General features: G+C 43.3%; 1 protein-coding gene across 2 annotated transcripts; it reads right to left on the bottom strand.

The window, feature by feature from the left end:
- Positions 1–11,986: 11,986 nt before the first annotated feature.
- On the bottom strand, positions 11,987–61,954 carry ATOSA (atos homolog A). 2 transcript variants are annotated; one of them, XM_073653020.1, is made up of 12 exons: positions 60,854–61,954; positions 36,082–36,266; positions 33,279–33,481; positions 32,224–32,349; positions 29,690–31,154; positions 27,658–27,771; positions 26,727–26,806; positions 25,376–25,481; positions 24,061–24,219; positions 21,826–21,894; positions 16,829–17,025; positions 11,987–12,538 (listed from the first exon to the last, which is right to left on the bottom strand). In XM_073653020.1, the coding sequence occupies exons 1-12, from the start codon at positions 60,897–60,899 to the stop codon at positions 12,385–12,387; spliced, it is 2,904 nt and encodes a 967-aa protein (XP_073509121.1). In that variant the 5' UTR covers positions 60,900–61,954; the 3' UTR covers positions 11,987–12,384. The 2 variants fall into 2 exon arrangements, with proteins under 2 accessions (XP_073509121.1, XP_073509120.1); XM_073653019.1 differs by having other exon boundaries at positions 27,658–27,774; positions 60,854–61,941.
- Between the last annotated feature and the right edge of the window lie 10,135 nt (positions 61,955–72,089).

Genomic DNA, 72,089 nt, shown 5'->3' with positions numbered 1-72,089 from the left:
GTAAGCCTGTATGGACAATATGTCTCTGTTTGGGCTTTAAACCTACAATGTATGGGCTGGTAGAGCTAGTTAAAACCACCTGTGAATGAATAGAAGTAATTAGTGGGAGGGAAGCATGGTCAGAAAAAAGGCTGTCAAACTTCTAATAGTGTGAACACGTACCTGCTGCAATGTCCCAGGAGCGGGATCCCAAAAATGATTAATAGAAAAAAGAGGGGTCGCTCACTGGTCTATTCGGGTGCTCTGAAGAAAAAAGTAATCTAAATTGCAAAGAGAACTTCGGCACTCCAGGTTTAAAGCCCAAGCAGAGACATATTGTCCATACAGGCTTACAGCCCAAGAGTGGCATATCCAGTGGTAGCGTAGCGTAGTTACCCATCATACGAAGGTGACCTTGTCATGGTTAATGGGCACACATAAATTGGCCAAATTATGCGCAAAAAAACTTCATTTTGTAAAGTGACATCAGTCTAGATATAATATTTCTTATAGATTCATGTATGGAGTGCCGAAGTTCTCTTTGCAATTTAGATTACTTTTTTCTTCAGAGCACCCGAATAGACCAGTGAGCGACCCCTGTTTTTTCTATTCTATTGTTCAATAGGTAGAAGCTTGGATTTATTTTTGTAGTTATAAGAGAAAAACATTGATTATAAAAACAGGCATGTGGATCAAAAATGGTTGAAAATCAGATCCAACACATGAAAAAAAAAAAGTGTCCAGTTTTTTTTTATCCCTCAAATGTAAGACCCTCTGCACTAAAAAACAGAGGTGTGACTGGGGCCTTACAGGTACACAGATTTTGCTTTAACTTTACCATATTGAGCACAAAATTTGTCGAGATTTTTTTCAGGACACTAACCTAGTTGAGCCTTGTGCTCAGAGCAGGCAAGATTTGACCTGTTTTGCTGACTCGCTAGTCCATAGAATATACTGGAAGAACCAATTGACCTATTTTTCTCATAACTTCACCAAAACTAAAAAAAAATCAGCGATACTCAAATATTTACCTCACTTTGAACTAGGAACATAAAACTTTACTTCAAAATGAAGGTTATTAATTTGCCATGTAATAAGATGTCCCTGTGTATAATGCAGCCCACATAGAAGAGGAAGATACAGTCGCTTCTAAAGGGTTAATGTGCAAGAGGAGTAATCAGCTGAGTGTAATGGGTTAATCTGAACCTCACTAAATATTGTGCTGTGGCCTCTGCTTATGTACACAAAGAAGAAGCTGTGATGAATTGCGAATGGGGATTCTACAGTTTCCCTCCTGCTGCTCTAGAACACACTGGAATACATCTTACATCACTTCTTACTAAGAGGGGCTATCCAGGATGATATAAATATACACTGCTCAAAAAAATAAAGGGAACACTTAAACAACAGAATATAACTCCAAGTAAATCAAACTTCTGTGAAATCAAACTGTCCACTTAGGAAGCAACACTGATTGACAATCAATTTCACATGCTGTTGTGCAAATGAAATAGACAATAGATGGAAATTATTGGCAATTATCAAGACACACTCAATAAAGGAGTGGTTCTGCAGGTGGGGACCACAGACCACATCTCATTACCAATGCTTTCTGGCTGATGTTTTGGTTACTTTTGAATGTTGGTTATGCTTTCACACTCGTGGTAGCATGAGACGGACTCTACAACCCACAGAAGTTGCTCAGGTAGAGCAGCTCATCCAGGATGGCACATCAATGCGAGCTGTGGCAAGAAGGTTTGCTTTGTCTGCCAGCGTAGTGTCCAGAGGCTGGAGGCACTACCAGGAGACAGGCCAGTACACTAGGAGACATGGAGGGAGCTGTAGGAGGGCAACAACCCAGCAGCAGGACCGCTACCTCCGCCTTTGTGCAAGGAGGAACAGGAGGAACACTGCCAGAGACCTGCAAAATGACCTCCAGCAGGCCACAAATGTGCATGTGTCTGCACAAATGGTTAGAAACCGACTCCATGAGGGTGGTATGAGGGCCCGACGTCCACAGATGAGAGTTGTGCTCACAGCCCAACACCATGCAGGATGATTGGCATTTGGCACAGAACACCAGGATTGGCAAAGTCACCACTGGCGCCCTGGGCTCTTCACAGATGAAAGCAGGTTCACCCTGAGCACGTGTGACAGATGTGACAGAGTCTGGAGACACCGTGGAGAGTGATCTGCTGCCTGCAACATCCTTCAGCATGACCGGTTTTGCAGTGGGTCAGTAATGGTGTGGGGTGGCATTTCTTTGGAGGCCCGCACAGCCCTCCATGTGCTCGCCAGAGGTAGCCTGACTACCATTAGGTACAGAGATGAGATCCTCAGACCCCTTGTGAGACCATATGCTGGGGTGGTTGGCCCTGGGTTCCTCCTAATGCAGGACAATGCCAGACCTCATGTGACTGGAGTGTGTCAGCAGTTCCTGCAAGATGAAGGCATTGAAGCTATGGACTGGCACGCCCGTTCCCCAGACCTGAATCCGATTGAGCACATCTGGAACATCATGTCTCGCTCCATCCACCAACACCGACTGTCCAGGAGTTGGCGGATGCTTTAGTCCAGGTCTGGGAGGAAATCTCACAGGAGACCATCCGCAACCTCATCAGGAGCATGCCCAGGCGTTGTAGGGAGGTCATACAGGCACGTGGAGGCCACACACAATACTGAGCCTCATTTTTACTTGTTTTAAGGACATTACATCAAAGTTGGATCAGCTTGTAGTGTGTTTTTCCACTTTAATTTTGGGGGTGACTCCAAATCCAGGCCTCCATTGGTTAATAAATTTCATTTCCATTGATGATTTTTGTGTGATTTTGTTGTCAGCACATTCAACTTTGTACAGAACAAAGTATTCAATGAGAATATTTCATTCATTCAGATCTAGGATGTGTTATTTGAGTGTTCCCTTTATTTTTTTGAGCAGTGTATATTTTTCTTTACTATGCACGTAAGAACTAATAGGCGGGTAGTTGCTAACTACCTGTTCCTTCTGCCCGCTGCCAATCTCTGCCGGCTCAGAGCGGTCACTTACCGCTCCTACGGTGGATTCTGCAGCTTCCGTTGACATCACGTCAACAAGACTAGCTGCTTCTCTTGCGCTCTGCTGATGGGATGTGACTGACTATGGCATACTGATTGACAGCCGGCTCCCCGCTGCCTAACTGGTTTTTACATGGTATTTATTCATTGCTCCTGTTTTTTTTTTTTCTTCTGTTTTCAAAGCTATCTCCTTCACTGTTTTATGGCCTCTCTGTTCAACATTGGTTTGTTTATCCTGCATAGAGTAATGCTTGCTCTGGCCTTGTGCTAATTGGTTAATTACTCAATGTGGCCAGTTGGTGCTGGAGTCTAGCAGATATTTCATATCTCTTCAGTTCTGGCTAGGGATAGCACAAGTTCAATAGTTAAAGTGCTTTTAGCAGTTATACATGGCAGTTGGACAGGGCTGGAGACAGGTAAGGTGCATAAGATATTCATACAAACATGCTTCTTGGTCAGTTGTACTGCATTATGCATTGGTCATATCACTCTGCTTCTTATATGTTTTACCTTCTGCTTTCTCACAACTTGCCCACCCTTTAACACATTCTGTGCATTCTCTCCATATCAACCCCTCCCTTCTCCCATGTATAAGTCTGAGGCTCTACTGACATTTCTCACCCATTCCAAACCATCCACTACCTCCATACTGCACTCAAAATGTTCATACAAATCATTGCACCACCTGCGCTTTATCTTTTTTCTCCTTTTACTAGTTGCTGGCGACATCTCCCCCAACCCTGGGCCTCCCTCCACTAGTATATATTACTCTCCTCCAGCTGCATATAGAAACCCTGCTAATCTTATCAACATTCAGTGCATGCCTTCTCCTATCGCTTTCCTTTGTGCTCTCTGGAACGCACGGTCTGTGTGTAACAAACTAACTTACATTCATGATTTTTTCCTCTCTAATTCCCTTAACCTTCTGGCTGTTACAGAAACCTGGATCCAGCAGTCAGACACCACCGCCGCTGCTGCTCTCTCGTTCAGTGGGCTGAAATTTTCACATACTGTCAGACCTGAGAACAGACAGGGTGGAGGTATTGGTTTGCTCCTTTCCTCACAATGTGCTTTCCAGGTCATCCCCCGGCTCCCCCACTTATGTTTCCTTCCTTTCAAGACCACACTGTCAGACTCTTCAAACCCTTCTCCCTGCGAGTGGCGGTCGTGTATCGCCCTCCAGGCTCCTCCTGCCAGTTCCTGGATCACTTTACCACCTGACTTCATTTTCTATCCTGTGACATCCCCACCCTCATCATGGGAGACTTTAACATCCCCATCGATGATCCCCTCTCCCAATCTGCCTCTCATCTACTTTCTCTAACCCCCTCATTCGGCCTCTCACACTTTACTAATTCTCCTACACATGAAGACGGGAATACTCTGGACCTGGTCTTCTCCCATCTTTGCTCACTGCATGATTTTACTAACTCCCCTCTCCTGCTGTCGGACCACAGCCTTCTTTCCTTCTCTGTCAAGAACTGTCTCCTCACGCGGGACACCCCCACTTACCACACTTATAGGAATACATGTACCATTAATACCCAGCAGTTTATGGACAATCTACACACATCTTTAGCCCCCATCTCCTCCCTCTCCTGTCCAGACTCAGCATTGTCACACTACAATAATACACTGAAGAGTGCCCTAGATGAAGCAGCTCCTTCTACACGCAGAAAGACCCGACACAGACAACGGCAGCCCTGGCACACGATGCAAACACGTTTTCTTCAGCGTAGCTCAAGGTGTGCTGAGCGTCAATGGAGAAAATCACTTTTAGCAGAAGACTTCATCCACTATAAATTCATGCTCAAAACCTATTACTCTGCCCTTCATCTGGCCAAACAATCCTACTTCACCACCCTCATCACTTCACTATCCATCAATCCAAAACAGCCTTTTGAAACCTTAAACTCCCTCCTGAATCCTAAAGCACAGACCCCCATCACCAACCTCAGCACTGAGGATCTGGCCACTTATTTCCTAGAAAAAAAATCAACCACATCCATCAGGACATCTCAGCCCAATCTCCTCAGTGCCTGGATCCCCTTCCCTGCCACACTTCAAGCTCACTTATCTTCGAGCTTGTCACAGAATAAAAAGTTACCCAACTCCTTGCTTCTTCTCGGCCTATAACCTGCAACAGTGACCCCATTCCCTCACTTCTCTTGCAGTCTCTCTCACCGGTGGTCACCACTCGCCTGACTAAAATATTTAACCTCTCTTTCTTCAGGTATCTTTCCCTCCTCATATAAACATGCCGTCATAACCCCTTTACTTAAAAAGCCATCCCTGGACCAGAACTACACTAACTGCGCTAACTACAGACCGGTCTCTAATCTTCCATTAATCTCTAAACTCCTGGAACGCTTGGTCCACTCCCGTCTAATCCGCTATCTCTCAGATAACTCTCTCCTCGACCCTCTACAATGTGGTTTCCACACTTTACACCCCACTGAAACTGCCCTCACTAAAGTCTCTAATGATCTACTAACAGCTAAATCCAAAGGTTACTGCTCCCTGCTGATTCTCCTGGATCTCTCCGCCGCATTTGACACTGTGGTTCACCAGTTCCTCCTCACTATACTCCGCTCTATAGGCCTCGAGGAAACCGTTCTCACCTGGATCTCCTCCTATCTCTCTGACCGCTCCTTCACTGTATCTTTTGCCGGCTCCTCTTCCTCTCCTTGTCCCCTTACTATCGGGGTTCCGCAGGGCTCAGTCCTAGGCCCCCTCCTCTTCTCTCTATACACTACCCCTATTGGACAAACAATCAGCAGATTTGGGTTCCAGTATCATCTCTATGCTGACGACACCCAATTATACACTTCTCCTGACATCACCCCTACCCTAATACAAAATACCAAGGATTGTCTATCTGCTGTCTCTAACATCATGTTGTCCCTCTATCTTAAACTGAATCTCTCCAAAACTGAACTTCTTGTGTTTCTCCCCTCTACTAACCTAACTGTAACTAACATCGAAATTACCTTGGAGGGTTCAACCATAATTCCCAAGCAGCACACTCGCTGCCTTGGGGTCATATTAGACACTAAACTTTCCTTTACTCCCTATATCCGATCACTCACCCGCATCTTAAAAACATCTTTAGAATACGACCTTTTCTCACCTTTGAAACTGCTAAAACTCTTACTGTTGCTCTTATTCACTCTTGTCTGGACTACTGAAACTCTCTTCTGATCGGTCTCCCTCTTACCAAACTTTCTCCTCTCCAATCCGTCCTGAATGTGGCAGCCAGGGTCGTATTTCTGTCCAGCCGCTTCATTGAGGCCTTCATCTTGAGCCAGTCATTACACTGGTTACCCATTCGCTATAGGGACCAATATAAACTCACCACACTCACCCAGAAAGCTCTCCACAGTTCTGCACCGCCTTATATCTCCTCTCTCATCTCTGTCTACCGCCCTACATGTGCCCTCCGTTCTACATCTACAAACGGACCTAAGACTAACATCCCCCATAAACCAAACCTCGCACCTACGTCTCCAAGACTTCTCTCATGCTGCGCTAGTTGTCTGGAATGAACTACCCCAGATGATCCAACTGATGCCTAGCCCCCACATCTTCAAGCGCACTTTAAAAACCTCTCTTTAAACAAGCCTACCACCGCAACTCAATAAACTAACTTTCCCCTGTTCCCTCCTTCTAAATATTATTCAGAATCTGCACCCTACTATTCATTTGTCTCCACACCCTCCATGCAAACGATAACTGCACTCCATACTTGATTATTGCACTTAAACATACAGGCTGATGACCAGATCATGCAGCTTTATATGAAAATCCCTATTATAATTGCTAGACCTGAAATAACAAGCACCTTTCACCTATTGTATCCCCCTATTTCCTTTTTGATTGTAAGCTTGCCAGCAGGGACCTCACTCCTAATGTAACTGGTTAAACTGTCTTACCTTGTATTGAATTTGTCTGTATATGTCACTGCTTACTTGTAAAGTGCTGCGGAATATGTTGGCGCTGTATAAATAAAACTTATTATGACCGCGAGAAGCTTGCTGTGCTGTCAATTAGCATGACGTCGGAGGTTACGCGCCGTTGACAAAGCAGCCAGAAAGGAAGAGCTGTCTGTTGACGCTAAGCAGCAGAATTGCCGGCAGGAGCGGTCTGTAATCGCTCTGAGCCAGCGCCAGTTAAGACAGGCAGGTAGTTAGCAATTACTACCTTATAGTAACATAGTTTTTAAGGTTGAAGGAAGACTAATTCCATCTAGTTCAACCCATAGCCTAACATGTTAATCCAGAGGAAGGCAAAAAAAAAAAACCCATGTGGCAAACACTAAGCTCCACATTGGGGAAAAAAATTCCTTCCCGACTCAATACGACAATCAGACTAGTTCCCTGGACCAACGCCCTATCAAGGAATCTAGTATATATAACCTGTAATATTATACTTTTCAAGAAAGGCATCCAGGCCCTTCTTAAATTTTAGTAGTGAATCACTCATTCCAACATCATGCGGCAGAGAGTTCCATAGTCTCACTGCTCTTACAGTAAAGAATCCGCGTCTGTGATTATGATTAAACCTTCTTTCCTCCAGACGTAGAAGATGCCCCCTTGTCCCCGTCTCAGGCCTCAGAGTAAAAAGATCAGTAGAAAGGTCTTTGTACTGTCCCCTCATATACTTGTACATAGTAATAAGATCACCCATAAGCCTTCGTTTTTCCAAAGTAAATAACCCCAAGTGTAATAACCTGTCTTGGTATTGCAGACCCCCCAGTCCTCTAATAACCTTGGTCGCTCTTCTCTGCACCCTCTCTAGTTCAGCTATGTCTTTCTTATACACCGGAGACCAGAACTGTACACAGTATTCTAAGTGTGGTCGCACTAATGACTTGTATAGAGGTAAAATTATGTTCTCCTCATGAGCATCTATGCCTCTTTTAATGCATCCCATTATTTTATTTGCCTTTGCAGCAGCTGCCTGACACTGGCCACTAAACGTGAGCTTGTCGTCCACCAATACACCCAGGTCTTTTTCAATTACAGTTTTGCCCAGTGTTTTACAATTAAGCATATAATTATACATTTTATTTCCTCTGCCCAAGTGCATTACCTTACATTTATCCCCATTAAAGCTCATTTGCCATTTATCAGCCCAAGCTTCTAGTTTACATAGATCCTCCTGCAATATAAAATTGTCCTCCTCTGTATTGATTACCCTGCAGAGTTTAGGGTCATCTGCAAATATTAAAATACTACTCTGTATGCCCCCCTACAAGGTCATTAATAAATATGTTAAAAAGAAGCGGGCCCAATACTGACCCTTGTGGTACCCCACTGTTAACTGAGACCCAGTCTGAGTGTTTTCCATTAATAACCACCCTTGGTTTCCTATCACTGAGCCAATTCTTAACCCACACACATAGTTTCCCCTATCCCCATTGTTCTCATATTATGTATCAACCTTTTGTGTGGAACCGTATCAAAAGCTTTTGAAAAGTCCATATACACAACATCCACTGCATTTCCTTGGTCCAGTCTGGAAGTTGCCTCCTCATAAAAGCTAATCAGATTAGTTTGACAGGAACGGTCCCTCGTAAACCCATGTTGTTATTGGGTCATGAGGTTATCCTTCTTCAGATACTCTAGTATAGCATCTCTTAGGAAACCCTCCAGGATTTTACCTACAGTAGAGGTTAAGCTTACTGGCCTATAATTTCCAAGTTCAGTTTTTGTCCCTTTTTTGAATATTGGCACCACATTTGCTATACACCAGTCGTGTGGTACAGACCCTGTTATTATGGAATCTTTAAAGATTAAAAATAATGGTCTATCTATGACGTTACTTAATTCCAGCAGTACTCGCGGGTGTATCCCACCCGGGCCCGGGGATTTGTCAACTTTAGTGATTTTTAGACGCCGCCGTCCTTCCTGCTGGGTTAAGTGACATTTAATGGAGAATTTTTGTTATCACTAATCAGGTTTTCTGTCATGCAATTTTCTTGTCTAAATACTGTTGAAAAAAAATCATTTGGCATACTGGCTTCTTCCTCATCCACCATTTCACCCAGACTATTATTAAGGGGGCCAACACTATCATTTTTTATTTTTTTACTATTTATGTAGTTAAAGAATATTTTGGGGTTATTTTTACTTTCTCTGGCAATGATTCTCTCTGTCTCAATCTTTGCTGCCTTGATTTGGTTTTTACAGAATTTATTTAATTTTCTGTATTTATTTAATGCCTCATCACTACCTACTTGCTTTAATTCTCTAACTGCTTTCTTTTTGTCACTTATTGCGCCCCTTACAGCTCTATTTAGCCATAGTGGTTTCCTCCTATTTCTAGCATGTTTATGCCCATAGGGTATATATTGTGCACAGGTCCTATTCAGGATGCTAATAAAATGTCTCCCATTTGCTTTGTGTAGCTTTATGTCTCAGGATATCGTCCCATTTTATTGCACTAAGAACATCTCTCAACCGTTGGAAATTTGCCTTCCTGAAGTTTAGTGTCCTTTTAACCCCTCTACTACACATCTTATTAAAGGTTACATGAAAACGCATTATTTTGTGATCACTATTACCCAAGTGACCCCCAACTCGTATATTTGATCTGCAGTCTGGCCTGCTGGTTAATATTAGGTCTAGCAGTGCTCCCCTTCTTGTTGGGTCTTGAACCAGTTGTGAAAGGTAATTGTCTCTCATAGTTGTCAAAAACCTATTACCTTTGCTTGAACTACAGGTTTCTGGTCCCCAATGTATTTCAGGGTAGTTTAAGCCCCCCCCCCCCATAATAATTACTTCTCCTCGAGTCGCTGCTTCAGTTATTTGCTTTATGAGGATATTCTCCGCTGCTTCCATTATTTTTGTTGACTTCTACCAAACCCCTATCAGTAATTTATTATTTTTCCCCCCTTCCCTTATCTCCAGCCACAGGGACTCTACATTTTCATTAGATTCACATATATTCTCATGCAAGATGGGTTTTAAGGATGATTTTACATATAAACACCCACCACACCACACCACACCACACCACACCACCTCGCTTGTTTGTACGGTCATTTCTGAACAGACTATGGCCCTGTAAGTCATGGCTCTCGTCCAGCCATGTGTCAGATCTCCTCACCATGTCAGAATTAATTTTGTTGGAAAATAATTATATTTCCTCCATTTTGTTGGTGAGGCTTCCGGCATTAGTGTACATGCATTTATGTAACTCTCCGTACCTCTATTCCTTCTTACTATATTGACTGTTCTAACCCCACCACCAATTTCTTTATTTGTGCCCAGGTCACTATCTTCCCTACCTATACAATGAATACCCTCCCCCCCCAATCACTAGTTTAAACACTCCTCAAACCTTGTAGCCATTTTCTCCCCCACCAGCACAGCTGCACCCTCCTCATTGAGGTGCAGCCCGTCCCTAGCGTAGAACCTGTAGCCAACTGAGAAGTCGGCCCAGTTCTCCAGGAACCCAAACCCCTCCTTTCTACACCAATTCCTGAGCCACTTATTTATCTCCCTAATCTCCCGTTGCCTCTCTGGCATGGCACAGGCAGTATTTCAGAGAATACCACCTTGGAGGTCCTTGCTTTAAGCTTGCAGCCTAATTCCCTGAAATCATCTTTAAGGACCTTCCACCTACCTCTAACTTTGTCATTTGTGTCAATGTGCACCATGACCGCTGGGTCCTCACCAGCCCCTCCCAGTAATCTGTCAACCCGATCAGCCAGGTAGGCAGCACATTGTTCGACGATCCCTATCTTTGTGACAGATTGCCCTATCTGTTCCCCTAATAATTGAGTCCCCCACTACCAGCACCTGCCTGGCCTGCTCTCCTATTTCCCCCCTTAGCCGGAGGAGTGTCAGCTCCAGTTTCAGAGGAAATGCCTTGCTGCAGCAGTGCTACCCCTGTACCGACACCCCCCTCATCTGCCAACTTTGCAAACTTATTGGGGTGTACCAGATCAGGACTAGCCTCCCTAGCACTCTTCCCTCTCTTCTAACTGTCACCCAGCTAGCTGCCTCACTGTGGTGCAGCTCCCTCCCCCACATCTACCCCAGTGAGCAGCAGACTCCTTTCCATATTCGTCCTTAATAATAAGATAACCCCTTTAACTATAGCCAGGGTCGAGATGAAACACAGGGGAGGTGCTGTTCATTGTTGCTCACTTCCAGTCTCCCCCCTACACCGTGGTATCTACCAGCTGACAAGCAGATGGTCTCACACAGCTGACAAACAGTGAGACAGCAGAGAGCCCTCTTAAACCACCTGCACTATCAATGAAGGCGACGGTTTATTTATTTTTTTCATTTTCCCATCTACATCATGATATATGGGAAAATGAAGAAAAAACAAAAACTGGCAAACTTATTATATATAGAATAGATTAATTATTTTGGTCTCCTTTTATATCAAAGTTTTCTAGGAGGTGATGAATCTTTAAAATCTCATGCAAGATGTTGGCACTACTCAGCGGATTTTCTGCATTCACTTCTATGGCTGCAAGTCAGGTTTGTATCAGTCCCATGCGGACATGGCCCGTAGAAAAAAACTTTGTAAATATTACTTTTTTGGGGGAGGAGGGCGACTCCAGAAGTCACATTTTTAGACAGCACTGAATAGGAAAGTAGTTATTTGAGCCCAGCATCATCCCAGTCCTAATCGGCTTGGATTTAGGGTATAAAAAAAAATGAAGTGGTGTTAGCAATTGAAATTGGCAAAGAATTTCCTGCTATTCTAATAGCACAGCTTATACTTTTTTAGCGGCATTACAGTCAGTAGGAGCCTACCTGATTATATACAAGAAATAGAAAAATGTCCAGATGTTAATCTGTAAAACATACAGCCAAAGGACAGAGAGCTAGGTCACGCGATACATGTTCTTTCAGCTAAGTGTATCTTCACATTGCTCATAAATCAGATGTGAAAGGGAAACTGTAATGTATAATAAATTCACACCAAACTATAGATTTATATATATTTTAGAATTCAATATTACTGTCAAAAATACATTGTATGATTTACATAGGCTTTGTGCTACATTAGAACACAGACAAAACAGATCACTGTAGGTAAGGAAACATTAAATATTAAATAAAGAAAATAAAATAAAGTGTAAACACTAAACTAACAGGGAGAATGGCTAATGCAGCACACACCTAATCAAGTGGTATTACAGAGTAGAAAAAAAATGGATTAGAACTAATTTTTTTTTCCCAGTCTACAGAAAATACATAGAACGCACTGAAGAAAATCTCTGGAGCTGGTCTACTCTTGGGTCACATCTATGAAGACCAGAGTCACTGATGTCAAGCTAATATATATATTTTTATTTTGCCAAAGGCTTTCTCTGCTGTGGCTAGCTCAGCATCTGGGTGAAAACTGAGGGTTTGTTGGAGTATCAATGTAAGATTTCAGTTCATATGCTGCCCCACTGTCAACTTCCATGGACTTCCGAGAGAAAAGAAGCCTGACATCTTTGTGGAGGTAGACCTTCCCAGACTTAGAACTTTGGAACCTGTAAAGAAAATGAAAAGTTTGATTCTTCCAACCACCCAAAAGTATCACACTATGTACAGAATGGATACCATTTAGTGGTAGCAACATGCTCAAAGAAGGGAGTAATCCTAAGTAAAAAAGTAATACTAGACCAATGTGACTTGAGTAAAACCATTACTGCATTTATGGAAGGTGGTGTTCTCCAGCTGTTGTGGACAGCTAACTCGTGTCATGCTGTAACAGCGGGATATGATGGGAGCTTTGGTTTAGCCACAGGTTACAAAACATCTACAGAATAAAAAAGTATTCAACAATCACATCTATGTAGTGACGTGAGAAATAAAAACTCAATTTACAGATCCATCTATTCAAATTGTCCATATATAAGGGCCAGGGACTACTTGCATGTCTGGTCGCTGAAATTGAACGGCTTAGTCATGGTGCATTTTTCTCACTTTCTGAATGAGTTGGGACTGCGCCTCTGAGTAATTTGGGTAGGCCAGTCAGTCAGTCTTGAGGAGCTTCATTTGCTTCTCCATGTGGAGATAATGACTTTCTGGCCTAATAAATTGCCAGAACCTTAGTGAAAGCTGTTTAACCCTTTACAGACATAATTTTCAGAAACTTTTAACTTCATCTTTTATCATATTGCATGAACTACAGTATGTGGCTTTTACTCCATTCCCCAGTAATGAATGTTCCCATGAGTGAACAAGGGTGGGTAAGACCATGTCAAATTATAGCAGGTGTTTAGGTGCAATATACATATTAGTAATTCACATTAATAAAAAAAAAAAAAAGGAGCACTTTGTTCCATGGTATTGGGATAGCAGCAGGGTTAAGATCTAGAAGGACCAACTAAAAGAAGAATGATCAAGTACATTCTTCTCCCAGTGAATAAGTTGTTACATATTATGGATTGTAAGTGCTGCTTAGACACAGATATGATGCAATGAGCTCTAGATGTTCTACCACTTAAGTTACATCTGTTATGATATCAAGGGTTTCTACCATGTTAAAGCAAGTGCTTTTTTTGCTTAAACTGTTCATTTCCTCACTTTTTACCTTATCCCCTTACTTCAGCTTTTACCCCCCATTTTTTTCTACCCACTGTCCAGCTAGATTTTGTGGGCTGCAATGTAAAAAAGTAGGTTTAAAAAGACCTCCTATTACACAGGACTTCTACCAGTGCGGCTGCAACCTGTTTAGCAGAATTTTAAAAAGTGGTTTTCTTCAGAAAACTTCCTGTAATAGGCTGCGGTAGTCAAACACCACACAAACACCAAACCGAGTATTACTTACCCTCCCCAGGTCCAGATTTAACTGTTTTTGCCGCTGCACCGATCTCGGTTTGGTTGCAGTTCTGCCAGTGTGGCATGCAGTCAGTTACATGGTCCTGTCTACCCGGGCAGAGCCACTGACCTCAATGATTTGCTGTGGCGCTGAAGTCATGTTGACAGTGCTGCAGCCAAATAACAGAAACCAGTGCAGTGGTGGAGCGTTGTCTACAGTTTCTATGAAAAAGGGAGTTTTCTGACATGCGACAACCCCCTTTAAATACATGTATATTAGAAAGTTGTATGACTTCTATAATTAAAAATAAAATCAGACAGCCACTTCATGTAAAGTCTGAGTTCACACTGCATATGTAATGTACAATTGGAATATGTACCAGGAAAGATCCAAGTATATTAGATGAACGAATCTACATGTATTCATGTACATGTAAACAGTAGCATACATTGGAGGTATACATTGAAAGTGCATTGCACATACTAAGTGAACAGAGTCTTAGAAATCCAATCAAATGGGTACTATGGAGCATGACAAAACTTAAAAACCACAGTTACATTTTAAGGCTGTATAACACTATTATTTTTTTTTTAACCCCCTTCGATGTATGACGTTAATGGGCTTTGGAATTTATCAGTGTACAAGGCTGATTTAATTCTCATTTAAAGATTCTTTGGGTAGGTTTCATGTGGTTACTTTTTGTTAAAGGGAATCTAACAGCAGGTTTTGTGCCACAAACTGATAAAACAAGAAGGTATGGATTTATTCTGAATTACAGTAGCCCAGCATGGATTATAATCAATTCTTTATTCCATTGCAGAGAAATCCCTATTCCAATTTTTTTTGCTAACAAGTCGCAAGCGAGATCTTACGCACGCGGCCCTTCCCGAGGGCGGTGCATGCGCAGCAAGTTCCTGATGACGCTGCGAGAACCATCGATCTGCACATGCACCGCCTTCGGGAAGGACTGCACATGTGCAAGATCTCAGGCGGGGAGCAGGTCACAGAAGAGTGTCCTTTCATTTAGTGACAGGAGGACGGTGGGAAAAAGAGCGAGAAAGGCTACGTTCACACACTGCGTATTTTTGCGCGAGCTTTTTCAAAATACGCAATGTGCCTTGTGTCTGCCGGCAAAGTGAATGGGAAATTCACTTTGCCGTTCAGACACTGTTTAATTTTACGCAGCGCAAAAGTGTAGCTGCGTAAAGAATTGACATGTCAATTCTTTACGCACCGCGGCCTGCGCTTTCTCCGATATTGTGCCCATTATAAGCGATAGAATTACGCAGCGGTGTTCACACACTGCGTAATTCCAGCGCTTTTTTACGGAGGTGCAGGAGAAATGAAGGATGTGACGTCACACAGGGGCAGCCCTAGGGAAAATAGGAACAGGAAATCCCACCATTTTGGGATTCTTTGTTCCTGGTTCCCAGCCGCTGCTCACGTGTGACGTCCATCAATGTCGGTGTCCTCATCGAGGCGGTAAGTATATGTATGTGTAATGTATGTGTCTGTCTATGTGTCGTGTGTGAGTGTCCCCCTAGCAGTGTATGTACAGACAGCTTCTGGCTGCAGTACATAAGTACACTGCTTAACTTAAAAGAAAAAAAAACTATGGATACTCACCTATCCAATGGATGGGAGAGGCGTCCGGTCCGGTTGAAGGATGAAAAGCTGGATGGCAGAGCTCAGCTGCGATCCATCCTGTCATCTCAATGCCATCCCAGCGTGGGAGAATTCTCCTGCTCAAGTGCTGAGCGCAGGAGAATTTTCCCACGCTGTTAGTGACGTGCATGAGGTGAGCAGAGTTCATTGGACATGATCTCGGCTCATCTGGATGCCGTCACAGCCAGACATTGAGGAGCGCAAGCATGCCTGTGCTTCTCCGTGTCTGCGGCATGACAAGCTGGATGGCATCTTTCTGCTGCGATCCAGCCTGTCATGTGAATGTAGCAGAGCTGAAGCTGTCCTGGGAACCATGGAAAGGCAAGGATGAGGTTGGTTTATTATTTTTCTTTTATTGCAGGAGATCGTTGGCTTCAGCTGGAATGGGCGTGACGGTAAGTATGGTTTAATTTAGAACATTAAAAAATTGTGTGTTTATTTCAATTAAAGGACTTTTTTCTGGGTGTTGTGTTTTTTTTAATTACTTTACTAGAAATTCATGGCGGTCATGTCTAATATTGGCGTGACCCCATGAATTTCGGGCTTAAGGACAGCTGATAATACCAAGCTGGCCCTAACCCCTTTATTACCCAGTGAGCCACCGCACCAGGGCCCTGGATGAGTTGGGTACAGTGCCAGAAGATGGCGCTTCTATGAACGCGCCATTTTCTGGGGTGACTGCGGACTGCAATTTGCAGCGGGGGGGCCCAGAGAGCTTGGGCCTCCCTGCGCTGCGGATTACAGCCCCCAGCTGCCTAGTTGTACCTGGCTGGACACAAAAATAGGGCAAAGCCCTACGTCAATTTTTTTTTAAATTATTTCATGAAATAGTAAAAAAAAAGGGAAGGAAAGACAGGAAATTACATCAATGACACTTTTTTTTCTCTTTTTTTTTTAACTCTCTTCAACAAACTTGGTCTTTGTAGTGTACATTGCAGAAAAAAAACGCATGCGTAAAAAAACGCAGCAAAAAACGCAGTGTGTGAATGGAGGTGTTTTTTTTCACCTGCGAAAAAAAACGCAGGTAAAAACTGCAGGAAAATACACGCGCAGCAAATGCGCAGTGTGTGAACGTAGCCAAAGGCCGGATAAACGCAAGTTCACAGCCAAGCCTCCTGCACTTGCGACTTGTTGGATCGAATAGGGATTTCTCTGCAGTGGAATCAAGGATTGATCAGTCAGAGGTATGGATTTATCCTGCCTTACCACAACAGATTATATCAGTTTGGGATACAAAAAACTGCTGTCAGATTCAATTTAATTAAACCTAATAAGCAGGTATAAAAATTAAAAATACATTTGTATGAGATATACTGGTGCTAAATAGCTTTGCGAAGGAAGTTCACGTTACCTCAGGTGGATGAGGTAGCGCAGTGTCCGCTCTTCTGTCCTCATGATGTTCTCCTGGACTGTCACTTTCTTATCTCGTTTACCAGGAACAGAAAACGTTCTCTGCCGCAGGAATGTCTGGTGATTGGGTGGCATTTCTTGCAAGTCATATTTCACCACAAACATCTTCACCACAGTCTTGTTTGGATTAAATAAGGTCTAAAATACAAAGAATGAGGTTACATATATGGCCTTACTACAAAAAAAAACAAAAAAAAAAAAAACACACACACCGAACAATCAACAAGAATTGTGTACTTCAGAGTCAATCTCCCTGAAACGAGTCGCGTCATTATAATCTATGCCTACACATTAGACTGAAGTCACCTTAACCTGCAGTTATCGGCTTGACAGTCTAAATTGTGTGGGGGCCGCCAACTAACCTCAACAGAGGATGTCGGGAGAGAGAAGGATCCAGATTGTAATTTCAATGGTCGATCCTTTTGTTCTCCCTGGAGATGAGCCACCTCTAGAGTAGTCCAGCAGCGACTCTCAGGAGGTCATGTGAAGTGATCGCAGTGAACCTATAGGTTACCATTGCACTGGTGCTTGCTGAAAGAGCCCCGTCACTGCTAGCTTACTCCTATGAAGCTCAGCCACACGCTGAGCTTCAATAGCAGACTGAGACTTTCACTATATACTAATATACTGTGGTGCTGCTGTACATAGTATAAGTGATCAGATAATCTTCAGGTCCCCTGAGGGAACTAAACAACTACATTATATAGTGTTGTGGATATACAGTACAGACCAAAAGTTTGGACACACCTTCTCATTTAAAGATTTTTCTGTATTTTCATGACTATGAAAATTGTACATTCACACTGAAGGCATCAAAACTATGAATTAACACATGTGGAATTATATACTTAACAAAAAAGTGTGAAACAACTGAAAATATGTCTTATATTCTAATAATTAAAAATCACCACCCACTCGCGCTATACAATTGCTAGAAGAAATGCAGCTGCTGGTAGTAGAGCAGGTTTCGTGTGATCACCTGCCTGTAGGAATAAATGTAGTGAATGGAGTATATACTACCACGCTCGCAGACGTCAAAAATAAGTGTCTGAAAGAATCTAGAACACCAGGGTGGCCGCTCTGAGGCTCTCTGAGCAGTGATGTTACCCTAACTACTAACCCCCCCCCCCCCCCCCCCACCGTGTGCGGCATCAGCTAGCGGAGTAGCTTCCGGCCGGGGCACGCCGCAGGTCGAACGCCAGTTGAAGATTCACGGCAAGGGGCATCTCTGGGAGGACGCTCCCATTACAGACTTTTTCACCACCAGGCATTATGCGGGGATTCCAGGACCCAGCACAATATAGGAGGACAAAGCAAACTACACAGGTACCTTAACCATTGTGCTATCCTCTGCATTGGTCCATATGTAGTGTCTGATTGGATGATTTTATCAGTTGTCTCTGTGATCCCTATAGCAGCACAATAGGGGATTGCAGGTGCAGGGATTTTATTATTGACACTACTGGAGGTAGGTCTATTACAGCATTATCTGCATTACTCCTGACATAGGTTTACCCTGGTGTTCTAGATTTTTTCAGACACTTATTTTTTACGTCTGCGAACAAGGTAGTATATACTCCATTCACTACATGTCTTATATTCTAGGTTCTTCAAAGTAGCCACCTTTTGCTTTGATGACTGCTTTGCACACTCTTGGCATTCTCTTGATGAGCTTCAAGAGGTAGTCACCGGAAATGGTCTTCACTTCACAGGTGTGCCCTGTCAGGTTTAAGAAGTGGGATTTCTTGCCTTATATATGGGGTTGGGACCATCAGTTGTGTTGTGCAGAAGTCAGATGGATACACAGCTGTTAGTCCTACTGAATAGACTGTTAGAATTTGTATTATGGCAAGAAAAAAGCAGCTAAGTAAAGAAAAACGAGTGGCCATCATTACTTTAAGAAGTGAAGGTCAGTCAGTCTGAAAAATTGGGCAAACTTTGAAAGTGTCCCCAAGTGCAGTTGCAAAAACCATCAAGCGCTACAAAGAAACTGGCTCACATGAGGACCGCCCCAGGAAAGAAAGACCAAGAGTCACCTCTGCTTCTGAGGATAAGTTTATCCGAGTCACCAGCCTCAGAAATCGCAGGTTAACAGCAGCTCAAATTAGAGACCAGGTCAATGCCACACAGAGTTCTAGCAGCAGACACATCTCTTCAACAACTGTTAAGAGGAGACTTTGTGCAGCAGGCCTTCATGGTAAAATAGCTGCTAGGAAACCACTGCTAAGGACAGGCAACAAGCAGAAGAGACTTGTTTGGGCTAAAGAACACAAGGAATGGACATTAGACCAGTGGAAATCTGTGCTTTGGTCTGATGAGTCCAAATTTGAGATCTTTGGTTCCAACCACCGTGTCTTTGTGCGACGCAGAAAAGGTGAACGGATGGACTCTACATGCCTGGTTCCTACCGTGAAGCATGGAGGAGGAGGTGTGATGGTGTGGGGGTGCTTTGCTGGTGACACTGTTGGGGATTTATTCAAAATTGAAGGCATACTGAACCAGCATGGCTACCACAGCATCTTGCAGCGGCATGCTATTCCATCCGGTTTGCGTTTAGTTGGACCATCATTTATTTTTCAACAGGACAATGACCCCAAACACACCTTCAGGCTGTGTAATGACTATTTGACCAAGACGGAGAGTGATGGGGTGCTACGCCAGATGACCTGGCCTCCACAGTCACCAGACCTGAACCCAATCGAGATGGTTTGGGGTGAGCTGGACCGCAGAGTGAAGGCAAAAGGGCCAACAAGTGCTAAGCATCTCTGGGAACTCCTTCAAGATTGTTGGAAGACCATTTCCGGTGACTACCTCTTGAAGCTCAAGAGAATGCCAAGAGTGTGCAAAGCAGTAATCAAAGCAAAAGGTGGCTACTTTGAAGAACCTAGAATATAAGACATATTTTCAGTAGTTTCACACTTTTTTGTTAAGTATATAATTTCACATGTGTTAATTCGTAGTTTTGATGCCTTCAGTGTGAATGTACAATTTTCAGTTATGAAAATACAGAAAAATCTTTAAATGAGAAGGTGTGTCCAAACTTTTGGTCTGTACTGTATAGCACTTCTACATAAAAAGCTAGTGCTCAAGAAGGGTTCCACTATGTTTGCCAAATATTTTACATTTTTCTCTCTATAAGAAAGTTAAAAAAAAGCCTTTTTTATTATTGTTGGCAGTCCACAAAAATTATAGCGTTTTGGTCCCAAGAAATAGATGGTCAGATTGCTATATTTGCGTTGATGGCACATGAAGGCATTTTCTAGGTAATTTATACCATGTAATGAACATTGTTTTTTGGTCTTTGTTTTTCACACAGTTTTTTCCCTTTTTTTTTTAGTACATTATATAGTGAAATTTGTGAAGACAATGAAAAGTACAACTCGTCTTACAAAAAAAAATAAATAAATAATAATATCATATGGCCATGTCGATAAAAAAAAATTTGGCTCTTGGAAAAAAGGGAGGAAAAATTGTAAGGACAAAAATGAAAAATTGGGCGTGCATGATGGGGTTCAAGTTTATTGATCATGAGCCATATACAAAATGCTTGAATGCCTCCTGGCCAAACTCCATGGTGCTACCCAGGCTTATTTGTGGGGGCTGTTTATGCCTCCATTTCAGTTTGGGGCTCATACAGGATATTGCCCAGGTGAGCAAACATTGCAGATTACATGGTTTAAAGTCTGTCTCATTACAGGCGAGCTATAGGATTAAGAATTAGGCTGTATTCCCACTATGCGTTTAAGCGTTTCCTCAGCGGCAATTCAGTCGCAGAAACGCTTAAAAAACACTTGGTAGAAGGCCTGCCATGTTCCCCAATGATAATCCGCATGTGCTGTGCACATGCTGCAGCAATTTCCGGTACGGATTATCATTGCGGAAAAATACGCAGCACTACCAAATATTTTGCGGAATCGCGGCGTTTTTTGCCGCCATTGACTTGCATTGAATTGCTTAATATCCGCATGACTACATGTGCACATGCAGATATTAGGCGATTCAATGTGTGGATGGTACCCGGGTCTGGTGAAGAGGAGACTCCATAGCGATGCATCCTGGCTCCCCGGCAGCTTGCGATGGTCTAAAAGGACCTGCCATGACATCATTTAGTCATGTGACAGGTCACGCGACCACCGACATGACTAAATGACGTCATGGAAGGTCCTCTTACACAACCGCGAGACTCCGGGAAGACCGGACGCATCGAATAAGGAGACCGGGGGCCATCGGAAGGTTAGTATATGTTGTTTTTTTTACCATCTTTATTTTTTTTTTTTAAACTAACTTGGTCACACTATATAAATCCATGCCGTTTGCATGGATTTATATAGTGTGACCAAGTTGTCAAGCACTTTCCAAGTGATGCTAAAATCGCTTGGAAAGCACTTGACAATCCGCATGCAAAAATCACATGATCAAAACGCTTCACTTACGCTTTGTCCCTGGCAGGAAAAACACATGTAAAATCTGTATACGTTTTTTCCTGCCAGGGAGATGCAGGAACACTCAGGAAAAATCCGGAGCATTTCTGCATCGTGGGCACTTAGCCTTATGATCAGTTTTCTTGGCGGTATCCATTATTGAATAGTTTCTATACACTTTCATAAACAGTTAAGGTGGTCACAAATTTAACTTATTGGCTGAAACTTGTCCGGATAACCGCTATTCACCCTGAACTCTCCCATACAAACGCATGTTCTTCTTGGATGAGTGTGCATCTATGCCCAAGGGAAGAGGAAAAATAATCAGCTGCAGAAATCCAACATGTCCATTCCCCTCCAACACCCCGACATCAGCCATATACATAAGATGGTCAGCCAAACCTAAAGAAAACAGCAGGTCCACCTTACAAGTATGGCCACCTTTAACCCTCATTTTTGATCTCTGCAGTACCCTCGCTTGTTTTGCAGTTTAGATAATGCATACAACTGTACATACCACTTGAATTGTTCCAGAAGGAGGTATGCGATATCCCCTTTTGCCAAGAGATTCCAGTGTGATGTTACCCTAAGAAAAAAAAAAAAATTCTAATGAACATATAGAGACATCCCATCATAAGGACATTCCACACAGCAGATAAAATGGCGATAAATTGGCCTTTGATCGTACAATGCGACAGAAAAAAATCCACACGATTGTTGAGAAGTCCCAATGTTTTCCAACGGGTGAAAAAAATGTAAGCAATTCCTGCTAATTGTCCATGTTAGAAGTCCTTGGGACTGTGCTAGGACTTCCCTCCTCAATGGAGGTTGTGGAGTCCTAGCCAAAAAGTTACACGATCTCATGTGTGGTGCTGATAGAGTTACCGTTCTAGGTTGTCCTCTTGTGTTATAGGCAGGGCTGTGGAGTTGGAGTCATGGCCCATTTTGGTGGATTCGGTATAAAATGGACCAACTCAGACTCCTAAAATATATAATAAATTGGGTACAGTAGTTCAAATGCAGTTTATGGGGATTATTTTTTCATAAGAATTTGGGAAAGTTATGAAATGTCCTATAAATGTCTGTCCTATTCCTGATCTAAGGGTCTAGACTTTTAGCCGAGATGAATCTGTGCTACAGTAAATTTATCAGTTAAACATGAGCCATGTATGAGGGAGTCGGAGTCGTGGAGTCGGTGTCATAGAAATTGAGGAGTCAGAGGTTTGGCTTACCGACTCCACAGCCCTGGTTATAGGTTTATTATCCTAAGTTGTCTGTTTATACAAACAACCCATAGGCAAAGAAGCATGAACGACCAGAATCGGATTAAGTATGATATATATATATAAAAAAAAAAAGTTTTAGTTTTATTGTCCATACAAAAATAATAATTCCAAGAGCATTATAGTAACATGCTAAAAAATGAATCCACACAGGTGGAACATCATAGATGTCTCAAGGTATAACATTTAAAACTGAATACTATATATAATACAAAGTGTGAAAAGATGGATGTAAACACAGAATTGTACAATTGGGTGTAAGTTGGTATTTGTATCCATGTTTTGCTCATTCTACGAGTATTATTTGCTTTGAGAGTAGGTTATAGACCAGAGCTGGGCAAACTGCAGCCCAGGGGCCCCATCCAGCCCTCTAACTGTTCCAGTCTGGCCCTTGGACCGAGACAGCTGAAGGGCTGAAGCAGTGGCCCACAAGCCGCACCATGCCCTCGCCAGCCGCAGTCTCATCATCCTCAGGATGCAGACAGCGGTGAATACATTGGTGGAGGAAGGAGCCATGCTGGCTTCTTCTTTCATCGATCAGCGTGTGCAACTGAGCTAGCTGACATAATGCCGTCACTTCATCGCGTCAGCTGTGCGGAGTGTCAGCGCACCGGAGACCAGAGCAGACAGCAGTGGAAGCGGGAGAGGACAGTATGTTTTTTCTTTATATATGTGTATGGGATGTTTGCATGTCTACAGGAGGCGATGCGGGGGCCCACACTGTATACAGGAGGCTATGAAAGGGGGTTCATACTGTATATATGAAGCTATGTGGGGGCTCGCTGTATGAAGGGGGCTGTGTGCGGGTTCATACAGTATATAGGGGGATGCAGCATACTTAATTCTGCTCAATATTAAGTGATTTTATATTAATTTTATTATAATATGTTAATATTGAGCAGAATTAATTTCACCCTATTGATTCGGCCTCCACAACAGTCAAGATCTCATGTGGCCCCTCGGGAAAATTGACCACCCCTTTTATAGACGCTTATGGATCCATGATGTGTTATCATGCCATCTGTGTGGATTCATTTTTAGCATGTTTTTTAATCACCATCTTGTATTTTATTTATTGGCATTATCTAATTAACTTCTATATATTTTTGTTTGTTTATAATACAAATCATTTTTTTGCCATATTAATGCCAGGTTTGCTTGCTTGTATTGATTGCATGAGACCATTACTTTATAAAAGGACTTTATTTAGTAGTTAAATACTTTTCCCCTTATCCTTTATTACTGACTTTACACAAGAGAATATCTGTATGAATTTTGCAAAAAAATTCATTTTAATGTATCAAACAATTCTAATAAACAGCAAAAAGTCAATAATTCTCTATAGCCACGTACTCATTGTTTCCATGACGTTTCTATGTATCATACCAAAAAAAATCAACTGTTTAGGGTGAAAATAGATGTAGTTTTTAGACAAAGCATGCTACACATGAGGAAAAAGCTGTCTTTACCATGTAAGGGGAAGGAGCATTGTCCTCTGAAACACTGAAGAACGAAACCCTGACAGGCAACGTCATGTGGGTTGGACAGAATACGCCACTCGCGCCAACGTCTGCTGTAAAACCTTTAACTGTGCCCAGAGGCTCCAATCGATAGTTCAAGACGGACTCCTGGAGGTGATCAAGGAAAAAGGGTAAAGGGATTTAAAAGTGACAAACAGAACAGCAGCTAATGAAACCTTTAAGCATTAAAGAGAGTTTGTCACGTCGGCATTATTAACCATATATCCGCAGGTTAATAGCATTAGAAAGGTGCCCGGCTGCTGTACTGAAAATGCTGCACCAGGGAAAAAAAATTATCTTCATTTCTCTAGTGAGCCGCCAGTTTCATTCATACAGGCGAGTTGATGCAGCTGCAGTCACCATTCAGTGCTGAGAGTGGCGGCTGGAAACAGCCTCAACTGGCGGCTAGGTGGCTTTGCAGTGCATCAGAGCCGAGCCATCTGTGAGCGACAATTCCCACATGCCTGCATGACAAAGCCAGCGACTCCTTAGGAAAAAAAAATAAAAAGTCATCTTCTCCCCTTTGCTGAAATTTCAGTACAGTGGCCGGACACCTTTCTTACGCGCTATTAACCTGCATATTATCCATATATCTGCAGGTCAATAGCATTAGCTGATCTGATAGGTTCCCTTTAAAATGTTAGATTGTAAGTTATATAAAAGGACAAATTCAGCTTCGCATCTCTTAGCCAGTCTCTGGGGTGCACAAGCTTCTCTGGTCTGAGTGCCACAATGGCATACCGAACCACTCCCAAGGACTGCAATAAACCTTAAGACATGTATGCATATCAGCAGTATATGCTATGCTTGTCTGATGGGTGCAAGTTCCATAGGGTTCATTAGTCCTCTTTTGCCCCCCTCCCCCCCCCCCCATCAGCCATCGATCGAGGAGAAGATCATGCATGCATGTAGCCATCTTCATTGTCAATGGGTGTTGCAGTAACAGCATAGCGCATCACAGCTCCCATAAATTACAATGGTGGGGCCCACACCCAAACGGGTTACTTCTAACTCTGACCCCATTCTCTGACATATGGGGAAAGCAAAGATGGCTGCATAGCACTCCATTAGTAATTACACATCCATGTTCTGGAGGTGTGCGCCTCTCCTCTTTTAAACATGGAAACTACATTTGGTGCCACATACAAAAATCTGTATCCAAATGGCTGGAGACCGTGCAAAATGGCACCAAGGTCAGCACATGGCCCCCAGGCAGTAGGTTGTGCAGTCCTAGTCTAAAGCGGTAAAAAAATGTGTTTTATACCTCAAAGTTTCCAAGAAGGCTCAGACAAGGGGCCGGTGGAGCACTGCAACTTAGCTGTCTGTCTGTGAACTCTACCCCATCTTCTGTTTTCTCACAGTGACGCTGTCTGTTAAAAGTAAATGAACAGGTCAACGTCATCATGTACAGCAAGTCAAGTGTCATGTCACCTTATGGCTGAGATACGCGACAACTAATGGCTACACGATATAAGTTGCTAACGTGGCGTTGCTACATAATGACTAATAATAGTGGATGCGGTCGTGCTGAGACCAACGAGTGCTGAAAGAACATCTCCAACCTCCTGGATTTTTGCACAACCACATTCACTAGCGATACTGCAATCTTATGTTGAGTGGCCCTGAGATGGTGTCAGGATTCAGAAGGCTTTGGCCATTTTTAACAGATTAGCTCTCCACAGAATGCCATAGGCTACACTTTCACATGGATGGATGAAATTGCTATGCTCCAGGAAGGTAGCCTAAAATTGGCTTCAGTGGCAATAGAGTGGGCCCACTGCTGCGGTCACGTGGAGGCCCCCCACATAATCGCTCCATGAAAGTAAACAGAGACCTGTAAAGCATTGGTGTTGGAGAATACAACACAAGTCCCATGAAAAGGTGGGCACTATGGAAAAGATGGGGTAAATACTAATACTTTCAAAAGAATAAGAAGGTTGGCACTACCCATCAAACTAATCAGTCCTTTCATAAGCATGTACAGCTCACAGAAACTGAAGCAAATAACAGAGGTGAAGCCTTTGACACCTCCTCAGAGGAAGCATTGAAAAGAAGCGAAACAGCAGTTGCCTGAGAGGAGTCTGGCTATACTCCATATTCTTGGCATATGCATATGGATTTCTGCTCCTAACATTGGCAAGTAATGTCCAGTTTCTCCTTTTGTATGTGATAAATACAAAGACCCTGGATCATAATCACCAGTGTTTGTCGTTTGCGTTGATGAGGAGGTGTGCTGGAGTCAGATGCTCCCGATTCCATAAGAGGAGCAAGAGTCTTAACTCTGCGGCGTCCGACAAGTCTTCCCCCTGTCTGTGACTGGAGTACCATTTGTAACGTTACAGAACACAGCTACTCATCATGAATTTGACCCATCCCACCTTCACCTATTTTGTTACAGCTGGGCAAAAATGGTGCAAGAACGCCAAATGTCACAAAATGTTAGAGCATCCTCAAGTTGCACCAAACTTGGGACAGAATTCTGAAGCATAAGCTTTTAGGAATTGAGCCCTGATTGAGCCTTTACATATTATATACAGAAATATAGCTACAACAATTCTACTGACAGAACGACATACAAGCAAATGGGGAGTTAAAATACCAAAATGAATTAATACCTCTTTGTAGATAAAACTTTGAATTGGAGTAAGGAAGTGTCCAGATCAAAATACCCCGACTGGCTCTTTCTTTGTGGTACCTAGATAAAAAAAAAAAAAACACACGTTCTGTCATCTGGTAGACCTAGAGCGGCATTGCTCATGGCAGAGCTCTGCCCTGCACAAAACGGCATAATGGTCATATAGCCCATCTACATGCTCGGGGGGTTCTAGGATTCAGAACCTGATTTCATAAATACAAGGAACTATACATATAACCATGTATCTAGGAGGCCAATAAGAACAGAAAAGAACAAGCCACTAAACTATCCTGCTCTCATGCAAAAACTTATTGTCATCGTGCCATACATTTACACTAAATCTAGGTCATTAACCTGGGTCTCTACCAGCACAGTAGTAAATGGACATGTTTCTCAATGACATTTAGTGTGAATTGATTTGCAGGACCCAGATCATCAACCACGTCCGTATCTGGCCGGCCTAGCGGGACGTCATAATTGTGCTGTGACACACATCTGACGTAGCTCAAGGCCGGCTAATCAAAAGAAGAGCAGAGCATGCTGTCATTTTCAGAGAACCCATCCAACGGACACCGATTAGGAGGGACCAGGTCCTGCAAATAGATTTGCACCAACTGTAGTCACAACAGCTCACAGAAAAGTCACATCCACGAAACACAAGTGTCTCTACAGAAGTCTGCTGGGCCAGGAAAGTCTGCCGCTTGTCCAGCATTAATCCAAGCCTCAGACCAATGTCACCAAACCACTGGGTGGCAGATAACATTATTTTGGATAGATATTTAGGATTTGTGTGTGAACTTTTCACAATCCGATATTATCTGTATTTAGGTTTTAATACCAGAACACTTTCTATCTAACAGTAGGAAGGCTGTGGCACAAAGTTTTTCATCACATGGAAATGCAGAACTTACCGGACTGGAAAGTAAAGGTAAACCTGTGCAAGGGTGAAAGGCCTTGGTAGAGATCCCATCAAGAGAATGAAAACCTTTTTTCTTCCAATTATTTGAAGGTCGCAGAGGAACAGACTTCTGGGAACACACAAGACAGCAAGTCATACTCCACTTTGTAATTATCTATATACATAATACTGAAAGCCTAGATTGTATGGGTGCATACTTGAGAAGATGGATAAAGCACAAAATATTACTTCTTATCCTGTATGATTAGTATTTATATAGGGCACTCAATCTGAAATGTTAATTAGCTTTTCACTCCAATACCTGATGGGAAATTATAATGATAGATACATACTCCCTCTAGTGTTCAAACACTTCTTACACAGCCAAGTGTTTTTGCTGCAATTACCCAGGGTAGTCACAGTATATCCAACTATCTAACACCAGGACAATCTCTGCAGACCCTTAAAGGGACTGTCAGCACAAAATGACTGTTGAAACCAAGTGCAAGCGCTCGGTGCTTCATAGCAGGGCCAATCATTTAACTGCACCTTCCCACCTGCTTGGTTTCCATCTATCTATGAAGCCAGAGCTGTCAATCAAAGAAGAGGCAGGTGGAGATCGAGGGAAAACAAGCAGGTGGGAAGGTGTAGTTAAATGTCTGGCCCCGCCGTGATGCACCGAGCGCCTGGCCTTGGTTTCAACAGTTATTCTGTGCCAAGAGTCCTTTTAAGAGTTATCGCACAGCAACAACCTTTTCTGTAAAGGATTCTAACTTCTGAGCCCAGGCAGATCTGCAGTTACCATCAGGAAAGGTTGTGGCCAGCCATACAATATAGTTAACAATTAGTTTCAGGTACACAGCACCTATTGCAGATCTTTGCATCTCCATGGTAACAAAGAAGAAACACTTTGCAGTCCGTTCCAGCAAGTCATACTGCCTCTCTGTACATCAATTCTAACTCCTTCATATTTAATAGGCAAGCAAGAATTTGGGAACTGATGGTAATACGACTTAAGGCTCAGACTACAGTTTTAGTAGTCTGTTACCATAGGAACACATGTCCATATAAGGAGTAAACACAAAACAATGCATTTTGGGTGAATTTACGTCCATAAAAAGCGGGTGATGTTAGACCATCTGTAAATACCTGATATAAAGCTAGTATACACGGGATAATCAACCAGTTTTATAGGCTTCCATACCCAGTCTATTAAAAGGGGACCTGTCATTGTACATGCAGTCCAATCTGTGGACAGCATGGCATAGAGAAGGAGAAGTGGAGTAGAATGATACACAAGTTTGTTGTTAAAGATTCAGTATAACTTGTATGTTATTCATTCAAATCCATGACATATATATGTCTCCAAAAGTCCAGTGGGTGGTCCTACTCAGGGATTGACAGGAATGTCTAAATGTACAGTCATACAGGGGAGACTGTCAGTCCCTGGATAGGACAGCCCACCGGACTCCAACACATACAAACCCCAGGGATTTCAATGAATAAAATGCACATTTTACTGAAACATAAATGTACATCAATCTCCTCAGATCCCATTGATCTATAACATTCTGCCTGCAGATCAGATACCATGGTCAATATGACAGGTGTCCTTTACACATGGCTGAGTATCTAATGTGTATGGAGACCTCCCAATCCTTTTTTCCCCAGGATGTTCACTGCCACAAGAGTTATCTGGCAGCATCCTTCTCCGTTCTATGTATTGAAAACACACAAATTGTTCAGCTGCGTATGGGGGAATTGGAAGAGACAGCGGTCGGAGAGCAGACTTCTTGACAACAGCTACTGGATATTTATGGCCAGCTTAAAAGGGCTGTTCACTTTTAAATACTACATTCCTAAGTGTTAAATAAAAATACCAGATACTTAGCTCCTGCGGAGTGTTACACCACGTGAGCACGGCAGCCAATGTCAAGTGTGCCGTGGAACAGCACGGGAGGGGAATATTTGTTATTTTTAAACCATTTTAAAAAGGGAGTAATGGATAACCCCTTAAAGAATGTAGCACTTCTGTATATACGTACCGCTTGGTCTATGTACTTCAGCCTCTCACATCTCGGACAGCTCCCAATGCTTCTCCCCTGGTCTTGAGCACCACAGTCACATTTTGCTGGATCCTCATTCTCATCACGAGTCGGCTTCTGCTTGTCCTGGGTCTCTTTAGCTTTCTGACTGTCTCTGTCCTTCGTAACATAATTTTCAATGCTATGAAGTTGATTGGTATGATCAGACCCCTGTGCTTTCCTTGCGTTGCTCTCTGTACATTTCGGTTCTAGGGTTTGAGAAACGCCACAGGTTTTAAATGCCACAGCGTTTCGCAAACAGTTTTTGCGGTTATCGAGATGGATAGGGTCACTATTCCTATTTTCAGTGGCGTTGGCCTGTTTGTGGTTGAAGATATGGATGTTCGGGGTGCTATGATTTGAGAGGTGATGTAAAGTTCCTTTACTGACATACTTTTCAGTCTGTTCACTGTATTTTAGGTCTCCCCTATCAGGGGACATGAAGATATTCTCCTTGCTGGACAATGAGAAAGCTGGTGGGCTGAGTTTATTTACTGCGTGTTGATGTGTGTTTGAAATGGGTTCATGAGCTTGAACTAAAACTAGTTTCCGTCTAGCTTGTGGTTTCGGAGAGGATCTACCATCAGGACTATGTCGGGAGGAAGTTATGGGCGTTTCTGAAGCAGCTTTTAGTTTTCTGTCACCGGTTTCAGGGGTCAGAGTCATATCTGAAGTAGGAGCATATAAAACAGGTGTTTCATTCCTATGAAGGTTATCATCTTCACATGGGTTTCTGAATATTTTGCAGCTCAAGGGGTTGGGGTCGTGCAATTTAAAGGAGCGACTAGCTATGTGCGATGTGGTCTGGTCACACTGCAGCAAGTGCTGTGCAATTCTTGCTATGACTTCTTGACGTTCCTGGATTAGGGAGCCTATTAAAGGATTGGTCTCTGGTGGCTGTGGTATGGGGGAATTGATGGGCATGTCAACCAAAGATAATGATTTAAAGTTTCTGGCAGGTGAGCCTTGCAGGCTTGTTTTAGGATCGCTGATACTGAAACACTGAATCTTAGATGGTGATGTTCCAACGTCACAGCTATTGCCACATCCAGAAATTAACTTAACGTTTCTTCCAGGGAGAGTAAGATTCATGCGAAGACTCGTTCTCGCCTGCAGTAGTCCGTCAGATCCTACAGTCCACGTCTGCTTGCTACATGTATGCTGAGCACTGGGTGCACTTTGCTGGCCACTCTCTTGATGATCTCGAGGTGGAGGACCAATCTGCTCATGTGAAGAAAATCGCTTTTCATAGAAGCCAAAACTACTGTGGATGCTACAGTTCAACACCGGATAACTGGATTGTCTAGGCAATGACTGGACGCTGACTTTCAAGGCCACGTTGTGAGACACGTTGGGGACGGGAAACACATGTTCAGTTGGTGAATGAGTAAAATTCCATTGGAGCTCGCCATCGGCTGCACTGACTCTGCAGAAAACACACAAGATAGAAGAGATTGATCATGTATTCTCACGGTTAGGGCAAGGTCTGGTATTAAATCACGTAAGGACCCAGTCATTCAGAATTCAAAGAGGATTTTAGGTAAAAAAATATATAAATTTAAAAAAAGTATTTTTCGCCAATATCCTGTATCCAATGGATATGAATTGGGTAAGTAACAGCGAGAAATATAAGTAGGTTTATATATTGGTGATATTTTCCATGGAAAAAAGCCACACGTAAGCCCTATTAAATGACAATGTGGTATGTCATTATATTACCTTCATTTAGAAGGGTCTGTGTCATAATTGTACACATGCAGGGGCTGTCAAATTCAATACGATTTACCTTGCAGATCAGCCATGGACTGTATTGTGGTCTACATTCAGATCGCAAAATGCGGTTTTGTGAATTAGTTGGTCAATCAACTGCATACTACAAGCAGCTACATTTAACCCACGTTATTAGGGAAACGTAGATATGTTGCAATAAAATTAGGACTTGGAATATAAATTGAAGTTGCTTTTTGATCAAGAAGGGCTTTATTTTCACGTGTAGCATCATTAACAAATATCAACAGCCTTTAGCATATTTATTCTCGGTGTGGATTTTAAACTACATGCTAGCACCCCATGTGACATTTAAAAGGTTGTTAAGTTGACAATAAGGAGACAGCTATTGAGAAATGCAAATATAAAAGGAGAAAACCACCACTTTCAGCTAACAGGTCTCTGCCAGAGGTTTGATAAAAGTGCAAAACTAAAACGTTGCCATGACATAAAATCAGAATAGAAGAAACTAAAAAAATTGCAGGACTAATAAGGTACAGTGTATGGATTAAGTTGTAGGGATACGAAGAAGTCAAATTTGGCAAGTGCATACATGCAATTTCCCACTATGGAGAATAATTCCAAAACAGAGGAGCCATTAGAATAGGAAAGCCACTGTCAACCCTATACTGATTATGAAGCATATATGATAAAGTACTTTTGGAAAAAAAAATAGCCATTTAAAAAACACAAATAGCTAGTTTGAGTTTTTACAGAGGCCAGCTCACCGGTAGATAATGTTTCGGGGCACAGCTCCATGAGAGACACTTAACCAGGCGCTTAACTGGGAAAAGAAAACAAATGAACGGATAGCCAACAAGAGAGTCTTCTCTTCGATGAAACGGTCTCCACTCCTGTAAAAAAACAAAACAAAAAAAAACAAACAACATTTAGTAATGGCAATAAATAGTAAAATAGGGTTAGTGGCATTCAACATAATTCTGTCATGGTATATAGAGATGCCTCTTCCTTCAGCTAATGTATGACCCCAGTTATGCATATGTAGAGCATGCTGGTGGCATCTTTCATTGTAATCCTGCCTGTGATAATGAGATAACTGCTGAGAAGTGATCTACACAGAACAGGAAAAGTCAGACTATAGAGAAGTGAAAATGGCAATACATTTTAATACAGAGAATGGCATGGAATGATTAAAAAAAGATTTACAAAATATATATCTATCCATCTGTGTATACAGTAATATATACATCTTAAAAGACAAGCAATCTATCTAATATTTTACACATACACACAATTTCCGTTAATAAGCAGTATACATAGCTATAACATTGTCATAGCAGATGGCCGCAGAGAGGCTGGATCTGATTTGCTTCCACATACCAAAAAAAAAAAAAAAAAAAAAAAAAAAAAAAGTTTGCATTTCCGATATGCCCCTTTAATTAGTAGAGGAAGAGGAATGTGTTATCGATAGCAAACTCTTTATGAAATATTCTATCACTAGTTCAATGAAATGGATGTGGAGATCAGAAGAGAAACAATCGTCCAGTAGAGCAGAGACATTTCAAAATCTTGAATTACTTAGAAGTCAAAGACTGCATCTAGTTTAGGGAAAACATAAATGAAAAGTCCACAGATATAAATGTAAGACACAATGGGAGCGTAGATCAAATATCTTTCCGGCTACCTTCTACCTATTTCCATATCTGGTGGTGCCTGGCAACGAAAAGTAAAGCAAAATAAAGAAATAGAGGCGTCCATGCACATTCACACTCAGCCCTACAAGAACAATGTACAGGGGTCACTTCAGGAAAAGGAAACGTACTGTCTGGGCACCGGCTCCAGAGTCCACCTCTCCAGCAAGAGGGCATCTTGCTTCATGGCAGGATCATTGAAATCATTCGCCTCCGTGCCCGATGCTTCATCACTGTAGCAGCAGTCAGGAAGCAGCATCACCTCAACCATGATGGGAATATTATTTCTCCACAACAGCGTGACCTCAGACCTGGTTTTTCTAGCTTCTCGGCACTAAAAAACAAAAAAGAAAAAATGCAATTTAGTATTGGAGTATACATAAGATCGGAAGAGTCACGAGGCTGACCTGCCGCGTCACACATACGGTCACGTTTTTTTGAAGCGCTTATTTGAACCTGTTAGTGAATGTCTTGTCATCTTTTTCATTTAAGTTTCTATAATTAAATTTAGGTCTGGTAAGGTATGTGCACACAATGCCTGACAAAGCCTCCCATACAATGAACATGTGCACAGCAATACAAGAACCAGAGTGCTGTGCACAAGCTCCGGCTGTTACTTCTTAACCACTGCAGCATTCAGAAGCCGTAAAGCGTGTAAAAGTAATAACATGCTCAGATTTACGGTGGAACAAAGACGTTGTGTGCACATGCCCTAAAGGGGGGGAAAAAAATGAATGTTATAGTATTTAAAGTTTCAGCCATTTCTAATGGGAAAAAAAAAAAACACAAATCTGTTTTTGTAGCTATATTGGAGATAAACATTTCCTTACTGTATTGTTTTATAGTCAGTGTAACAGGATGTGCGCGCTTTATGGCAGATCACGTTAATGCGCATTAATTGACAGGAATATCATTTTTTTATTATTGTATCACGAGTATATAGCCCCATCTTCCAGACACGTACATGGAGACTGCAATTATTTCAATATTTTTAAATTGATTCCAATAGAAAAAGTAAAAAAAAAAAAATATTACAAAGTGATTTTAATAAATGATAGATAAAGCATGTTTTTTTCATTGACTCAATACCTTTAAATAACACAAAACGCATCCATATGAAGGTATGGGCAGACAATGGTTACAGTATTTCTCTAGGAGGCAAGGCTTGTACATTCCAGCTCAAACTAAGCGCACACTGGCCCCTTACATGATAGGTCAAGGCCCTGTTCACACTGCACCAGATGTATAGAACAATGCAACTTAATGGAGTTTTAGAAAACTATTCACATCATGCGGAAAACGTGTGAATTTGAGGGCAAGCTACAAATGTTAAATGGCCTAAAAGGTTATTTATGGTGACTGGATGCAGCCTTGGATAACGGGAGGGGTGCCAACAATCAAAAAAACATGTATATCTCACAGTATAGATCAAAGAATACAGCAGCAGACTGTGCACCAAGATACATGCATGCATTGAATGGGTACATTATGAAATAACCATTTAAAATCTAGAACTTCAATATTTGCATACATCTTGGTGCACAGAGTGCTGCTGCTGCTGCATGCTTTGGTATGAATATAATGCAGTCATGGCAGATGCACACCACCACATTTTCTTTATTCCGTTAGAAGGTGCCGATACCCACTCCTCAACAATAGAAGTCTCAGAGGATGAGACTGCAGCGCCTGGGAGCCCGCTGGTTTCAATGCTAGTTTCTGCAGGATATGTGCCCTTGGACACACTTTCAGTTGAAAACTATTGCAGAGAGGTAAAGTGCATCCAGCATGATAGAACAATCCTCAGACAACCATTAATAACCTCATTGATAGCCAAGGTGTGTAAGTGTGGGGATTTCTGAGTGTGGGGCTCATAACTGATAGAGTAAAATGAGTAGTTTCTACAATCTTCATCCCATTTTTTCCATCATTTGAATATCATTAACATGTCTATTGATCCTGTGATTTACATAATTCCACAACTTCTCCTTCTTGGTGTTACAATTTCATTGAACACAACACCACGTTCTTGGCCGGCAGTTATCGCTCCTGACTCCTCCATACACACTGCTCCTGGGTTCTCTATGAGAGAGTCGCTGCCATACATCTATGGCGGTGGCTAATCTCCTCAAGTCAAGAACAAAATGATCAGTAGTCTGAAGTAGGACACGTTAGATCCAACATCATGTGTCATGGCCGGCAATATCGGTGGGCTCAGTAAATATATGGGTAAGGGTGCCTTTAAACTCCATCTTTGATAACCTTTACTATACAGTGAAGCTATATAAAAGCAGCATTACCTTTAATTACAATCCTTTCAGAAGGTAAAGATGACACTCTACACTTACAGTATCTACCCAACAATGGTGAACAATTAACATGCACAAAAAAAAAAAAAAAAAACATCAATCAATCACCTAAAAAAGGACCAGATTCAAAAAAGGTGTGTATGAGGGATGCTGGAGGTATTTCGGTGAGCTGTTCTGGGGGATTCACAAAATATTTAAAGTGGTTATCCCATAATCGATATATATCACCTACTAAAGGGTTAATGGGGAGAAGGATTGGATCCTGGCATTAAGAAAAAGATCTTAAACAATTAAAGGGGTAATCCCCACATCTACCTTCAGGAGAGCACAGCCCACCAGTCTCACAACTTCTTATTTGTTGGGGTTGGGAAAGGACGCTCCTCTTTTACAATTAGCCTTGTTCGCCTCTACAGCATCATAAGCACTGGGACCGTGATAACCTCTAGAAAACAGATGATAGGTGGGGGATGTGGTCTGATATTGATAACCTAGTCTAAGGATAGGCCTACCATGTTAAAGTACTGGAGAACCCCTTTGAGTACTGATCCAACACTGCAGTCTGAATGAGGCCTAATGAAGAAGGCACATCCTGGTCGCCAGCATGGAGCCTTTGAGACAGAAGTCTTACCTGCGCCACCTTATCACTGCATTCATGCTTACTGGCCCCTGGCTGACTCGATTTTGCTGGAGGGCAATGGAGACCTTCTGTCCGGCCTTTCACTGAATGCTCAGGAGTGCGACCTTCAGTAATCAGCAAAGCCAGATACACCAGAAAATCCTCCGCCTCATATTCAAAGAACTCATCCAACGAATCTAGAAGAAAGCAGAAAACATAAGGTTAACAGGATCCACAAGATCAAAAGTGGCAAAACTGCCAAAGCAGGAGTTTTCCATTCCCATTTTACTATTGTAAACCCTGCACACCCTGAACATGTTCCTGGCATTACTACAGTAATGAAACGTTGGGAACATCTGGTATTACTTCATCTATACCTCGCAAGGCTGAAAATCTACTGACGGACCAGAAACTGAATTACCACCAGAAAGGAACCAGAGCATGTGTTTTATCATTTTACATAAGGTTAGAACAAAGAATAGTGACACCACCACATTTTATGAGCAAAGTGACCTCATTTCTCCAACCTAAAATTATAATTGAACTTTTAGATGTAATAGTCCTTGCGTTTGTATGAAGGCAGTAGACCCCCATCAGCGAGGTATATATGGGGGGTTAAAGGTGGCTGTTTATAAGGCTAAATGTTGATGCAAAGTAAATGTGTTCTCTTACAAATTGGGAGATAAAATCACAGGCATCTGCATTTGGAGGAGATCATGGTGCTTTGTCCACAACATGGTGAAACCAGTGCTGACTGCGGCCTTTGTCATTGCTCATTTACTTAGATAGCCTGGAGTGTTTCTAGTGTTGGGTAAACCCTCTACAAACACCGAGATCAATAGCCAAGTGGTAGACCGCATTCCTCTATACAGGCACTACAGCTGGAGTCAAGGAAAACCAGATTTTCCATCAATACAAATCCCTTATTGCAGTTTGTGAAATTTTGATGAAAAGATGCCCATATTTCACAATTATTGCACAAATGATTTCTATGTTCCAAAAGATGTGTGAAGTCTGTAAAAGCTGTTACAGAAATGAGGAAGGACAGCACCAGATCTTCCCACCTCAACCAGTTGGGCCTGCGAGCATCCAAAGACATAACTTTCTAGCCGAGTAACTGAGGTCATACAACTGTAAGCCCATTTAATGGCAATCAGAGCAGTAACTGGCCCAAAGTACAGAAAAGGATGCTCTTGGCCCATTTTGGCTACAGAACCACTCATGGACACATTCGGACTCTAAGCATATATGCTGAATGAGTAATAAGGACATGAACAGATATTTAATCGAGGTTAAGGGCCTCATTCAGATGTCAGATTTTCTCACGTATGAGAAAAATGGACCGATTATTTTGATCAGAGTGTAGTCCAAGTTTCATCCAATTTCCCATATGGGAGGGAAAAAAAAAAACCCGACAAACGCTCTACCTTTTCCTTTCTGGCAGTCCATGAAAAATCAGACCGCACTCGAATGTCATCCAAGTACTGTTTAATTTTTTTTTTTTTACATACTGATTGACGTGCATTGCTGAACCTTGGATCAAAATCGGACAAGTATCCGTGACTTTCCATGGACCTCTCAGTCTGAAAAAAATAAAAATCAGAAATGTTTTTCACAGAGAGCCTATGGGGCCATTCACAAGGATAGCACTCATACATGAAAATCAGAAGTCTGAATGAGCCCTAAAATGAGTGAGTGTTCTATTCCCCAATGTTCTGGAGCACACCGCTCACTGCCTCCCAGCTTCCTGAAGGCGGTGAGCACCATAAGATTGACAGTTCAGACACCAGCATTGCCGCTGGTCCAACTGGTGTGCTCTTTGCCTCTCCAGTATCGGAGAACAACCGCGACACTCACCTGGCTGATCTGGCAAGCTTCAGAGCAGAGCTTGCGGAATCTAGAGCAGGGGTGCACAACTCCAGTCCTCAAGGGCCACCAACAGTGCATGGTTTCAGGATTTCCTTAGCATTGCACAATGTGTTAGAATTGTGTGCAGGAATTAAATTAACCCCTTGTGCAATGCTAAGGAAATCCTGAAACCATGCACTGTTGGTGGCCCTTGAGGACTGGAGTTGTGCACCCCTGCTCTAGTGCATACAGCCCGCTAGCAATGCACTTCTTATCTGGGTCACTTAGACTGCAAGGTTGCCGGTAATCTAGGAAACGAGCTGTAAACTATAGAAATAAAATAAAAAAAAAATAAAATAAAAACTGTTCTAGAGAACAGAGGATTTTTAACAAGAAGCAGATTGCCAGTGTGCCCTTCTGATCTGAAGGCCCTAATACACATTTAACTAATGTTGACCGAAATCACAGATATCGACGTGTTTGACTGATGACTAATGTGTAAGGATGTGCTCGATGACTTATGGTAGGGAGAGATTGAGCGAAATGGGACATGCGCTATTGTATTGTTCTCACTCGGGATATGCCGCTGGCCGACGCATCAGTCAACAGCTTTCCCAGAGAACACAGGAGCGCGCCTGTGTATGAGAGTGATGGCTGTCTATTGAATGCCCAGCTGAAGCATCGTTGGTGTGTCAGTCATCTAATGTGTGTGGCCGACTTAAAAGAAGGATCCAGCAGAGAAATGCCAACAGGAAGGAGAAAAAAAAAAAACAAACAAAAAAAAAAAACAATGAATAGTTAAAGGTTCTCCCTCCGCTGGTAAATGTTATGCATACTGACACTGGTGTGGAATCATTTGTTGCTTTATGAAAAAGAAGAATTCATAAGAAACTACAGAGATGTCATTGTCCTGGAGCACGCCAGAGCTCGTACAGTAACAATCACCAGCAGATGAAGCGGCAGCTGCCAGGACGGCTCACATGTTACACAGGGGCCCCTGTTCCTATGGCTGGATACAATAGGACCCCTTGCTTTGTTGCAGGTTTACATTTATCACAACATTTATAGAAATGCTTCATTCATTGAAGGGACTCTCAAATCCCCAATTATTGTGAAGCTTACAGGAGGAATAGCAGCGCAGTGATGGCGGCTCAGAGCAAGTCATGGAAGAGACACATGATTATGTCATTCATCCTACACAGAACACCATTCACATTTACTGGGGTAACGGAGGCAGGACGTTGTAGATGAGTCAGATATGAGATTTCTATTCTCTCATGCACATTGCTCTTTTTCTTCCTAGTCCCCCCCCACCCCAAAACACAGTAAGTTAACTCTTTCAGTGTTTTATTTTACCCATTAAGGTAAAAAAAAATGCACACAATGCATGCAGGAAAAACGCCAAAAAAAAAAAAAAAAAAAAAAAAAAAAAAAATCAAGGTTAGTGCCACACGGATTCCACACATGGGGCCAACTAATCTCCGGGCCTATACTGTACCTATGGATTCACTATACGGCAGTACCCATGTGTACCTCACATGTACCTACAGGCACTCTGGCCCCCGTTTGTCAAAACTTCTGCACCAAGATTCTGGTGTAAAAAGGTTTGAAAAGTAGCAAATTTTGGGTGCAACGCAGGGCTGGGCAAAAATTTTAACATTTTCACACCATTTTTGCCCAACTCCAACAAAGTGGGAGAAGCTGAGGCAGTAAGGGTGGGTGAGGCGACCATTGCTTGTCAAATTCATGTCGAGCGGCAGAATTCCTTACGCTACAAAATTTAACTATAGTCCCTGACTGGAGTAAGATTAGGGATGCGCACCCCACTTCATGCCTCGCCCGATTCATAAGGAAGAGTGAGCATCTCAATGAATCAGCAGCCTCACACCGCACCCCAGTCCCTCATCAAGGCTGGTGTGGAAAAAAAAAAAGTTTTCGCTGGTCTTGATGAGTCGGGGCCAATGTGCAATGCTGGGCAGATGCTACTCAGAAGCATTAGTAAAATCCCTAAACTACTATAATATGGCGCCCAATACTTCTGCTAAGTGTGAGAAAAAAGTAATTACAGGAACCAAAGCCATTAGTAAAGAGCCCCATCTAGCTTTAGGGGTGAGCCATGATAACGTCACAGTCTGTTCCGCATTAGGCGGTGTTCACAGGTTGCGTTTATGTAAATTTTCAGCTGCGTTTTACAATACCAGCAATAGCTATGAGATTTCAGAAATCTCATGCACACACATTGCTTTTTTTTCCCTGACTGATTTGGAACAACTGTTTTTGCAAACTGCAGCATGTCACTTCTTTCAGAGTTTTTCACCCATAGAAAGCAATGGGTTAGTGCAAAAACGCAAGTATCTAGTTTTGCTGCGTTTTTTGGTGCCAAAACCTTAAGGAAGTTGCATCATCTTTTTTGGAGTCCACTAAACTTTATCAGCATGCACAAGAAACAATAAAAAAACTCAGCAAAACCTGCTTTTTTGAAGCCGCTTCTTTACTGCCAAGAGGTTTTGCCTGCGGGAAAAAAAAAAAAAAAAAAAAAAAAAAAAAAAGCAATGTGTGAACATAGTCTTATGAGGATACTAAAAGCACTGACCACTATGTTCCTCATGCTGTATTACAGTGATAGCAATAAGATATATAGGAGACTTACTGGTATGATTATCTGGAGCCATCCTGTAAGGCTGAGGGATGTGCAGCTCTGAGCTGTAGCCGGTGTTATATACAAGCAGAACGGGAGGGGGCATCACTTCCATAGGACTGGCCAATCTAAATACAAGTACAGCTTTATTTACATAGGAAGAGGGCTAAGGATTTACAATCTCAATGCATCTGCTGTAATGCAGATATCCATAGAATCCAAAAAAATGGGGGTGGGGGTGAACCAAGTGACACCTTGCATTTCATAGAAACTCAGGTATATGAATGTTGTCATTTGCATGATATCCGCTCACAAAAAATGGTTAAACAAATACAGATTTGTTGACGATTTTTCCTTGCAAAGTGTGAAAATCCAAGCATAAAATGTCCATAATGCTAGTTACTACTCCACAGCATTGGACAAACCACACTGGCACTGTATTATGTAGCAGAATTTTTACACGTAAATCCATGGTGAATGGAAATGTCTGCTGCCTACCAGGCCACATCAGTATGGACAGACCCTTAGAAAAGTGCAGCAGTTTCTACAGCAGAACATAGAGGTCTAAATGGAGCGTGACAATTACTTGGGTGTCGCATCAGGTTCATTGATTTCTAGGGCTTCGGCTCTGTTCACATGTCCAGTTGTCATCTGTTTGTAATGGATCCAGTGCTTAAAAAATAAATAAATCAGATCCAAATGAAAAGAAAAAAAAATAATAATATGGATGCACGCTTTGGTTTCTGTTTTTCATCCATTTTTGCTCAGATGTGTGTTTATTAGGGGCTCCTCTGAACACCGTGTGTTCGGGAAATGACGATCCGCTTCCTATACACATCAACAAATGAAACAAAAAATAAATAAAAAAATATATATATTAGCTTGATGCAGTTAAAAAAAAAAAAAATGTAATAAGACACCTGTACTGGAGAATTGTATTTCCGTTTATTGTCACAAAATAGTTCAAAAATTAAAATAACTACAGGACAGGACATGTGAGCAGAGTCTAAGTGATCCCAAAGTCCTTCGTTATAAGGTCTCATTCACACATGCAGTTTTCTTCGTCATTATTTTTTTTTTACAGTTTTAAAAGTTAAGTCAACATGGTTTTGCAAACAGGCGGTGGGTTCCAGTGAGCCGTGTCCTTTGCAAACATTGGAGATCAGTTGGGCAGTATTTAGAATGCGGTGCCAGGGAGGATGCAATGATTTCCCAGATCTAGCACAGACGTCACATTTTCTGGCCCAGGTACTTGATTTTTCAATGATGGAAAGACTGAAGACGTTTCCCAGCTCACAGAATATATTCTACATTAAAGAGTGCAATATATCAGATTTCTCCTACAAAAGAAGTTTTGTTCCGTCTTGTATAGAAACCTGTAGACGTGTACCGGGAGCGAGCGATGAACCAATCCCAACCGCTGGGGTTATGGGCAATGCCCTGAGATGTGGCTCGGAGCATGTGGACATGGTACTGGACAGCATAGAGCGGGCACTCGTCACACACACACACACACCTATGGAAAATGCTGTACTGGCTTGTTTAACCCATCTGTTACCAGGGGGCAGAAAGCTGCCTGGGGCTTAACCCCTTCTGTGCCTCTGCAAACAACAGATGGTTGCTTCTACTGTAAAGATCATGCACATTCAGAACAGCTTCATGCTGAAAACAGAGTGCTCTTTATAGGATTTCACAAGGGGACTAGTTTGCCAGAAAGAAGTAGGAGAAAGTGTCCTGTAGAAGAGCAAGTGGAGGTGCAGAGCCCAAAATACGAGGCTGAGCATAACCCCTATGGGTCCGTGCCCACGATGCGTTTTTGCTGCGGAATTTTTGCAGCGTAAAACGCTTGGTAAGCCTTCTCCCATGATCCCCAATGTCAATGCCCATGCTGTGGAATTTTCCGCAGCGTTTTTGATGTGCGGAAAAATCCGCAGCATGTCCATTATTTGTGCGTTTACGCATGCGGAATTGCCATCTTCAATGCATTAGAAAAACGCAAAGCAATTCCGCATGTGCAAAACGCATGTCAAATTCCGCACGCGTTCCGGGCAAGGACATGCAGAAATGAAGCGGAAACTTTCCGCTTCATTTCTGCATGGTGGGCACATAGCCTTAGTAGTGCAAAGGGCAGACACACACCATAGTCAAAGTCCATTCAGTATTGATTATGGAGCAAGGCCATCAGCCAGACATGGAGCACATCTGTGACAGTCATTAATGCTGCACTCCCTGCTCCACAAACAGAATGACAGGCTACCGGTGTATAGCAGAGGAATACGGTGTAACCAGGGCCTTAAAGGAACTGTCAGCACAGAATGACTGTACAAACCAAGCACATCACGGCGGGACCAATTATTTATATACAGCTTCCACCCACTTGTCTTCCCATCTATCTCTGCCTCTATGAAGCCAGAGCTGTCAGAGGAGGTGGAGAGAGGGACAAGCAGGTTGGAAGGTGTATTTGAAAGACTGACCCCGCCATGGTGCACCAAGTAGCAGGACTTAGTTTGAACTGTGCTGACAGAGTCCCTTTTAGGGGTCCAAATAGTATAAGATTCCCTGTAAAGAGCCAGTAGGTGGAAGGACGAGTGTTACCCTTAAGCTTTTGGCAAAATGTAATGTATGTTCATGTGTTTGTTTTTTTTCCCCTGCATCAAAAATGCTGTGTACAATACGAGTGTTTTGTCATTTTTTTTCCTCCATTCATCTGAATGGGTGAAAAGCACTGCAAAAATACTGAAAGAACTGACATACTGTGTCTAGGACAAACGCAGTAGGGCTCAAAATAAGTGCGGAGGAAAAAACAAAGACCACATGTATGAGATTTCAGAAATCTCATTGATTATGCTTTTCAGAAATCTCATTGATTATGCTGGTATTGTAAAACGCTGTGTATTTGACACACCAAATACCCTAATAATACTGTGCCATTGGCTGTACACAAGTGCCTTTATACACAATGGGCCTTGTGAAACAAAATGCAGTAAAAGTGGCCTCTTCTTAGCTCACACGTCAGACTCTTGCCCTCAGGGTAAGTATATTATTTGGCCCGCGATGCCAGCTGGGCCCATTATCCTGTATGGAGGACCAAGTGTGGGGCCCATTATCCTGTATAGAGGACTATGTGAGGCTATTATACTATATGGAGGTTGGCCCTCGACTTTGACCAAGCTTTTGGCCCTGTGTGTATTTTGAGTTTGACATCCCTGTCTTAGCTAATCAGTGCTTATTTAATCCTTCTCACATCCCAACAAAAGACAACACACACACACACACAACACACACACACACACACACACTTTCAAAATCTGTAGCAAGATCCCAGAACTATCAAATGTCATTTATAGTACTGGGAAATGCAAATCCTAAAGTTATGCCCCATGCTCACAGGCGCTCATGAAACAGGGAAGCACTAAGTCAGTACATATGATAGCGCTGCTACAGAAACACTAGCGCACAGCAATTACAGCTCGAGTATTAGTTACTTACAGACAGTATGGCAGCAGACACATTAAAAACTACTGCAGAAAGTGAGATATTGCACCTCATGTCTGTAGACAATAACTAAATGATTAAAAACACCTAAACACATATGAAGAAACCACGGAGTGGGGCGCTGTTCTGTCCAGGCTGCAAACAGCAGACCGGCAATAATGGGAGGTAAAAAGGAAATGAGCTGCAAAGTGTCACTGAAGGGAAAGATAATGGAAATGCAAGTTCTATCGAGAAGAGAAATTAGTTAAACAGGGCAAAGAGGTATTAACCTCAGAAGCTGCACTAATTCTCCACCAGAGATTAGAGTGCAGCCGGGGCATGAAGTCTAATAATTGTGGATACTATGGAAGGATTGGGAGTGAAGTAATTAATCCACTCATTTTATTCCCTGAGGCATTTACAGAGTAAAATACACTGTTAGCGGCAAGAGGATCTGGAATTATAAAAAGGTGTGTAATGGAAAAGCATACAGATATACAAGCAAAGAAGAAAACCAAATATAATATATATTTAAGATTAGATAATTTGAAGTTTCTCTCCACCAACCTGTATAAAAGGTAACGGTGGTAATCATGCATCACACATGAATTGGTTTCAAAATTGGCCGTTTTGGTTTTAGCCTTTTATTCGGCCACTTTTTGTATAAGGGCATCCACTCCAAGGCCACATTCACACTTTCAGTATTTTACCTCAATATAGTAATACAAAACATGTGTTTCTATTAAAATAATGTTGTTATCTTGGCAAAGTATCTTAAGTAGGAGGTAATCAAAGATACTATGCAAATGTAAAGCCCCCGTCTCACATAGCATGATCGCTGCTGAGTCATGGTTTTGGTGACGCAACAGCGATCTCACCAGCGATGTCGCTATGTGTGACACTTTGCAACGATCAGGCCCCTGCTGTGAGGTCGCTGATTGCTGCAAAGTGTCCTGGACCATTTTTTGGTCGTTGCCCTCCCGCTGGTCAGCACACATCGCTGTGTGTGACCAGCGGGAGCAGCGATCAGGCTGGTAACCATGATAAACATCGGGTTACTAGGGGCACAAGAGCACTTAGTAACCCGCTGTTTATCATGGTTACGAGCCTGCTAAAGTGAGCGGTAACCTCCCGCTCACCGTAGCAGAGTGGTAACCATGATAAACAACAGGTTACTAAGTGCTCTTGTGCCCCTAGTAACCCGATGTTTATCATGGTTACCAGCCTGCTCCTGCTTCAGCAGGCTCGTAACCAGAAGCAGGACATTGTGGAAAGATTCTTTCCACAATGTCGCTGCTCCCCTGATCGTTGGTGAGCCTGCCTGTTTGACAGCTCACCAGCGACCACATAGCAACGCAGCAACGATCCCCGACAGGTTGTATCGTTGTCGGGATCGTTGCAGCGTCGCCAAGTGTGACGGGGCCTTAAGGTATGCCACACATTAGATGACTGTCAACCGAACAATGGTTATCTCGTTGGACTCTCCCTCATATGGGAGCACTCGTTCAGCTAAGCGCTCCTGTGTCCTCTATGAGAGAACTCTCACCAGACAGGTCTGGCAACGGTATATCTCGGGGAGACATTACAATCAGAAGTCGGAAATCTGACATGCCGGATTGGCATTTCCCCTCCAACAATAAATGGTCTAGGGTCCCCATACACAGACTGTCAGAACCTGTATATAATGGTGGTGGAGGGAGGGGGGGGGGGGGGGGAAGAGGTCAGCAGGCTCTATGCATGCTGAGATGTATTATGGAGGGGGGGGGGGGGTGCGCGCAGACGTAGGGAGAAGAGGAGGGGGCTTCGAGCTCCGGTGAATGCCGGTCGGGACATGCGTCATAGTTGGGGAGTGCGCAGTTAACAGCCTCACAGTAACCAGGGAAGGTGCCAGACTGGAAACGCAGAATTTGTAGTATAATATATAGTGACACTTAGTGCCAGAATCGGCTCACAATTTGATATTTATGGTCTAATGCGTATGGGGGCTTAACTACGGTGACACACCTATATCTGGGCAGCTAAAGCTGAAATACAAGAGCAAGATACACGGCAGATATTCTGAAAAGTTTTTAAAATAACTTCACAGCAAGAAATTGCCTGTTCAGAGCATTATCAGAGTCATGCAGAGCCTAGGATAATCAATCTTCACCAGGAACATTTGTTCATGTAAGCAATTATGACGGAGCATAGCGCCGGCAAGTTATGGATGACAAGACACAGTGGGTCCTGTGTAATCAATACAGCAGTGCAAGCAAGGACACCGCCGCACCATGGCGGTAATGGAAAAAACAAGAGCAAGTGAAGGAAAACCAACAGCAATGCTGCTTTCCCACACTGTATGCACATGCATTAAACGTATATTATACAGTTCTATTACACGCATAGAAATTATTTCAATGGAAAAAACCCCCCCCCCCAAAAAAACCGAAAGCCCACCATTGGAAACACTATTTGCTTATTGGTGGCCCTCAGTATAGCGCAGACCTGAGGGTCTCACTCTTGGGCTTTGCTCCCTGCGTCATACTGCATCCCTTTTGGTTCTGCATTGGCATGACACAGTACGTATGGTTACAGACTTTGTGAGCAGTTTAGGCTCAATGTGGCCCCAAGATGGGCAAGTGTAGTGCACCACAGTACAGTATAATGCTATGATGTATTATGTGATGTGCTGACACAATGCTGCACTAATACAAGTATATGGGACAGTAGTGAATCACTGATTTAATAAAATGATATACAATATCATACATCTCCATATGGTGTGTTCATAGTGTTGAATGGAACTGTAGGGACATTTATAACCTGCCTAGTCAGGTTTGGACTGGCCCATAGGGGGAACAGGTGAATCCACAGGTGGGCCCCCACATGAGCAGTGCTTAGCACTGTACACATAAAGGCATCATCTCATCATTAATTTAACAAACAACCTAGTTCATTATATAAATGCATAGGTACATTTGTGAACGAAGAGGTAGTATTGCATGCAGCTGAACATATCAATGTTACTGGTGGTCCCCTGGCATCCCAGTCCGACACCTAGTACTACTGACCACCTACTATATGCAATGACAGGATAAACATATTGGGATAAAGATGGTACTCATATGTAATGCACAATACCTGGGCGCTCAAATGTAACATATCAGAAAGTAGAGATTTATCATACTGCGTGGTCAGGGTCAACAGCTTTTCTTTGTGATTGACATATAAAAAGAAGAATATTCAGCCGGTACCTTGAGATAGCGCTCGGTATATGAAATGGCCGTAGACTACGGGCCGGCTGAATATTAATTCTGTTTGTTCACCTCCCGATGACGCAAAGAAAATAAACAGCTGTTTTATCATCCTTTGTGGTGAGGGCCAATCTACTGGATAGGTTACATTCAGAACATGTATTATAATCAGAGCTAATAGTCAATTACAGAAGGAAATAGGATTGTTATCAATGGCCCGCAGGTAATCTCACCCCCTGAAGAATTTCACTGATAAGCATAGCACAAGGATATTGCATTACTTACACCACAGACCCTTGGGTTTAGGAAGCAGAATTGGCCACCCTTGCCCTGAATGAGCCGCTGTCCCCTGATTTTGCAGAAAGTGCCAGATCCCCCATTTAGGCTGGATGAGCAGCTGAGCGTCCCCTCCGTGCCGGAGCCAAGGGAAGTGGCCCTGAATGATCTGCATTCATAACTTCTCTGTTCCCTTCTAAATATACAAGCATTTAGGGTGCAACTTTCTAATACACAAATATTACCTGTGGATGACCACATTATACTGATAGTGCAGGATTCAGGGCTACCGCCTGATCAGACAAACTTCCTAATGAAAAGGCTAGTTCTGTATGAGGAGCTCTCTGACGCCACCTTCAGCATCATCTCTAATCCAGCTGAGTAGTTCTAGTCCAGTTCTGGCTAGTTCACGTAACTACATTCATCACGCTTCAGTGAGGTCCGCACCGCTATAGTCGGCATTATTACAGGACAGTGTTGTCCCTACAAGTAGCCAGCTCTGCCATTCAGAAGTTTGGGAAAGCTGGGTGACAACCCCTGTGGCAGCTGTAATGACAATTCTATTAGCAGTCATCCAACATCCCAAAAAGCAGATGCATGTGGTAAAAAGTAATGTAGTAACTGGGCAAATGAGGACTAATTAGGGACAGGTTTGGAAAACTGCTAATTTTTCATTCCAAATGATTTCTGGTCCTGATGTAAGTGTGACCCTTCCAGAGTGCCTGTAGCCGGCTGCACGCTATATACAAGAAATCCATGGACAGAAAAGCCTTCCCGTCTGCTGAGAGTCATACAGAAAGACCACAGCTTTCCAGGACTGCACAACAGGAGCTGGCAGGAAGCAGGCACTACGCTTTATGGGAATGGGGGGACACAGAGGGGAGCAGAAAGCCGAAATCTCTACTGGCCACAATCCCTACTTGGTAGAAGGGTCCCTAGACAATAAGCCAATCACAAAGTGTCCCCATTCTAGGATCAAACCTGGCTGTTCACTCTCCCAGCAGCGCCACCACAGGGGAAATTAAACATTACACATTCAAAGTGGATTGTAATGCAGCACATGATGGGTAAGGTTGTGCACACTGGGGATTGACACTTTGAACTGGTCAGTCTCCCCTCCAACCGCTTCAGGTTTTAAAGAGTGTCTGGTGGGGAAAAAAAAGAAAGTGCAAGTCACTTTGAAGCAGCTCCTGATGCAATTCTCTCCTAACTAGTCACTGACCAACGATGAGACAGCAAAAAAAAACAAAAAAAAAAAAAACCTTGTGGGCTAGGGGACCACACTCTTCCAAAATGTCTCAACTGCTCATCAAAACCACTTTAGGATATGTGAACACGATGTCTATAAGATGCTAGAGAAGCTACCGTAGGTCTTCATAGTCAAAGCAAGCCACCTCACGTTAGCTAGCGACCTTTTTTCTGAAGCCTCACGACTGGTGGTTATGCGGCAGCTCTACTGTTGGCATCTTTATATTTTAATTTATTCACCATTTCCTAACCCTGAAGTGGTAAAATGACGCAAAAAAAAAAAAAAAAACACCTGAACATATGCACAGCAATATCGTTCTTGTCAATATCGTTTCTTGTTGTGCACGATTTTTTTTTTAGTTGTGGTTTTGTGGTACATTTTCAGGCAGATTATAAGAGGAATCCATCTGAAAAAAAATACCCATCATGAGCACTTGTCAAACAAGTTTCCTGGAGTGGTTTTCACTAGAAAAGTTTGAACATGTTAAAAAAAAAAAAAAAGCCACAGTGGTCATGAGATCTTTGCTTTGTAAGATGTAAGCGTTTTTTTTTGATGCATCAAAAAACGCAGCAATGTCAAGAACGCACCAAATACTCATGGTGGGAGCGGAGCCGTACAGACCACGGTGACATCTGGACACCATGTCTGAGCTTAGTCATTGGAGTGGATTCTTGCACTTTATTTTCAGCTCGCTCAGATATTTATCCTCCCAAGTGAGTTTTATACCTTCTCCAGGACGTCATCCAGAAGAGAGGATATTCCGGCAAGATAGGAACAATTGTTCTAAACAGATTTTTTCCAGTTTATTTCTTTCCAAGAATTGTCTGTGTAGATCGGTATGAGAAGCAGTGATCATCCGCACACATCTGAATAAAGGCACCATCTACTTCTTGCACAGTGCTGCCGGTTACACACCTTTGTTGTGTTACCATAGTACACAACAGTGCCATGTGTGGAGCATGCTCAGCATCTTCAGCTCCAAGACATCCGCCGATCACAAAGGAGGCAGAGAATAAAATGCACATGGCAACACACCGAGCTTTCTGATTGGACAGGGTGGCCTCCGACAGGCACGGCTGCTGTGGTTTCCTGCTCCTCTGGCAGCCGCCTGCTGTTTGTGTCTCCTCATGTGAGCTCAGCTGAGGCTGCTCCACTTCAGGAGACCAAGAGAGAACATCCACAAAAGTCCTACCATAATAACCAGGGAGTACGCCAGCAGCAAGAAGAAAGGCCCTGCTCACATTTACCTTACTCAGCTTCAGTCAGGAGTTCTGCTGATAAGAAGAATAGGATTTGTAGTAAGCCATAAGTGACGGATAGATGAGGGGGGGGGTCGACATCTGGCCATTGTTCTGCCTAACCTGCTGCACAACCTCTTTAGGTTACGCCAGTAGAGCCACCATTGTGCCAGAGTGAGGACCCCGACACACAATGCATAGTATCACAGCTTCCTGGAGCCCTAAAGACAAAAGTCAGACAAAACGGACAATTTCACCCATAGAAAATGATAATTGGGGAAATGAATGATAGCTAGCAACAAACTTACTTTATTGTTCAAAAGCGCTATTGGGCATGTTGGGTTTTCTCAGATGATCATAAGAACTGGCTGTATAATCGGCCGGAAAAAAAAAAAATCCACCATGGCCGATGCAGTGCGAGATGGTTTTATAGCCACTGACAACTCCATTTGTTAAATATCTATGGGGACTTTTAAAGGAGTAGTCTGCTGTCAGTCCTGACTTTTCATTGATTGGACACAGACCCACACCTAAGGCCACGTTCACCGTTCCGTATTTGTAAGCCAAAACCAGGAGTGGGTGAGAAATACAGACGTGGTGACGCAAGGTAAAAAAACTGAAATACTCAACGTGTGCACGTGGCCAAATAGAGGCAATTCATACATGAATAGACAGATATCTTACACCTGATGAGGCTGGTGTACTTACCTTCATCTTTCATGAAAATGTAACTCACTGTCTGACCATGTAGCCTTTATTGATAAGTCCTCAATGTCCTGCTGCCGAGATCTCACACTGCGCGGTATAAGCTGCAGACGTCAGTCAGACTGGAGAGAAGGAGACTCTTGGACTCCTGCATTTGATTTGAAATGGTTCACGACTCGTAAAATGCTCATCCTAATATTTATATTATTCACTAATATAGCGCCATTAATTCCACAGCGCTGTACAGACATCATCATCACTGTCCCCAATGGGGACACAATCTAGATTCCCTATCAGTATGTCTTTTGAGTGTGGGAAGGAAACTGGAGAACTCGGGGGAAAACCACGCAAACAAGGGGAGAACACACAAACTCCTTGCAGATGTTGTCCTTGGGGGGGTTTTGAACCCAGGACCCCAGCACTACCCTCAGGATTATAAAACCATGCTGACATGGATTTCCATAGCAACTACACCAACTTCATCAGGTCTTAGAGAGCTATTTAAAATGTATACAGAGGAGTCCGATTTAGGTATACAAATATATATCAAGAGTGGAAGCCAATATATTACTCAGGTACCACTGCGATTCTGTTTTTTTTTTTTTTTTTTGCCCAGTCAGGTTTTCTTGGAACATATGTATACCTCAAGGATTTGAGGGTGGAATACATACAGTGGTGTGAAAGAGTGTTTGCCCCCTTCATGATTTCTTATTATTTTGCATGTTTGTCACACTTAAATGTTTCAGATCACAAAACAATTTTAAATATTAGACAAAGATAACACAAAATGCAGTTTTTAAATTAAAGGTCATTATTAAGGGAAAAAGAAATACAAACCTTCAGGGCCCTGTGTGAAAAAGTGATTGGCCCCTAAACTTTGTAACTGGTTGGGCCACCCTTATCGCAAACACTCGATTGCAATTGAGGCTTCTAACTGGCAATGAGTCTTTTACAATGCTCTGGAGGAATTTTGATCCACTCATCTTTGCAAAATTGTTGTAATTCAGCCACATTGGAGAGTCTGAGCATGAACTGCCTTTTTAAGGTCAAGCCACAGCATGTCAATTGGATTAAAGGTCAGGACTTTGACTAGGCCACTCCAAAGTCTTAATTTTGTTTTTCTTAAGCCATTCAGATGTGGACTTGTTGGTGTGTTTTGGGTCATTGTCCTGCTGTATAACCCAAGTGCGCTTCAGCTTGAGGTCACAAACAGATGTCTGGACATTCTCCTTCAGGATTGTTTGGTAGACAGCAGAATTCATGGTTCTATTTACCACAGCAAGTCTTCCAGGTCCTGAAGCAGCAAAACAGCCCCAGACCACCACCATATTTTACTGTTAGTATGATGTTCCTTTTCTGAAATGCTGTGTTACTTCTTTGCCAGATGTAATGGGCCATACACCTCCCAAAAAGTTCAATTTTTGTCTCGTCAGTCCACAGAGTATTGTCCCAAAAGTCTTGGTGATCATCGAGATGTTTTCTGGCAAAACTAAGACAAGCCTTTATGTTCTTTTCGCTTAGCAGTGGTTTTCGTCTTGGAAATCTGCCATGCATGCCATTTTTGCCCAGTCTCTTTCTTATTATGGAGTCATGAACACTGACCTTAACTGACGCAAGTGAGCCTGCAGTTCTTTGGATGTTGCTGTGGGGTCTTTTGTGACCTTTTAGATGAGTCGTTGCTGTTCTATTGGGGTAATTTTGGTCAGCCAGCCACTCCTTGCAAGGTTCATAAATGTTCCATGTTTTTGCCATTTCTGGATAATGGCTCTCACAGTGGGTCGCTGGAGTCCCAAAGCAGTACAAATGGCTTTATGACCTTTTCCAGACTGATCGTTCTCAATTACTTTGCTTCTCATTTGTTCCTGAATTTCTTTGGATCACAGGATGATGTCTAGCTTTAGAGGATCTTTTGGCTTACTTTAATTTGCCAGGCAGGTCCAATTTAAGTGATATCTTGATCGAGAATAGATGTGGCAGTAATCAGGCCTGTGTGTGGCTAGAGAAATTGAACTCATCTTCCTAATGACACCAATGATATGATAAACCACATTTAAGTCATGCTTTTTTAAGCAAGGGGGGGGGTTCACTTTTTCACACAGGGCCCCCATAGGTTTGGATTTCTTTTTCTCCTTAATAAAGACCTTCATTTAAAAACTGCAATTTGTGATTACTTGTGTTATCTTTGTATAATATTTAAATTTGTTTTGTGATCTGAAACATTTAAGTGTGACAAACGTGTAAAAGAATAAGAAATCAGGAAGGGGGCAAATACTTTCGCACCACTGTACATTAAAACAGTTTGATAGAGCTAGAGTTAGCCATGTATGAACTATAGACAGACACCGGCAGAGGTGAGAGATCAGTGGGCCATTAGCATCTTTCATGCGATCTTGGTTACCCATGTAAGAATCCAAAAATCAGTATTTAAAAAAAAAAAAACGCTTTTCATCAAGGTCAATTTACAGAGCCAGATTTCTTGCCATAACGAACACTGATTGCTGAGAAAACAGGTTGCTTTTTAAACAGGTTAATACAAACGGTATGTGGATGAAGGATTATTAAATTTAGTTTGTTTTCTTTTCAGCTACATTTCCTGTGACTGCAGATTGCTGAAACCAGACGATGTGTAATATGCAGACTGCCAGGAGTTAGTGCTGCTGTCTCCTTGAGCAGATATATTGTGACAGCAAGTATGTGATTTGCATACTGGCGGTCACGTGAGGACTTACACCTTTTCTTGGTTCTCTCAGGTTAAGTGCCCACGTAGCGTTTTTACGGCTGCGAAAACGCTTGTAAAACAGTCTACCATGCAAAGCAATGTGAATTCGGATGTGCTGTGCACATGATGCGCTAATTAGCGCGCCGAATTCGCATTGCAAAACGCAGCATGACCATTTCTACCACGATTACGCTGCAAATTCGCGGCCATTGAGGAACATTGAAACGCAGCAAACCCGCAGGTATATGTGGATTTTCTGCGTTTCAATAAAATTCAATGGCCGCGAATTTGCAGCGTAATCGCGGCGCGTGTGGTACCCAGGATGAAGAGGAGGCTACAACTCCTCTTTATCCCTGCTACCACGCGGTGAAAAAAAGAAATAAAGTTAAAAATAAACAAATCCTGTATATTCACCTCTCCGGCGGCCCCCAATCTGCGTCCCGCGGTGTACTGTCAGGACCTGCGGTGACGTCATTTAGTCACCTGATGGTCACGTGACGTCGGTGGTCAGGTGATGGTCGCGTGACCATCAGCTGACTAAATGACGTCACTGCAGGTCCTGACAGTACACCGCGGGACGCCGAAGAGAGAGGATCGCTGCCGGGAGCAGACTGGAGAGGTGAGTATACAGGTTTTTTTTTTTTTTTTTTTTTTTTTACTATAGATGCTGCATTTAAAGCATCAGTTGTTCACACATTATAAATCCATGCCGGTTGCATGGATTTATATTGTGTGACCAACTTGTCAAGCACTTTTCCAAGTGATGCTCAAAACTTGGAAAACTGCTTGAAAAAACGCATGTAAATCTGCTACGTGGGCACAGACAGCCTCAGTGTTCTATGTAGAGAAGCTGGTGGGCAAGTCACATGCTTTTGATCAGATGATAAAGGCTCAACAAGCAAGCTGGATCCTGACAATCTGAAGTCACATCTAGGGACTGCAGAGATGTAACAGACGCCCAGAAAGCCCCTATAACAGGACTGCAGCCTAAGTATGGTATGTATAGTTGGCAGCACATCCCCTATTTACAGAGGGAGATGTGCTGCTGACAGTGATTATCAATTAGCTGCATAAAATATGCAATCAACAGCTCAATCAGCAGCCATGGATGACTTATGTGTTTGGAATATATCAATCTTTGTAGTAATGATCTGATATTAGTAATGGCTATGGTGCCTTATTTTCAATATTAGAAATAATGGCCGGCCAGATCCATGTGTGGGGCATATGGCTGCGTGAGATAAATTTGCAGCGGGTGATGTGTAGTGGGGACAGAGGGTATTTTTTGTTGTGGGATATTTGCATTTTCCAGCTGTGTGTCATCAGCTTCCTTATATATCGCACTAATATACTGGCAGGTCCTGAAGGAGTCAGATTGCAGTCTGATCCTTACTGGGGACAGGTACTATTGTGAGCGAATACGGTCTATATGGGGTGGTGAAATAGTATAGTGCTACATAAACAGAAAATGGAGACAATGCTCAAGGCCCCATGACTGTACAGGACCATATGCATCTGCAGCATTTATGCGAAATCACAGGAAATCCTACTAGAGCACTGGTAGAAGCTGTGGCTCGGCTGTGTCGGCCTCGGGCCTCGTCTTTTACATGAAAGCCTACGCTGAAGGTTCTGTACAGATTCTTCCAAGCACAAAATCAAGTTGTAACATCGGTCAAAAATCAGTGACCTCCTGGCTGCTGCTCCTCAGTTATTGACGTCACATAGTAACAAACACTCAGCTAGCACAGGAGTCAGGAAATTGGGAAGTCAGAACAATGAACAAAAAGTTACATGAAGCCATGAGAAAACTCACTGTGCTGCAAAAGTCATCTGTTTCACTGTAACAGCCCCAGCCCCGAGTGTTTAGTTACCAGAGGACCGCATCTACCAACACTGACTAAACCTGAAAACCTACACACGTCTTAGCAAGAATCCTTGAAGATCAAAAACCCAAGGTCTGTGCTATTTTCAGCAGATCTATGTTAAATATGCAGGCTGATGGAAAGAAAACATTCAGAATTATCTCCAAGTGGGGGGGAGGAGGTGGGAACAGCTCAGCCATGGGGCTCGGCTATTGGGTGCACACAGGAAGAAAGCAAAATAAAGACCCTTTATAAGAGGGCTCAGCTTCCAAATGAAGTGGGGGGAAAATAAGCCCAGGCGCCCAAAAAGTTAGGCAATTAACTCCTTCTCTCCAAAAAGTAACAGGGAGAGCGTCTGATATTTAAAGAACTGCCCAGTTTAGGAAGATAGCAATCTGTGAAGTGTTGGTACTCAGCACCGTAATCAAGAGATGACAGACAATATATAGATCTTTTATAACCCATAAAGTAGCTTTGCTGTGCAGGTGTCAGATGTGAAAGGGCCTGTCCACTTTTACATACCCTCTCAACAACCCCCCCCCCCCCCAATCATGTTTATTCCTTGGACATGTGCACAGACAGTCTCAATGAACAACATGGTCCGAGCGCAATCCAATGTTTTGAGCGATCACGCACAGACCAAAACTATGGTCGTCAGCACAAGCCCTAACACTGATTGGTCTGCATAGTGTAGCACTGCACCCCCTTCTAATGCTGGGTTTACACGTCTTAACCATGGTTGTTAAAAGGGGTTGTCCACTACTGGAGAACTGCTACTTAATTCACGTCATTGGCCATTGGCGCTGAAATGATTAAGCAGTAGTTAACCATTAGTAGACTGCCAATTTGCTACATGCAAGTTAATTGGTGGCCATTTAATAGCACATTTAGACCAGATGACCGCACTTCAATGTGCACAGAGCAATCATTCTGTTCACGAAATATCTTTGTTCTCAGCAAACATATCCTGTTTACACAGGATGATGTGCTGCCGAGAACAAAACATTGCACCCAATGAACGGGTGTGATTGTTGTTGTTTTTTGTTTTTTTTCCCAGTCTAAAAACAATATAACAGTTTTCCCTGCAGAGTGGCGTTCATGGCCATAGAGTAGTACAGACCTGCACAGCACTAAAGCACCACTGCAGACCCTCCCTCAACCAGACCCTCACAGGGGATTCATGCAGACCCAGCCACAGGCAGCATAAATTCAGACACTGGATGCATTTCTGCAGCCATATATATTGAAGCATTTCAGAGAAAACAGACTTTGAAAAGCCAACTGGGGACTACGAGTCTTGGATGACTAGTCTGAGGTGGGTCACTGGTGGCTTTTCCCTGCCCCTCTCCCCATGGGTGTGAATAGCGAGAGACAGGTCAGTCTAATGGAGCGGGGCAAGGAGCAGCTGCCTCAACGACTAGTCATCCAAGACACAGGGACCCTGGCCGGCTTTTCAAAGTATGAAACTCTGCGGCAGCCCAGAGAAAACAAAGAAAAATACACAAGGCTGCAGTAATGCAATGTCTGGTCCATGCTGCATGTGGTTTTGGCTGCATGGATCTCCCGACAGATTCCCTTTAAAGGCTCGAGCCCACCTATTAAGTGATTTCATATCACTATACCATGATGGGAACAGCCCATAAGGTGCTGCTGCGGTAAACATGCTTTAAAAGGGATACTTAAGAAGGGTCCAAACTAACTAGCAACCAGGGCTGTGGAGTCGGTATAAAATGGACCAACTCCGACTCCTAAAATATATAAGAAATTGGGTACAGTAGTTCAATGCAGTTTGTGGGGAATATTTTTTCATAAGAATTTGGGAAAGTTATAAAATGTCCTATAAATGTCTGTCCTATTCCTGATCTAAGGGTCTAGACTTTTAGTGGATATTAATCTGTGCTACAGTAAATTTATCACTTAAATATGGGCCATGTATGAGGGAGTCGGAGTCATGGAAATTGAGGAGTCGGAGGTTTGGCTTACCGACTCCACGGCCCTGCTAGCAACCACCTAAATGGGTTCCTAGGCCTCATTCAGACATCTATGAAACACCGTTTGAGTATGGACCAAGGTGCACGGACTGGAGCTGGGGCTCTTGACCTGACATATATGAGGCTGTCGAGTTCGGGTCAGGAGACCTGAGGCCAGTCTGTACTCAGCCTAAACCATTAGTGAAATAACAGAGCAAATCTATTCAAACTAAAGCTACCTAAAGTATTACCTATCCAATACTCACCAATCATTTCCAACATTACCTACAATCCGGTACCGGCCCGCGGCTAAAGCCTGTACTGGTAGGGCAGCACGGTGGCTCAGTGGTTAGCACTCCAGCCTTTCAGTGCTGGGGTCCTGGGTTCAAATCCCACCAAGGACAACATCTGCAAGGAGTTTGTATGTTCTCCCTGTGTTTGCATGGGTTTCCTCCGGGTTCTCCGATTTCCTCCCACACTCCAAAAACATACTGATAGGGAATCTAGATTGTGAGCCCCAATGGGGACAGCGACAATAATGTATATAAAAATAAAGATTTTTATTATTATTACTGGCCTTTACACCTGAGCAGCACAGCTGGCATGAGCTACAGGGCAGCAGAGCAGTAACTGCCAACAACTGACTATGTGGGCCCTATATAAACAGAAAAAACATTGTATATGCCACTTATATTACTTTAGCAGAAAAAGGCTAAAGTATAAACACATGGAAAGTAGTGGCAGGGCCCAAATCAAACCTATTTTTTTTTTTACCAGGTTTCAGTTTGGAAAGTGCCAAGTGGTTGCCTCAAATTCAGAAAACATACACCAATATGCATGTATAAAGAGGAAAAAAAACAAAAAAAAGGGACTAATGTAAAGTGACTAACAATTATCTCCCATTGCAGAAGTTCACCTGCAGATAAATGGTCAGTCAAAATGGCCCAAGTCAGACATTTCAGCCGACTTGCCTAGTATGCACAGGTAGACTTGCTACCAGGATTTTAAAACACATAAAACTTTGAATTTTTTGCCCCAAAATACATAAAATTTAAGGCGCATTCAGACGTCCGTGCACATAGGTCCGAGATCAGACCATAACGCATGGACTGGCCGAGCATGACAGCCTTATAGAAATAGATGATGCAGTCACCCTGGGGTAGGGAGACCTGCAGCCTGTCCGTGCATTGCTGTCCGATCTTGGACCGATTTGCAGGGCCGTCTAAATGCCCCCTTAGATACACTAAGAAATGCCTTTAGCTTTTGAAATTTCTGGAAACTTGATGACAATTTACACATATCCAACCCTAAGGGTATGCGCATATGGAGATTTTTTTTTTCGAGGCAGACAAAGATAACATTTAGGCAGGACAACAACCAGTGTGCGACCGTTCACAAGAACGCCCTTATTGGCCCATGTACACATGCCAGCGATTGGATTGTGTATGTTCGTATAGAAATCGACAGCAGCACATCACTGAGTAAACGGGATCTTTTGCTGAAAACATGAAGTTGTATGAAGTGTATGGGGGCAGAGTAGTATGAACGGTCACCGTTCCCTTCAGTATTCCTTGCCCTGTGTAAACAGCCGCCAACTGACTTGTATATAGTTGTTCATCACTCGTTAACGGAACGAAATTGGCTCGTCTAAACAGACAGAGTGACTGCACATCCTCATCAAAAGCAAGACAAGGTAGGCCAGACCAACATCAAAACACTCCCCGACCGCTGCCTAATATAGGGCAGAATTATTAGGTAAGGAAGTTTACATGTCTGGTCATATTACCCGGAATATTTATAGAGCGACACTATTTATAAGTGACTCTAAACAAGTCCAGAGGAAATGCTGGGCAGCAATAAGCCTGTATTTATTGGTAAATGACACGTCCTAAAATACAATAAAACGAACGGTGCAGAAATATTCACGTCAGAATGTAACATTTCCGTAAAAACACCTTTAGTCTATCTTCATTTACTCAGAACCAAAAGTCCTAAAACACCATTATGTCGTGGAATGCACCACAGACAAAGGACGACTGACTGCAGCGCTCCGGATATGAAAGATCGGACAAAATCAAATTATACCAGTGCAGACAAACTGGTGAGAAGTCATTGTCTGCGGCCATATAACAGTCCAGTCCCTGATCCGCTCCAGTGTGAACACCAGCACCAGGTTATTTCTGGAGTGGAAGGTTGGGGAGATACAACTCTTCACGGCTGTAATGTGATCTATATTCCACCCAAGACAAGCTTGCTTTTGTACAGATCAGCTGCTCCTCAGAATACTACACAACCTGCCAGCTCAGCTATTCATTGGCTTAACTCTTCCCTGCCTGGCATCTCAATCACAAGAAACCCTACACCCTATAAAGAAAAGCCTGACTGTTCTGGTGAACCTGGACTGATAGGGAGAAGGAAGGACACTAATCATTACAATGTGTGCCCAAACTACAGGCCGAAATCTGGGGACAGTACAGACAGCACCAGCCCAAACCGCACACTGCTGCCGCACACTCAGACTGCTGCTGGCACCATTGTTTGTTTGTAATGTGGAAAAGACAAATAAAAGCTTATTTAAAATAAACAAAAATAAAGCTTGAGATATACAACACACAATACAAAGCCAGACACTGCTACAGTGCAGCCTCCCCCAGTGTCACACCATACTAGCGGTCGGTGGCTGCTCTTCATGTTAGGTGACATTATATCTACAGAGCAGGGTGACAGCAGGAGGAGGCGGTGTGTGTGTGTGTGTGTGTGTGTGTGTGTGTGTGTGTGTGTGTGTGTGTGTGTGTGTGTGTGTGCAGAAGGAGATAATGTGTGACTACAATGGAGTCAAACCATTACTGTACACACCAAGGCTGCACAGCTGAGAAGTCAGGAGTGGAGGAGACAAAGGGAAGGATGAAGGCCCAGGAAGGAGACAGGCAGTGCCCATGTAATAGGTGCCCATCGCATACTTGTCAGCAGGTGTAGACGTGCACCACTAATGCTGCCATGTCCAGCTGACTGTAAGCTCATAGGCACAGGATCAGTCTGGAGACCTGTGTGACAGCCAGACTACACACAGACCTGGGGTACAGACCTGGAGTACTGAGGGCACAGAGACCAGAACAATTCTGGGGTGGAGAAGGGGCAGAGAGAAGAGATCAATGGGGAACACAGAGGGAAGAGAGCTTGAGACAGACAATAGCAATACTGGGGTGAAGGGGGACAGAGACAAGAGCACTGCAGGAGGGAAGTGGGGGCGCAGAGACAGCAGCCATATTGGGGGGGGGGGGGCACTGACACCAGAGCAATACTGGGAATGGGGGGGGGGGGGGGGCACAGACAAGAGGAGTACTAGAGGCACAAAGACAAAAGTAATATTGGGGAGGGGGGAGCACAGGGAGGAGAGTAATACTGGGAAAGGGGGGCACAGAGACAACAACAACAGTATTGGTGGGGGGGGGGGACACAGAGGCCAGAGCAATACTGAGGAGGGGGCAGAGACAACAACAATCCTGGAGTTGGGGGGGCACAGAGACAAGAGCAGGGGCCCGGCCTTGCCAGCCGCAGACGATCCTGCTTACCTCTGTCTGGCTTCATCCTCTCGGCGGTGTCACAGGAGGACTTCATGCTGGGTCCTCCTCCCGGGGGTCCTCCTCTCTGGGGGCACTTTTTGTTATGAGAAGTCGCACATCAGTGGGCCCTGTGCTCAGCAGACACCTGCCCCCTCCGCCCGGTGCCCACACTATTTATAAACTGCGGGCAGCTTCCATCACACACAGACGTGGGGAGCCCGCGGGCTGTGCGATCGGCGGGTGACTCACCCGATAGGGTCACCGCCAGACAATCCACGTCTGGTTTGTGCCTACAAGGCGGACCCTGCCATCCGCACAGCTGATTCCTGCCCCCTCCTCCTCTCCTCCCCGCCAGGTCACAGCTGACACATTGTCACTCCAGTTAATCAATAAGCGATCAGCAAGGTCGCCGATCAATCGGGTCACTGGAGACTGGAAGGAATGTGCGATGTGATCGCCGCGATCTCCTCGGTCACGAGGGCCTCAGTGACGTCCCCTCAGTGTAATATCGCTGCCCACTAACCTCGGTGACCTGGCCCCGCTTCCCCCACCCGAGCTAATCCCACTGCCATCCTCCCTCTCCCGGCATCGTCTGCCCTCCCGCTACATGTAACCCAGGCTCTGCCCAATGCCTTCCCAAGGCTCGATCCGCTGCACCATCTCCCCCGGCCGGTACTGTGGGGCCCCCTCCTGTCCTCCTCTCCCCCTGGCCTCAATACGAAGGGCCACTGCCCGGACCATGAGCGCCCCCCTGAGACAGGGGAAGTTACAGAGCAGTGGGGAGCCTGCACTCATCAACTTGTCAGCGGAGAGGCAAGTCAGTGAGTGTCCGCCCGACCCGTCCGCGCAGCGCAGAGCCGCCTGCTGTCACCCCGCTGACCCCACCACCCTCCTCACTGTCTCCCGACTGTCACAACACTGTCTATACAGCGGCCCGACGGGTCACGTGTCCCAACAACAGCCAATCCCCTGTCGTCACTTCCTCTGGCACTTGAGGCTCCGCCAGGAACCGCGTTGCCGTGGTAACGAGACCGTGAGAACCCTCCGGTGCTGTGAGCAGTGCGGGGTGTGACGGAGGGGAGGGGCTCACAGCGCTGCGCCCGGCGCAGATAAAGGGTGCATGTACCGTATACACCGAGGCGCCGCACCGAGGCACAGGGACCAGTGTACAGTCACAAAAGTTAGGGTGAAGGACTGCGCATGCGTGGCCAAGTGCCGCTGGAGTCGGTGTGTGGACGACTGCGATAGTGTGTGGACGGCCTCGTTCAGTATTTGGTGCGTATTCTACCTCAGTAGCTGTAAGCCAAAACCAGCAGTGGAACAATCAGAGAAATAGTATAATAGAAACATATCACCACTTCTGTATTTATCACCCACTCCTGGTTTTGGCTTACAAATACTAAGGTAAAATACTGAACGTGTGAACATGGCCTTACACTGACATGCAGGCAGTGGCCTCCTCCGTGTAATCAGGAGCCCCCTCTGCTGGGTGAATAGGGTGCATATTTCTAGCAATGGTTCCCGATCTCTGGCACAATTCCTGCTTTGGGAACATGTCTGGAAAACTTTCTAAAGATTTTCCACACAAATGCATTTTTTTTTTTTACAAATCACGGTGAGGGACGGCATGGACTCCACTGTGGGGGTTTAGTGAGCATTAACCCCTTCCATACTTCATCTTTGGTTTTCCCTCCCTTTCTTTTGTTATTTTTCTGTCACCCTCGCCGTACTGGACGAGTTATAACGTTGAATGACACTTCCATGTTTCCTACCATACAATGCGATAGAATGGTAAAAAAACCAGCAATCCCACCATAGTTTGTGAGTTTTGTTTTCTATGGTGTTCACTGTGCAGTAATGTTCTGGCAGCGTGATTTTCCAGAACAAGTAATTTCCCTCACAATTTATCAAAAAATATTTCATCCAGTATATATAGAAATAATTTCATAGCAATATATTCACCACTGTGAAAATTACATCCAGACTGCGATACGGCTTCAGCGAGCTTCCAGCTGCAGACAGATCCTCGGTGTGGTTCATGCGCACATGAGCGCTTCCATGAACAGGAGGTCAGAGACACTGATCAACGATGGGGGAAACCCACCTGCAACGACGTTTCAGGGACCTCCCCCTTTCTTAAGCTTTCTCCCTCTCCTAGCCTACCAAGTGATGCGATTGATATCAATCGTGACATTTAGGGGGTTAATCATCCCAGGTTGGTGCGATCATCGCTCCTGGCAGTGACAGCCAAGGCTCAGCTGTCACCTAAGCCGAACTCCCGGTGACGATTGCGCGGGCACAGCTCCTGTGCCGTGTATGATCGCCATGATGTACCCATGCGTCAAAGGTCAAGAACCCATATCCAACCATGGTGTATGGGCAGAGCCGGCATCAGCACCCAGCGTACCCAGGCAAATGCCGGGACCCTGAACCATCAGAGGGGCCCACTTGCTGTCGGGGCCCAGGCCGCTTCCCTGGCACTTCACCAGACATGGCTGTGCACAGTACAGCTGTGTTTTGTAGTAATGACACGGCAGGGGCGATACTGCGCCTTTAATTTTGCTTGTGTGTCGCCCCTGCCTTGTCATTACTACCAGACACAGCCGCACAGCGCACTGCCATGTCTAGTGAAGTGCCGGCAATCAAACACCGCCGGTGGCCCTGCACAGCCACATACCTAAGGAGCTGCTGGACTGAACACAGGCCGGGGGCAGGTGAGCGAGACTTCCCCAATCCCCATATTAAAAATATTTGTAATGTGTGTGTGTGTGCATGTATGATGTGAATATTACATTTTTCACTCTTTGTTTCATTACAGCCATTTGGTAAATTCTAATAAGTTCATTTTTTTTCTCAATGTACACTCTGCACCCCATCTTGATTGAAAAATAACAGAAATGTAGAATTTTTTGCAAATTTATTAAAAAAGAAAAACTGAAATATCACATGGTCATAAGTATTCAGACCCTTTGGTCAGACACTTAAATTTAAGTCACATGCTGTCCATTCCCTTGTGATCCTCCTTGAGATGGTTCTATTCCTTCATTGGAGTCCAGCTGTGTTTAATTAAACTGATAGGACTTGATTTGGAAAGGAACACACCTGTCTATATAAGACCTCACAGCTCACAATGCATGTCAGACCAAATGAGAATCATGAGCTCAAAGGAACTGCCCAAGGAGCTCAGAGACAGAATTGTGGCAAGGCACAGATCTGGCCAAGTTTATAAAAGAATTTCTGCATTGCTCAAGGTTCCTAAGAGCACAGTGGCCTCCATAATCCTTAAATGGAAGAAGTTTGTGACCACCAGAACTCTTCCTAGACCTGGCCGTCCAGCCAAACTGAGCAATCGTGGGAGAAGAGCCTTGGTGAGAGAGGTAAAGAACAACCCCAAGATCAGTGTGGTTGAGCTCCAGCGATGCAGTAGGGAGATGGGAGAAAAATCCACAAAGTCAACTATCACTGCAGCCCTCCACCAGTCGGCCTTTATGGCAGAGTGGCCCGACTGAAGCCTCTCAGTGCAAGACATATGAAAGACCGCATAGAGTTTGCTCAAAAACACATGAAGGACTCCCAGACTATGAGAAACAAAATTCTCTGGTCTGATGAGATGAAGATAGAACTTTTTGGTGATAATTTTAAGCGGTATGTGTGGAGAAAACCAGGCGCTGCTCATCACCTGCCCAATACAATCCCAACAGTGAAACATGGTGGTGGCAGCATCATGCTATGGGTTGTTTTTCAGCTGCAGGGACAGGACGACTGGTTGCAATTGAAGAAACATGAATGCGGCCAAATACTGAGATATCCTGGAGGAAAACCTCTTCCAGAGTGCTCTGGACCTCAGACTTAGCCGAAGGTTCACCTTCCAACAAGACAATGACCCTAAGCACACAGCTAAAATAACACAGGAGTGGCTTCAGAACAACTCTGTGACCATTCTTGACTGGCCCAGCCAGAGCCCTGACCTAAACCCAATTGAGCATCTCTGGAGAGACCTGAAAATGGCTGTCCACCAACATTCACCACCCAACCTGATGCAACTGGAGAGGATCAGCAAGGAAGAATGGCAGAGGATCCCCAAATCCAGGTGTGAAAAACTTGTTGCATCATTCCCAAGAAGTCTCATGGCCGTACTAGCTCAAAAGGATGCTTCTGCTCAATACTGAGCAAAGGGTCTGAATACTTATTACCATGTGATATTTCTGTTTTTCTTTTTTAATAAATTTGCAAAAATTTCTACATTTCTGTTTTTTTTCAGTCAAGATGGGGTGCAGAGTGTACATTAATGAGAAAAAAATGAACTTTTTACAATTTATCAAATGGCTGCAATGAAACAAAGAGTGAAAAATTTAAAGGTGTCTGAATACTTTCTGTACACACTGTATGTCTGTTTTATATGTGTTTTTAAGAATTTGTGTTCAAATATGTACGTATTTGACTCTTTGGTCAGTATGTGTACGTATCAGTGTATATGTTTGTGTATGTGCGTGTCTGCATATTATATGTGTGTATATCTGTGTACCATGTGTATGTGTGTGCATGTCTGCGTACCTTGTGTATGTGTGCATGTCCGCGTACTGTGTGCATGTGTGTGCGCATTTCTACGTACCGTGTGTGTGCGTGCATGTTTGCATATGTGAAGGATGAGGGGACAGCCTGGGCCCGGTGTTGTGTACCTATATTTCTCCGCCGTATCTGTGCATCATGAATGGTGGCATGTGTTAAAGGGGCCACTGAGCCTCTTTCGCCCGGGGCCCACAAAAACCTGAAGCCGGCCCTGCGTATGGGTACTTTAAAGGTGAAGGGGATAAGTGATGAAAAAAATTCAGAAATTTGTAGAAAAAATTAATTCTGAGACCCATTATTTTTAAATTTTATCGTCAATGAAGCTGTATGAGGGCTTGTTTTTTTTGCATGGTAAGCTGCCGTTTTGGGGTAAATACAATGTTTTGATCTCTTTTTATTTTCCAGAGAGGTGCAGCAAGAGTTTGGCTCCACACATATGCTGCAATAGATGTGCATCACATCTTACCCAGTGGTTTCATGGGAAGAGGCAATCTATGCCTTTTGCAGTCACAATGATCTGGCGAGAGCCCCTCATTAGCAAAGGAGTTTCAAGGATAGATGCAGCATCGTAACCCAGAAATATAAGGAGTGACAAAAGACAGGGACCAAGTCACTGAGAAGCAACTCCTCTCTTTCAAACCTTTCACTGGCTTCCCATTACCCAGAAACTCCAGTTCAAAACCCTAACCATAGCATACAAAGCCATCCGCAACCTGTCTCCTCCATACATCTGTGACCTCGTCTACTGGTACTTCCCTGCATGCAACCTCCGATCCTCACAAGATCTCCTCTTCTGCTCCCCTCTTATCTCCTCTTCTCACTATCACATACAAGATTTCTCCCGTGCATCCCCCCTACTCTGGAACTCTGTTCCCCAACATATCAGACTTTCACCTACCGTGGAAACCTTCAAAAATCACGTGAAGACCGACTTCTTCCAACAAGCCTACAAGCTGCAGTAACCCTCTCTCCACCATACCGCTGCATAACCAGCTCTATCCTCACCTACTGTATCCTCACCCATCCCTTGTAGTCTGTGGCCCTCGCGGGCTGACGTGCACTGTTCAAGATTATTGTGCTTGTCTTTACTATGTATATCCCTTTTCACATGTAAAGCGCCATGGAATAAATGGCGCTATAATAAGGCATCATTCAGATGTCAGTTTTTCACTTGAGTGTTCTGTGTTATTTACAGTTAGAACACATATCCATTAAAGTCTATGGTGCCATTCACATATCTGTGTTTTTTTGCGTACTATGTGTCTGCACAAAAAAAATCAGAGATGTGTCCGTTTTTGATTGGAGTCACAGATCAAAATTACCCATAGAATCCTATGGGTCCATGAAAATCACACACCACACAAAGCATCAGTTTATAGTCTGTATGTTGTCCGTTATTAACATTGCAATGGATAGGAGAAGTTTTGTAATAATTTTTTCATATATGTGAATCTGATGGTAAAAACTAACACTGACCAAAGACTTATGGTAAAAACTGACACTGACCAAACACTGATGGTAAAAACTGACTCTGACCAAAAACTTATGGTAAAAACTGACTCTGACCAAACACTGATGGTAAAAACTGACTCTGACCAAAGACTTATGGTAAAAACTAACTCTGACCCAAACACTGATGGTAAAAACTGACTCTGACCAAACACTGATGGTAAAAACTGACTCTGACCAAAGACTTATGGTAAAAACTAACTCTGACCAAACACTGATGGTAAAAACTGACACTGACCAAACACTGATGGTAAAAACTGACTCTGACCAAAGACTTATGGTAAAAACTGACTCTGACCAAACACTGATGGTAAAAACTGACTCTGACCAAACACTGATGGTAAAAACTGACACTAACCAAACACTGATGGTAAAAACTGACACTAACCAAACACTGATGGTAAAAACTGACTCTGACCAAACACTGGTGGTAAAAACTGACACTGACCAAACACTGATGGTAAAAACTGACTCTGACCAAAGACTTATGGTAAAAACTAACTCTGACCCAAACACTGATGGTAAAAACTGACTCTGACCAAACACTGATGGTAAAAACTGACTCTGACCAAACACTGGTGGTAAAAACTGACACTGACCAAACACTGATGGTAAAAACTGACTCTGACCAAACACTGGTGGTAAAAACTGACACTGACCAAACACTGATGGTAAAAACTGACTCTGACCAAACACTGGTGGTAAAAACTGACACTGACCAAACACTGATGGTAAAAACTGACTCTGACCAAACACTGGTGGTAAAAACTGACACTAACCAAACACTGATGGTAAAAACTGACTCTGACCAAACACTGGTGGTAAAAACTGACTCTGACCAAACACTGATGGTAAAAACTGACTCTGACCAAACACTGGTGGTAAAAACTGACACTAACCAAACACTGATGGTAAAAACTGACTCTGACCAAACACTGATGGTAAAAACTGACTCTGACCAAACACTGGTGGTAAAAACTGACACTGACCAAACACTGATGGTAAAAACTGACACTGACCAAACACTGATGGTAAAAACTGACTCTGACCAAACATTGATGGTAAAAACTGACACTAACCAAACACTGATGGTAAAAACTGACTCTGACCAAACACTGATGGTAAAAACTGACTCTGACCAAACACTGATGGTAAAAACTGACTCTGACCAAACACTGATGAAACTCAGATCCAAAACACTGGCAAAAATCTGAATGTTTTTTGCGAATGTAAGAAATCTGCATGAGGCTTTCCAGCTAGTTACACTTGTATATTATGCCATGCCTGCCATTTAGATACATTTTGAGCTATTTTCGGCATTTACACCATCTTACCATATTGTAAATTTCCTCCGCTGTGTTTGTCTCAGCACCTACAGTATAAGGGTGTGTGCCCACAATGTGCCCAGGCCTGCGGCCTGACGCTGCAAAATAGCCACCAGCGGCTTACACTCATCTATGCAAATGAGCGGCGCCATTTTTATTTATTTTTAACCTGCGGACTTTCCTCATAGAGGTTAGGTCTATGGCTGGGGAAAGCCCGCATGCGGACCCGCCTGAAAAATGGACAGCCTGCGGTCTGGAAAGACACGCCACATGTCAGTTTCCGCGGGCGATCCACAGACGCATAGTGGACATGGGATTTCTACAAATCCCAACCACTATGCTGTAACATCTGGCCGCTGGGGGTTTGACACCGGATAAGTCCGCAGCCTCAAACGCGCAGCAGCTCCGGATCGTGGGCACACAGCCTAACTTTGCCGTCATTTTGATTTTTACGTTTGAGTAGAAAATCCTGGCTGCTGTGTCAGACACTGTGACACCTGTCCTTCTGCCTGCGTGCAGTATTGCAACCTACCTCATTAAAGTGTTAAAGTGAAAGGGACGGAGCTGCAATGTCACACATGACCTATGAACAGGTGCAGTACTGTTTTTGGAAGAAAGCTGCCATGTTTGTCTCATCCTATACAATCCTTTTTAAGCAAGTGTTTATTTCTGTATGAGGAGGAGCCATGTTCTTTGTGCTCTCCCTTTCTGAGAAACAATGAGCCACCAAATGGTATTTTTAAGAACTCAAAAGAAGAAGGTCATTCAAGATGTTACATTTGCCAGCGATTTTTTTCTTGCTTTTTTTATGCAGTATTTTTCATTTTGTTCTAATTTGCTTTTTCTAATAGCATTTTTCTTGTTTTGTTAAATTATTGAAAAGTATATAAACTGTGTTTTTGTTTTTATTGGGTTTTTTGTGCCTTGCTGGGGGTACAGTGTTTTTTTTTATTTGATTTTTTCTGTAGTATTACCCATGGAACTTCTTCTCTATTTTAAAATAAAACTGTGAAAACAGCTACAAACTCATGGTGCTTTTTTATATACATTAAAAACAATTATAAGGTAATGTATGTGAGTCCTTAAACAGGTATTCAGTATGGAAGATGAACTGATTGCATTAATTCACTGACAGTTCCAATTGGAGTATTACTAGAGGAGCCTAAAAACCTCATTGGGTGATTCCCAGTTTAAGACCATGGCCCCACTATCAGTATTTGGTCAGTATTCGGTCAGTATTTTTTCTCATGAATGGGAGCCAAAACCAGGTGAGGAACAGAGAAAAGGTATAATAGAAACAAGTGCACCAATTATACATTTATCACCAACTCCTGGTTTTGGCTCCCACACCTGAGAAAAAATACTGACCAAATACTCATTGTGGGGCCGTGGCCTTAGGACAAGAATTCAGCTCATATATCAATAGAAACACAATGGAAGTGTCACGGGTGTGTCAGAAGTGACAGACAGTCGCCCTGCAGTTGGTTGCAGGAGAACTCTACGTTTGGCATTACAGACACCTTCTTAGAGGCTGTCTCTAGAACCCAGCCGCTACCTTCCTCTGCCTAATTAACACCCTGGCCTGGGTGTATAAATACCTGCTGTGTGTCAGAGGGAGGTGCCGGCGATATTCATTACTCCTTGTGAAGGCTTAAGCTAGAGCAGTACTTCTTCCTCTTTGGTGCTTGAGGATGTGCGCATATTTGTCTGCAGTCGTCTAAAGCTAAGCAATTTTCCCTTGTCTGTCCTCCCTTGTTGTCGTTAGTGTTCAATGGGGGTCGACTAGCGCTCATCTCCTTCCTTCCCTAGCCAGGGCCTAATGTCAGGGAAAGGCATGGCGAGGAACGCGTGCGGCGATAGATGAAGAGCCAGTATAGGGACATTAGGGGAGACGGTGATGTTCTATCAGCCAGGAGCTCTCCACTCCCCCCTTTCCCTAGTGTCTGGGCTCCTTTTCCCTCTTCCCTTTGTGTTGCACTAAGTCTTTCCCACACCTTGCGTGACAGGAAAGATGTAGTTCCACTCAGTATTGCTGAAGCTTTGGTAAGAAATAACTTTCAAGATTATGTTTTTAGTCTTTACAGATACACAACAGTCGTATCTAAAGATGTCGGGGAGGTAAAAATGTGCTCATAGTACCAGACATCTAAGAAGAATGCGGGCAGTATGTCAAGGTGTGCACTTTGCTATTCATAAATAATGAGGTATGTATTAAGGTGATTAACATTTCAGCCAGCTGGTTCACAGGAAAGGTGCAATTAGATAGGAATTTAAGATGATGCTTGTGGCCAAAATACGTGGATGAATAATAATACACAAATAACCTATCATTAATGTAGTAAACATAAATGGTGCCTTAAAGCAAAACATGGGTTGGTATGGTCAAGGTATAATTTATACACAATATTTTACAACAGTGTGGTTGGCGTCATGTTAGGGCACAAATCTAAAAACCTCAGGCACACGTCTACAAATCTTATATACAGCATCATATTCTTTATTATAATTTAATGCATTTTTGGTGTTTATTCCTGGTGGTGTGAAAGGTTTCTTGACTTTGAAGTCCATAGGAAAGAAATGATTTGGGTTGTGCCCCTCAAACTGCAGATGCAGGTATATGTTTTGTGAACAGAATGGTCTGACAAGTGTCCATGGTGCCTTCCTCAAATTATAATGAACCTGATACATGCTGCCCAGTCTGTGGATAGCATATATCAGGCACTGGCTGTATGTTCTCAGCCAGGTATGCTTGACTCTGAAATGCAAACATACTTTAAAGCCGCGGCGGACCAAGATGGTGCTATAGACTAGTTGGACACGTGAGTCTCTCCTAGCCTGCTGCCCTGGATTGACAAGTCTTTGCGTATACGCACAAAGTATGTTTTTCTCTGAAAAGCCTCAGTGTTTCAGAGTCAGACATACCTGGCTGAGGTCATACAGCCAATGCCTGCTACATTCTGTCCACAGATTGGGCAGCATTTATCAGGTTCTCTTTAACCCATTCATGACCTTGGATGTATAGGTACATCCATGGTTGTGTTCCTGCATTTGATGCGGGCTCCGGAGCTGAGCCCATATCTATCCCTGTGCAAGACAGCTGATCTGATCAGCTGTCATGTGCATATAACTGGTGGATTCGCAATCCACCCACGGCGGTTAACAAGTTAAATGCCGCTGTCAATCACTGACAGCAGCATTTAACATGCACCAACCAGAAGCGCGTCGCAAGACACGCTCATCAGCACCCTTTTCAAGTGATCGCGGGGTGCCGATGGGTTGTAATGACAGCCGGGGGTTTGCAGAAGACCTTGTGCTTGTCATTGTAAATCTCTTATGAAAGCCGGCCCATGGTCGCTGTTCATAGGAGATCATGATTTATGCTACACATAGCAGGACTGAAGCCCTGCCATTTGCAGTACAGGCGATCAAACGATCGCTGCTTCAAGTCTCCTAAAAGAACTATTAAAGCAAGTAAAAAAAAATGTTTTAAAAAATATAAAAAAAACCCATAAAAGTCCAATTCACCCCCCTTTTGCCCCATTAAATAATAAAAAAATGCATATACTGTGTTTGGTATCGCCACGTTCTGAAATGTACAAACTATAAAAATATAAACTAAATTAATCCGATCGGTAAACGGCGTAATAAGAAAACAAAAATCAAAACCCCAGAATTACGTTTTTTTGGTCACTGCAACATTGTAACAAAATGCAATAACGGGCGATCAAAACATTGTATCTAGACTAAAATGGTATCAATAAAAACTTAAAATCGTCTTGCAAAAAAATAAGCCCTTACCCAGTCCTAGATCCAAAAAAATGAAGACGCTAGGTCAGTTTTAG

Source organism: Phyllobates terribilis, unplaced genomic scaffold (genome assembly GCF_046119375.1).
Source record: "Phyllobates terribilis strain yellow unplaced genomic scaffold, ASM4611937v1 Scaffold_11__3_contigs__length_659146591, whole genome shotgun sequence".
NCBI classification, from domain to species: Eukaryota; Metazoa; Chordata; class Amphibia; order Anura; family Dendrobatidae; genus Phyllobates; species Phyllobates terribilis.
This window is presented reverse-complemented; position numbering and strand designations above follow the sequence as displayed.

Bases quoted from the DNA above. Each gene is read 5' to 3' on its own strand.
- ATOSA (XM_073653019.1), bottom strand. From the start codon at position 60,899: ATGAAGTCCTCCTGTGACACCGCCGAGAGGATGAAGCCAGACAGAG. The intron at 36,267-60,853 runs GTAAGCAGGATC...GCTTTCTTCTAG, and splicing joins GAGGATGAAGCCAGACAGAG to ATTCGTTGGATGAGTTCTTT. The intron at 32,350-33,278 runs GTACGTTTCCTT...GTTTTTTTACAG, and splicing joins CTGGAGCCGGTGCCCAGACA to GAGTGGAGACCGTTTCATCG.